The sequence below is a fragment of the Dromiciops gliroides genome, chromosome 2 (assembly GCF_019393635.1).
Source record: "Dromiciops gliroides isolate mDroGli1 chromosome 2, mDroGli1.pri, whole genome shotgun sequence".
NCBI lineage: Eukaryota > Metazoa > Chordata > Mammalia > Microbiotheria > Microbiotheriidae > Dromiciops > Dromiciops gliroides.
In genome coordinates, this window is record NC_057862.1 from 571,015,123 (window position 1) to 571,077,108 (window position 61,986).

Below are 61,986 nucleotides of genomic sequence, written 5' to 3' on the forward strand. Positions count from 1 at the left end.
AAAGATAGATCAAGTCATCCCCTCTTGCCTAATTGACTTCTAAGATAACGCTATTATAGTGAGTTATTTGAGGAAACAGCCCAGTGGAAAAATTGCTGGGTTTACTGTTCAAATTCTCCCTTTGCACATTATTAGCTATATAATCTGAGACAAGTCATTTAACTTCCTGATTCATAGTTTTCTTGGTAAGATCAGGAGCATAATAACTTCCCTCTCTAAGTTGTTGTAAAGATCAAATAAGATAACTATGTAAAGTGCTTTGCAAACCTCACAGCCCTATATAAATGTCGGCTATTTGTGAAAATACTTTATCCTCTTTGAAAGAGAATTGCTATGCCTACTTAATATATAAATATTTATATGCGACTTTTTTCATCACTCTTAACCCTTAGGAACATTCCCCCTTTTGATGAAAAAAAAATTCCCATTTTTATCTCCTATTACATTTTTCAATGGCTAAAACAAAGGGCAAAAGATTCATTAATAGCGTGAAAAGAATTTCCACAGATAACAGAAGCATTTCTAACTCAAAGTTTGAAATCAAAAAATAGTTTCTGATAGGGAGCTAAATCTGCTCAAGGAACCAAAGCATGTGCTTTAATAGAATTTGGATAGACCAGAGTTCAAATCCAGCTTCAGATACTTACTAGCTGTGTGACCCTAGGCAAGTCATTTAACCTTCGTATTCGTCAGTTTTCTCTTCTACAAAATGGGAATAATAATAGCTCATATTATAGTCCCACCTTTAATCACAGATGAAGTTGTGGCAGTCCTTCCAATAGTCTCTTGCTTGATCTGTTTGCTAGTAAAAGTATCAGAAAGGGGTAGGTTTGTGGAGAAGAAGACATACAATTTGGGGAGTACTAGGCCTTGGCCCCCCTGCTTCCCAGACCTACAGCCAGTTTCTATAGTTCTCTCAACAGCCCATCTGTTCCTGACCCTGAAATAAAGCTTCCCTGAAAACTTTAAGAACTCAATCCTGTCCAACAAGAAAAGGTCCCCTGTAACCCACCCCCCAAACCCCCCTTCCCTCACAAACTCAGTAACTGTTGAAAAATTAGATAGGCACACACTTAAGTCCAGATCTGTGACCTAGGAGACCCCAAGGACCCAACTGAGAAGGCATTGTGACACACTTGACCTAATACCACCTGCTTACCCATTTCCCCAGTTGTTTTGAGGGTCCACTGTCTGGTAATGTGTTGTGTGGTCCAGTATTGCACAGTATTCCACAATACTGGAAGAGTTGTATACCACCTTCTGTCATAGCCCTCATGCTAAAACACAAGCTAGAAATCCCTCCTGAGTGAGCGCCAAGCCTTTAGGGATGTGCTGAGAACACTGGGGACCAAGTTACTTCCCAGTAGACCATACTATTCTGCACTGCACCTGCTCCTAGGAGTTCTGACTCTAGGGTGATAGATGTCATTGACCAGGCCAGTGCCTGGAGTCCTGCAGGAATCTCTGAAAAATACAACAGAAGAGGTTCATTTGGACCTTCATCCCTCCTACTAGACATCTAGTATGGCTTTTCAGTTACTGAATCCCATACCATCACCAGTCAGGACTGCTTTCCTTCGATTTAATAATCAATTACATTACATGATACATCAATTTATAAGGGGACTACATCTCTTGGGAGCATAAACTCTGAACTGGATATAGGATGAAGACAAATGACAGGCAACCTTCCCAGTCCTGGTATGGGCCATGTGGATTTTAGGGTGTGGCCTTTAGCTTTTCACAAACAGTTGTTCTGAAGTCCCTGAACTCGATTTTCAAGGCCTTTTTTTTGCATAGAGAGAATATAAATTTGTGTGTATATGTGTACACACAGAGAAAAGAAAAGATATACTGAGGGTCATGTAAAAGGGGGTCCCCATCATTGTCCTGATTGGTTTTCCCCAGTATATATTCATCTTCTGCACTCTGGGGCATAGTGTCAAAAGACATTTACAGGGGGCAGCCAGGTGGCACAGTGGATAAAGCACTGGTCCTGGATTCAGGAGGACCTGAGTTCAAATCTGGCCTCAGACACTTGACACTAGCTGTGTGACCCTGGGCAAGTCACTTAACCCTCATTCCCCGGGCCAAAGAAAAAAGACATTTACAGTTAATCCTTCTACATTGTTGGGGTTAGGGGCTCAGTGCCCCCACAATCTGGAAAATAGCATAAAATTTTGGCCCTTTCTTTGTACCAGGGAAGTCTAAATTATTATGGTATTAAAAGATAAAATCTGTTTATATAATCTGTATATAATACAACACTACAAATATTTTATGCATTTCTGAGTTTCCAAACTTTTTTCTGTCATCTGCTGACCTTCACGTGTCATCTGTGGCTTCCACAAAACTCCCCCAAAATTCCCATTTAATTTCTTTCCCTCAATATATTGAGGAAAATCATGATGTGGAGGGGTTAACTGTAATTTTTTATAGCTCTGTTAGTTCCAAGTTTCAAGCAAAACATCTCAGTGTTAGATCTATTTCTATTTCTTCTTTGAAGAGAGTTTCTTTCTCAGTTGCTTTTCCCCAAAAGTGTTTTCAACAAGTACAATTGCTGATTACTATTGCTTATTAAAAAAAAAAAACAAGGTAAACATTTAAAAAGAAAAAAAAAGTAAGCAATTCCCCTATTCTCCCCCACCCACTGTCTAGAGGAAAAGGGCCCTGTACTCACTAAGTTCTAGCCTGTGACACAAGCCTTTGTTTCTCAGCCATTTGTGGTATTTTATCAGCTTTCTTTTGTCCTTCTCTATATGGCTTCCCCTAGATTTCCTTTCTCCAGCTCCATGCTTCTTTTATTCACTTAAGAAGCCATTTAGCTTAGTGGATAGGATACTGGTTATTGTTGTTGTTGTTGTTTGTCCTGTTCTTGAAGATAACCATGACATCAGGGTGATGTCATAACTTGCACTGAATTGGATTTAAGTGAAGGAGGACTGTGCAGAGTCACCAACCTCACTCTCTCCTCCAGATCCATCTGGTTCCAGTGGCAAGATATACATCAGGATAACTGGAAATGCCCTGAATGTTTAAGGCAATTGGGGTTAAGTGATTTTTGTCACACAGCTAGTAAGTGTCTGAGGTGAGATTTGAACTTGCAACTTCAGGGCCAGTATTCCATCCACTGCACTGCCTCATTGCCCCCCTCATAGGGCAATGGACTTGGAATCTGGGAGTCCAGGGTTCAAATCTCATTGCTTTGTGATCCTGGGCAAGTCACTTAAGTGTTCTGCTCCCTAGTTTCTTCATTTGGGTCTAGTACTCTTGTCACTGACTTCTTTGTCCCTATACCTGATCTAATAGTTGGTGTGGACTGACCTTCAGGAACATTATAGACTTTTCTACACCTGGGCTGGCAGCAGTGTCAGGTTGCCTATCAAGGTCTTTGTATTTCTGTGGTTTTTAATTTGTATTTTAGGAAGCTCTGCAGCAGTTTGGGGGCAGAAAAATAGTTGCCTCTAGTTCAGTTTTCCTGCTCTTTAATAATACTTTTCTTTACTGGATTCACCACTTTCAGTAGATAGATAGATAGATAGATAGATAGATAGATAGATAGATAGATAGATAGATAGATAGATAGATAGATAGAAGATAGATATGTGTGCATGTGTATGTGTATGCATATGTGTATATATATAGATAGATAGATAGATATACATAGATATACACATACATACATGTGAATCAGAATGGCCTTGTACAACTAGTGGACGGTCTCTTTTTCTCAGACTTTCCCTATATCAGTGTCCATTAGTTCTCTCCACTTGTTTATTATAAAAAAGTCCACCTAATTGCAATAGATGGTTGCACTGCATAGTTCTGATATGGATATCTCTGTTTTCTAGGTGCTATTTTGTAAAAAAGGAGAGTTACCCAATTTCTCCATAGCTTTGTATGGATTAGCTTTCTTTCTTTTTTTTATCATTCAGTTTCATTTTATTTCATTTTCAATTTAAATTCTTTCCCTTCTACCACCCATTGAGAAAGCAAAAAAGGAAAAAAAGAAGACTGGTTACAAACATTTATGGTCAAGCAAAACACATTCCTTCACTGGCTATTATTTTAAAAAATAGAAATAAAATTCACTTCAAACTATACTCCAAATCCATTAATTTCCTATCAGGAGATAGCATATTTTATCATTAACCCTTTGGAATTGTGTTTGGTTAATGTGTTAACCAGAATTCCTAAGTCTTTTAAAGGTGATTATATTTACAATATTATTATTGTACAAAGTATTTTACTGGTTCTTCTTACTTCATTTTGTGTCAGTGTGTGCCAGTCTTCCCATGTTTTTCTGAAACCTTCCCTTTCATCATTTCTTATAGCAACTAATATCCAATTGTATTTATATACCATCACTTATTCAGCCATTCCTCAATTGGTGGACACTCCTTTAGTTTCCAATCATTTGACACCATGAAAAGAGCTACTATAAGTATATTTGTACATATGGGTTCTTTTCCTGTTTCTTTGATCTCTTTGGCATATAGACCTTATAGTGTTCTTTTGGGGTCAGTTGCTTTCCAAAATGACTAGACCAGTTCAAAACTCTAAGAGTAGTGTATTAATGAACTTATTTTCCTGTAGTCCCTTCAACATTAGCTATTTTTTTTTTCGTTTTTTGGTCAATTTTGCCAATCTAATATATGTGAGAGTTGATTTAATGTGCATTTCTCTAGGTATTAAAGATTTAGATAATTTTTTTTCATGTGGCTTATTGATAGCTTGCATTTCTTCCACTTAAAAACTACCCCTTTGACCATTTATCAGTTGCAGAATAATTCTTAGTCTTATAAATTTGACTGTTGCCTGTTTCCTTAAAAATTAAACCTTTATTAGAGAAACTTTTTGCAATTTTCCCTCAATATCTTGTTTTTATTTTAATGTTACCTGCATTGATTTTGTTTGTGTAAAAACTTTTTAATTTTACATAATCAAAACTGTGGGCAGCTAGGTGGCACAGTTGAAAGAGTGCCAGGTGTGGAGACAGGAAGACTTGAGTTCAAATCTTGTCTCAAATACTATCTGTGTGACCCTGGGCAAGTCACTTTACCCTATTTGCCTCAATTTCCTCATATGCCAAATGAGCTGGAGAAGGAAATGGCAAATCACTCTAGTATCTTTGCCAAGAAAACCCCAAATGGGGTCTCAGAGTTGGATAAAACTGAAACAACTTGAACAACAACAACAAATCAAAATTTCCCTTTTTATCTCCTGTGAACCTCTATATCTCCTGTTTGGTCATGACATCTTCCCTTATTTATAGATCTTACAGGTAGTGAGATTCCTAATTCATTTATGAAGTCAACCTTTATGTATAAATCTTGTATCTTCATATACTGTGCGAGATGTTGGTCCATGTCTAATTTCTACCAGAGTACTTTCTAGTTTTTCCAGCAGTTTTTGCATAATAATGAATTCTTGCCAAGATAGGTGGGATCTTTGGATTTATCAAACACTAGGTTACTGCACTTATTATATTCTTGAGCTTTTGTTCCTCTAAATGAATTTTATTACTTTTTCTAGTTCTATAAAATAGTCTTTGGTAGGTTGATTTATATTTCATTTAATCTTTTATTAGTTTAGGTAGTTTTGTCATTTAATACATTGGTTCAGCCTACCCATGAGCATTACTATTTCTCCAATTTATTTAAATCTGCCTTTATTTGTGCAAAGAATGTTTTGGAAATGTTCTTATATAGTTCCTATGTGTGTTTTGGCAAGTAGATTCCCAAGTATTTTATATTGTCTGTAGTTATTCAAATGGAATTTCTCTTTACATCAATTCCTATTGGATTTTATTGGTTATATATAGACATGCTGTTCATTTGTGTGGGCTTATTTTATATACTGCCACTTTGCTAAAATGTTCATTTTTCAATTAATTTTTAGTAGAATTCTCTAGGATAGTAAACTGTTATATTTCTTACCTGATTGTCTCTGGTCTTATGACTATAGCTCAGCACTGGTGATAAAACATTTATTGAACCATCATAATGGGAAAACTTATGTGACAAAATACCCTCCTTATAAACCAACTGACACCATTTGCCCTCTCCCTATGGTGGAGAAAAAAGGTACATATTTCAAGAGAGAAGAAAATCTTGCTCTGAAGACACTGGAGGGAATGAAGCTTTACCAATAACTTTATTCCCAGTATTGTCATTTGCCAGGGGTCTGCCTTTGTTCCTTTAAATTACAGATAGCTCCTGTTCTTAACTGTCCATTTCTACCTCTGGAATCAGTAGCTGAAATTCCTCTTTCCCCAGCCATCTCTCCATTCCAAAGCCACCTCCACTTTATACCACTGAAGCTAAAGATCATGTTTGGCTTGGTTTTTACTGGTGAAGCTTTGTTCCTATTCCATGGGATAACTTCTTTGTTCAGCTTCCTAGGATGGATCAGTGTGGGGGAGGGGCGGTTGTTTAATAGGTTTTCAGCATCAGCTATTTCAGAGAACCTATGCCTGGCAACTCTTCATCATCTTTTAGTCTATATTTTTCACCTACTTCTCATCTCTACTAGACTCTAAATGGCCCCTTAGGCAATGTTACTCTCTCCTATAGAGGAGATTTACAGCCCTGATATTACAATTTAAGTAAGGGTAAATGATTTCCTCCTACATATTTTCTTTTTTAATACTTCATTGATAACTTTTGTTTTTATATCACCTGGATTTTTCCTTGTATGCCTCCCTATTCAAGTTCCCAGAGAGCTATGCCTTTTAACAAAGAACTTTTAATAAAATGAAAAAGAGGAAAAAATAACCAACACACATCAACACATTGAAAAATGCTCTATGTGATGCTTAACACCAGTGGACCCTGAGTTCTGCAAAGGGGCAGGGAGAAGTGTCTTCTCATATCCATTCTTTGAGATAAAATCTGTTTTTTATCATTTTCCAACATTCAGTTTTGATTGACTTGTAGTTGCTCTTCATTTACACTGTTGATATCTTTATGTATATTCTTGTCCTGGGCTCTACTTGTTTCACATTGTGTCAGTTCATGCAAGTCTTTCTATGCTTCTCTGTACTGATGGTCATCATTTCTTACAAGGTAGAGGTGTCTGGCACACCATCTAGAGGTTGTTTATAGGAATACCAGGAAGACAATGTCATTGGTCCTAAGGCATTTGTAAGGGATATGCATTAGATAGCTGATGAACTTACACTCAATTGACCCATGGATCAAAGATTAATATATTTAATTCACAGCTATAAATCCGTATATTTACAATATTTATTTTGCGGGGCACGGGGGGTTAAGTGACTTGCCCAGGGTCACACAGCTAGTAAGTGTCAAGTGTCTGAAGCTGGATTTGAACTCAGGTACTCCTGAATCCAGGGCTGGTGCTTTATCTACTGCACCACCTAGCTGCCCCTGAAATTTTCTTAATGGCAATTAATGTACCCAACTACTTAATATAGTTTTCTTAAAGGTTTTCTTAATGCCAAATTATAGATTGTTTGTTCTATGTAGGAATATAGGTTGGCTGGTTTAATCAGATAACCATTACAACAAAAATGTACTATAATGACAGTGTAATTAAGCCATGGTTAATGTTATATTGTTATTAGCTATTAAAGATAATTCAAAACAAAATGAAACAAATTTATTTATACATTAATGTTGAAGGCTAGACTAGAGTTTAAAGAAAAAGGAAAACAGTATGATACAGCCCTGTACAGAAGAGAGAAGACATGTTAGGAGGAGGGGGAAAAGATGCACACACACACATACACATATACACAAAATGAAAGGAAGATAGGCTGAGTAGCCATGGTCAGGTCTCCTGGCTAATCACCTGCTTCATGTAGGTTACCAGGAGGTACTTTTTAAAGGCTGTGGGGTTTGTCTAAAGTTCAGTAGCGTGTGTTTTCAATGGGCTGTCAATGTTGGGTTCTCCCAACGGTCTCTGGATAGATAGTAGAATGGTCCTGACATCATAGAGAGCTGACCACTTGTCCTTGAGGATGTCCAAACAGATATTGCCTTGGGTGTCCACATTAGGATGGTAACAAGGTATGACAAATTTCACAATGGAAGAATTATATGGGTAGCCACTGGAGAATTCCAGGGAGAGCTTGTACTTCAGGTCTTCATATACTGTCCCAGCAACCCCATGGATAGTCCCAACCCATTTGAAGAGATTGTCTGACTCTGGGAAGGCAGAAATTCCTTTGTCTCCAGACATCATTAGGGTCATCAATTCCTGCTGTAACTTCTTGCCCACAGATCCGCAGGCCACGCCCACCCCAGGCTTGGCCCCCTTAGAGGAGGAGGTAGCACTGGCAGCAGCCAGGTTCTGCAAGGCCATGGGGACCAGAAATAAAGAAATAGAAACTCCCTGGCACAGAAGCCTACATTTTTGGGGGGGTGGGGGGCAATGAGGGTTAAGAGACCTCCCCAGGATGATCCATTTTACATTTTGTAATGCTCTCTTTATTTTCTTTTGTCCTAAATTCTTTCCTTATCCATAAATCTGACAGATAAACTATTCCATGTTCTTAATTTCCTTATGGTATCACCCTTTATGTAAAAATCATGTAGCCATTTTGACCTTATCTTGTTGTGAGATGTTGGTCTATACCTAGTTTCTGCAATACTCTTTTCTAGTTTTCCAAACAGTTTTATTTTTTTGAAATAATGACTTTTTTAGTCCAAAAACTTGGATCTTTGGGTTTATCATATATTAGATTATCACGGTCATTTTACTATATTGTAGGTCATTTACACCTAATCTATAACAATAATACACTACTCTATTTCTTAGTTCCAGATTATTTTGATAATTACTGCTTTATGATACAATTTGAGATCTGGTACACCTAAGCCATCTTCTTTCACATTTTTTTCACTGATTCCCTTGATATTCTTGAGCTTTTGTTCTTCCAGATGAATTTTTTTTTCCTAACTCTATAAAATAAATTTTGATAATTTGATTGGTATGGTACTGAATAAATAGATTAATTTAGGAAGAATTGTCACATTTATTATATTGGCTCAGCCTACCCATGAGCAATTAATATTTTCTAATTGTTTAGATCTGACTTTATTTGTGTGGAAAATGTTTTATAGTTGTGTTCAGATAATTCCTGGGTTTGTCTTAGCAGGCAGATTCCCAAGTATTTTATATTGTCTATAGTTATTTTAAATGGAAGTTCTCTTTCTATCTGTTGTATAGAAAAGATCCAGGAATTTCAGTGGACTCTCAGCTCCACATGAGTCCATATAGAGCCCCCCAAAACTAATGCAATCCTTGTCCACACTAAGAAAATCACACCTCCCAGAAATATTCTAGGTGATAATGTAGCACTGCATTCTGTCCTAGTCAGACCAAATTTGAAGTCCTATGTTCAGTGCTGAGCTCTATATTTTAGGAGGGACATTGATGAGCTAGACAAGGTCCAGAAAAGAGCTACCAAAATGGTGGAGGGAGAGGAGTAGTCCATGCCATACATTGATTGAAGTTACTTGGCATGTTTAGCCTGAATAAAAAAGAGGATCACATCATTATTTATTTAGCATGTTGAAAATTCATTTATTTTAATTAAATGTGTGGTCAGATATTTGTTCATGTTTCAAAAGTTGTACAAAACTGACATTTCGGCTCTGAATAAATTACATTTTCATTTTAGTGGCTTTAATAATTTTAAAAAATCTATTTTCAGGGGGGCAGCTAGGTGGTGCAGTGGATAAAACACTGCCCCTGGATTCAGGAGGACCTGAGTTCAAATCCAGGCTCAGACACTTGACACTTACTAGCTATGTGACTCCGGGCAAGTCACTTAACCCACATTGCCCCGCAAAATAAATAAATAAATAAATAATTTTTTTTAACTGAAAAAAAAATATTATCAGGCACCTTGGCTATTAGATGCCAGACAGTATGATCTTTTAGTGTTTTTCTATTTTTGATAAGCGAACTATATAATTGCTATAGTATTTTTAATATTATTCTTTAAGGCTCTTTATGGAATGATTTACTCATGTAGGAAATAAATAAATCTATTAGGGATGCTGGTAAGTAGTAGAAAGCATAGACCCAACATTTTTCTGTAAAAGTAGTAACAGAATATCTAGCTTTTGGCTGTTTATTCAGTAAAGCATCAATTATAGCATCAATAACTTCTTTTGAGTCATGTTTTCCATTTTTAAGTTTTCTGTTCACTCTGTTAGCAAAGAGTTGTAGGTATTCTTTACTATAGCTTGCTTTAGTTTCTTCATCAAATTTATTCCAGTATTTTTCCACATCATATAGTTTCAAAAGACTAGTGGCAGGAGAATAGTTTCCTGGTTCAATAAGAGAAACCTGAAAGATAAAATTAGGACATTCAGATTTCATGAAGTTAATCAAACACCAATCATTCATCCACATTCTCCCCTCTATGTGAAGGGCTTATTAGGCTTTTGTGAGAATAAACAGTGTAGTTTACTGCTTTTCTCAATACAGTGGATTCTACTTTATGATACCATTTTTCAGGTTTATTACTGGGCAAGGAAATGAAAGATATACTAAAACTATGATAATGGTTTTAAATATTTAATCCATTTAAAGCAAATGCATAGGAACAATGAGAAAGATTGGAAAGGTCGCCCCAGAGAGGTGATTATTGGACTTTTCTAAAGACCATATTTTCAAATGTCTAGCCAAGATGGCTGCCTTAATAAAAGACTCCCCCCGCCCAACTTCCATACACCTACTCTATCCAAAACTTGAAGTTCACACTAGATGAAATAATGATCAAGAAATTCAATGAGAAGCCATAGTGACTTCTTCCAACTCACAACTGCACAAAAATCCTACAGAATCAGAATTTTATATTATAAAGACATTGTGAAATTGAATAATTTGAAAGACTTAAGATTTCTGATCTTAATCATCATTGACCATGATTCTAGAAGACCACTGATAAAGTATGTCACCCATTTCCCAGACAGAGAATGGACTAAATATATAGATTTTGTTCAGTTGTTTTTCAGTTGTACCTGACTTGTGACTCCATTTGGGGTTTTCTTGACAAAGATATTGGAGAGGTTTACCTTTCCTTTTTTCCAGCTCATTTTTTCAGATAAGGAAACTGGGGCAAACAGGATTAGGTGACTTGACAAGGGTCACACAGATCCTAAGTACCTAAGGCTGGATTTAAACTCAGTTCCTCCTGATTCTGGGCCTGGAGCTGTCTACTGTGTCATAACCTCCCAAATATGCAGAATGAGACATATTTTTTGACATGGCCAATATGAATATTTATTTTGCTTGACTATATGTACATTTGTTAAAATGATTGTGTTTTCCATTTTTCTGGTGGGGAGGTGGTAGAAGGGAGAAAATATACATATTTAATATTTTTTAAAAGAACACATATATTTTTAAGTCAGCTTGAAGACCGTGGTCAAGTGAAGACAACCAAGTTGGCAGACTCCCAAAGTGATGGATGAGAGACTCATAGCCTCAAAATTCTAAGTCCAGAGGCATTAAGAGGACACCTTTAAGAAAGTACAGTGTGATCACACAACCTCAACCTCAGCACATTCAGAAACCTGTGGTAGGGATCTTGCAAATCCTGGGAAGTAGTAACCATCAGTGTGGTTTGCCTAGGCTCAGATTGAGATGGCTTAGGCCAAGGCTACTTGTACTCTGTTGAGATGCCAATGTGGACCATGAAGATACAGCACTATGAACCTCAACAATTCAGGTGGGGTCTAATCTCAGGAAGAACAGATTAGTGCAAGACTGAAGGTAACCCTGGGAAAGACCAAATAAGGCCATAACCATAACTCAAAATAATTACAGGAGGTGGATTCTGGCCCTATCGCAAAGTCCCAGTTCAGGAAATAAAGATGGGGAGATGAGTAAACCAAAGAAAACACAAAGTAGTACCAAAATATTGTAACTCTGGAGGTACTACCAAAAGCAGAATGTAATTCTCAAACAAATGCAAGCAGATACTTGACCATCTCTTGATTTCCACAAGGACTATATGACTATCTAGAAAATATAAAGTAAGTGCCAGGAAGAAAAAAAAGAACAAAATCTCTTCAGGAAAGAATTGGAAAAAAAGAATATATAATTTAGAAGGAAAAGAGGTAAATTTAACTAAGTAATGGACTTCTTGAAAACTAGAATAGATTAAATGAATGGAGTACATGAGACAGCAAGAATTAACAGAACAAAATCAAAGGATTGAAAATATCAGGAACTATTGACCCAGAAAATAGGTCAGTGAAAGATAATTTAAAAATAATTAATTTCTATGGTAACTATGATTTTTAAGAAAGTCTGGACATTATATTTCAAGAAATCATGAGTGAAAACTGTTCATATCTGGTAGAACCAAAAGGCAAAGTAAAGATAGACAGAATTAACTGATGACCTTCTGAACAAAACAAAAGTCCCAGGAATGAATGTTACAGCCAGAACCTAGAGCTCTGGCTCCCATGTCAAAGAAAAAATACTGCAAACATCTAGGAGTAAGCAGTTCAAGTACAAACTAAACAGTCAGGATCATATAAGATGTAGAATCATCTACTAATAATGAGAAAATATTGTGGAATATAATATTCTTTTTTTTCTTTTTAAAGATGGTGGTATATACTTTATTTTTTTGAATAAAAATATTTTATAGTTTTGAGTTCCAAATTTTATCCTTCCTTCTCTACCTCTCCCCCCTTCTTGAGGCAGTAAACAATTAGATATGGTTTATACATGTGCAATTATGTAAAATATTACCATATTAGTCATTCTGTAGTCAAATAAAAGAAAAAAATGAAAGAAAGTGAAAAATAGTATTCGTCAGTCTTTGTTCAATCAATATCACTTCTTTGGAGGTGGTTAGTATGCTTCATCATTAGTCCTTTAGGATTGTCTTGGATCATTGTATTGCTGAGAATAGCTGTCATTCATAGTTCTTCATCAAACAATATTGCTGTCACTGTCTGCAACATTCTTCTGGTTCTGTTCACTTCTCTATACATCAGTTCATATAAGTCTTTCCAGGCCTTTCTGAAATCATCCTGCATGTCATTTCTTATAGCAGCATAATATGGAATATAGTATTCTAAAAGACAAAAAATTTTAGCTTGCAACCAAGAACTGCTTTCTTTGCAAAGTGTTGAGTATCATTCTACAGGGAAAAGAATCTTTAATGGAAGAGTGTTTTTTATGATCAGGTTAGGTTGTTGTCTTTCATTCTCAAAGAGGAACAAAATGACATCACTACATTAGAGTCAAGTTACAGCGTGTCCAACTGTGACTGACCAGACCATTATGAGCCTGGAATGCTCTACCACAGGTCAGGCACAAATAATCCATGTGAACATTGGGTTGGATTCTTCAAATATGCACATCTCACATTTGAACTCAGGTCCTCCTTAATCCAGGGCTGGTGCTTTATCTACTGTGCCACCTAGCTTCCTCCTCTTATTCCTTATCAATACTAACCCCTCTACCTGCACAAGCAATCCCATTCCATTCCATCTCTTCCAACAGATTTTCCCCTCTGCCATCTTCACTCTATCTCTTGTCTGCAATCTTTCCTTGTCTTCCCTGTTCTTTTCTATTGCCTGCGTACATTTTCATGACTCCTCTATCCTCAAAAAAACCCAAACAAAACAAAACCACTCACTTGAATCTTCCATTCCTTTTATTGCCATATCTCTTCTGCTCTTTGTAGCTAAACTCACCGAAAAAGCTATCTACAGTAGGTGCCTTTACTTTCTCTCCTCTCACTTTCTTCTTAATCCCTTACAATCTGGCTTCTACCTCAACATTCCACCAAAACTACTCTCTCCAAAGTTACCGGTGATGTTTATTTGCCAAATCCAATGGCAATTCTTATTCTTCTTAACATCCCTGATGTCTTCATTGACACTGTCAATCATCCTGTTCTTTTAATTACTTTCTTTTTTCTAGTTTTTCAGGACAGTGCTTTCTACTATTAGACTACTACTTGGTCTTCTTGACTGATTATCATGCCTTCTAACTGTAAGGATCCTGTGGTGATTTTCCTAAAGCACATATACAACAATGGTAACCACACTACTCAATAAACTCTAGTGGTTCCCTATCATTTTCAAGATAAAATACAAAATACTCCATTTGGCATTCAAAGCCTTTTATAACCTACCCCACCCTAACCTTTCCATCTTCTTATACCTTACTCCTTCCCATTACTCTTCGATCCAATGATACTAGTCTCACTTCATCTCTCCACTGGAGCCATTTTTTTCTGCTTGTCCCCAGTGCTCATCTCTACCTATTACCTTATGTAGCTTCCTTTAATTTTGTTTTTGTTTTTGTTTTTTAGTGAGGCAATTGGGGTTAAGTGACTTGCCCAGAGTCACACAGCTAGTAAGTGTTAAGTGTCTGAAGCCGGATTTGAACTCAGGTACTACTGACTCCAGGGCAGGTGCTCTATCCACTGCGCCACCTAGCTGCCCCGCTTCCTTTAATTTTAATTTAATTTTTTGTGGGACAATGAGGGTTAAGTGACTTGCCCAGGATCACACAGCTAGTAAGTGTCAAGTGTCTGAGACCAGATTTCAACTCAGGTCCTCCTGAATCCAGGGCCAGTGCTTTATCCACTGTGCCACCTAACTGCCCGGGCTTCCTTTAAATAATAAATAAAATCACATCTTCTACAATACAAGCCTTTCCTAGTGCCTTCTTTCTTTTGATTATTTCCTATTTATTTTGTATGGGGTATACAGATGTTCAGGAAAGACTAGTAGTTCTGGTGGAGGGTTGCTGAGCCCTTTTCAGGAGTATGTGAAGACTTCTCTGAAGGAAGAGGTTAATATGAATAATTTGTTCCAACAGGCCATGAAGGTGATAGAAGTGGGTGCCATGGAGCATTTAGAGCTTGGTTAGGCATCAGAGATACCAAGGTCCTCCACTGCATCCTGAGACATCAACAGTTATCTTGACTTGGACTCTAGTGACTCTAGAAGTAAGGCCAACAACTTTAAACAACTCTGCCTCACTTAAACCTAATTTTCGTGGTAGTCAAAAGAAATCACCCATGCTATTTTACCATTTTTACCTATCTCTGAATCATGTGGTGATGGGCATATAACAAAGAAGCAGGTGTGGATATATTGGGAGTGGTAGTCACAACCCAGCACACAAGTGGCCCAAGGCATAGGGTTGTGAGAAAAATCCATAGGGATTTGGCAGATACTCAAAGGGCCCACCTGGAGATTAATATAAACTGATTGAATTAAATAAAAGTGATTGACTTTGCTGACTAGCCTACTTAAAATTAGATTGTAACCACACCTGGCTAGCCCTTAAGAAGGTACTATTGTCAGAAGCTAAGGACTTTGAACTCAACATGAGACCACCTTCAAGTCCAGTGAACCAATGGTTTTGGATGACACTAACCAATCAGCTTGAAGCAGTGTGAAAGGACTGCCTCTCCTCTGGTGGTTGAAGCAGGCTCATGGTGGGGGGACTTGAGGAAGAACCAGACCAGGCTGGAGCTGTAGGCTAGATAGGCCTTTTCTTAACTTTCTGAACTCCACATGTTCTCTTTTTACTAATACCCAATATGCTTTAATAAATGCTCAATGCCCAAAGACTGGTGCTAAAGCTTCTCATTTAAGGTGACCACACATTAGAATTTTAGACATCACAGTTAGATTTTTTTAAGCTTCACAGGGTCATCTTACTGGACCAAAGCAGCAGTGGGATTCTCCAGCCCCTGGGTGTCTAAGCAGCTTCTTCAAAGTATCACACTGTTCACCTTTGGACATGAAGAAGGGGCTAGAAGAGATGCCCTAAAAATTGTCGGCTTTACCCAACCCTGACCTGGCTACTGTGGCAGGCAGGGATCCCAACCTGAGGTTGAAACACAAAAATGTACAAACACATTTTCAAAGATTATTTCATTCACCATTGATACATGGAATGTGTGCACACTTTCAGACAACATGAAATCCAGGAGACATGAAAGACTAACAGCTCTTGTTGCAAAATAACTCAGCAGGTATTACAAATATCAGCCCTGAGTGGAAACGGCTGGCAATGAAAGCCGGCTTACCAAAGTCAGAGCTGGATATGTATTTTTCTGGAATGGCCACAGTGATAAGAAACACCATGAAGCTAGAGTAGGTTTCACAACTAAAACTAATCAAATCAACACACTTGTATGTCTCTCTGAAGGAGTGAATGACAGGCTCATGTCAATGTAATTGCCACTCGCAGGAAAGAACCACAGCACCATCATCAGTGCCCATGCTCCCACCATGACACTGATGAGGCCAAAGAAAATGTTATGAAGACCTGGAGAGCCTCATCATCAATGTGCCAAAGAAGGACAAGCTTATAAATATGGATGACTTTAATGCCAGAATAGGCATAGACTGTCAGACATGGCAACAAGTGTCCTTGGGAGGAATGAAGTCAGAAACAGCAACAGCAATGGTTACTTACTACTGAAGACCTCATTATCAACACTGTCTTCTATTTGACTAAAGGCAATAAAACTGAATGCACACACCCTCACAGCAAACATTGGCTCTTACCCTGTCATTGTAAGGAGAAGAAACAGGCTGGATATGAGAGTTACAAAGGTGACATGTGGTTCAGAAAGTTGGACCAATCATAGGCTTATCCTTTCCAAGCCAAAACATTCACATTCAACAAAAGCAACAGCCCCAGGGCAAGACAATCACCAGAACAATTAATGCGAAGAGATTAAAGCACTTCTCTGAGTGTGAAGTTTGTTGCTAACTTGTCAGGAAAGGTGAGCATACTATCTATCTCCAGAGAAAGAAATTATATTGATTGAATACAGACTGAAGCATGCTATGTTTCACTCTTTCATTTTTTCCTTTTATTCAAGTCTTCTTGTACTAAAATACAGATTTGGAAATGTTTTACATAATTGCATATGTATAATATATCTCATTGTTTACCATTTCAGGGAGGGAAAGGGAAAGGAGAAAGAGATATAATCTAGAACTCAAAACTTTAAATAAAAATGTTTTTGAATTGTAAAAACAATGTTTTTACACATAATTGGAAAAATGAAATAGAAAAAAATTGAAACAATATAAATTCTAAATGTAAATGCATTGAATGGAAACTTGATCTAAATTGATAAAGGAACATTTAACTAAAAAAGAAAAAAAGAAGCAAGAATGCCCATTATCACCTCTATTATTCAATATTTTATTGGAAATTCTAGCAATAGCAATAAGGGAAGAAAAGGAAATTGAAGAAAATAAAATAGGCAATAAGGAAACAAGACTGTCACTCTTTGTAGATGATATGCTGGTATACTTAGAAAATCTTAAAGAATCAACTAAAATACTACTTTAAAGTATTAACAACTTTAACAGTTGCAGGATACAAAATAAAGCCACAGAAATCATCAGCATTTCTATATATTACCAACAAAATTCTGCAGCAAGAGATAGAGAAATTCCATTTAAAAGAACTGTAGAAAACATAAAATAGTTTGGTGTCTACCTGCAAAGACAAATCCAGAAACTGTGTAGACAGAATTACAAAACATTTTTCACACAAATAAAGTCAGAGTTAAACCACTGGAAAAATATCACTTGTTCATGCATAGGCTGAGCCAATATAATAAAAATGACAATTCACCCTAAATTAATCTCCTTATTCAGTGTCATTCCAATCAAACTACCAAAAAATTATTTCATAGAGTTAGAAAAAATAATAATAAAATTAACCTGGATGAATAAAAAACTCAAGGATATCAATGAAAAAAATGTAAAGGAAGGTGATCTAGCCATACCATATCTCAAAATGTATTATAAAGTGGTAATTATCAAAACAATTTGCTACTGGCCAAAAAATAGAGTTGTGCATGAGTGGAATAAGTTAGGTATATATTACATTATAGTAAATTATTATAGCAATCTAGTATATGGTAAACCAAGAGATCCAAGCTTTTGGAATAAAGCCTCATTATTTCACAAAAAGTGCTGGGGAAACTGGAAAAGAGTATGACAGAAACTAAGTATAGACCAATACCTCATACCATATAACAAGATAAGGTCAAAATGGGTTCATCATTTACACATGAAGGGTAATACCATAAGCAGATTAGGAGAGCATAGAATAGTTTATTTGTCAGATCTGTGGATAAAGGAAGATTTGAGGACCAAAACAAACATAGAGAGCATTAGAAAATATAAAATAGTTAATTTTGATTATACAAAATTAAAATGTTTTTGCACAGATAAGACCAATGCAACTATAATTAAAAGGAAAGCAGAAAACAGGAGAAAATTTTGCAGCAAGTATCTCTGATAAAGGACTAATTTCTCAGATATATAGAGAACTGAGTCAAATTTATAAAAATGCAAGTCATTCCCCAATTGATAAATGGTCAAAAGATATAAACAGGCAGTTTTCAGATGAAGAAATCAAAGCTATCTATAGTCATATGAAAAAATGCTCTGTCACTACTGACTAGAGAAAATGCAAATTATAACAACTCTGAGGTACCACCTCACACCTCTCAGATTGGCTAATATGTCAAAAAATGGAAAATGATAAATATTGGAGGGGATAGGTAGAAAAATTCATAAAATTACTTACCTTAACCCCAAATTTTTTTAGTTCAACCCTTAAGATATCACCACATTTTTCCAATGCAATTTTTGACAAAGAATAGGAGGCAGTTCCTAATCCTATATATGCATTTATACTAGACATGAAGACTAAACGTCCTAAAAGAAAGAAAGGTCACATTTATCACAATCAACTCAAAAAATGTACTAAGTGCTTATTATGGACAGGATACTACATTGCTCATTGTGAAGAACTTAAAATAAATATACACTATGTACCAGCCTGTGGGATATCATGACTTTAACTGTATGGCCAGGTCATATAAGGAAAGTTGCCCTCTAGTCCACCCTGCTAGGGAATCTGGTCTCTCATTCACCGTTACATAAGGGGAGGTATGTGCACTTGCCCATCTTCCCCACACACTGCCATATTGTTAGCCAGACTGGATATGTGTAAACCTGGCCTCTCTCCTGTATGCTTTGTTTGCCCTTCCCTATAAAAGGGGTCCTTGAGAGTATGGCAGTATAAGGATTTAGGAATCCATTTTATCTGCCCTTTATTGTGGACTTGTTAGATAGGGATTTGGGATCCACTTTTGTTCATAGGCCATCTTCGACTTCTGCTACCCATGTGTGAGCTGCTTATAATAAATCTTTATTATTTGCAATACTGGCTATTCTGGCCTCAATCTTCAGTATCTCTTTTACCTCAGCTTACAGGGGAATTTATTCTCCTGAGCCTTTCCTGGGATCCAACACAGTCATTTGGAAGCTTATAATACATCTGGAATAATAAGATTTTTAATAAAAGATATTTTATATATTTTCCTAGATAAACAAAAGATACATATATATGAATCAAATAATTTAGAAAGGTATACAGTAAGGTTTAAAGAGTTTAAGACAGACAAATAAATATTCTTCCATATTTTGCTAAAACTGTATTCCCATGATCAGTCAATTTGGGGACTTAGGGCCAATTCATTTTATCCTGGTGCAAAAAATTGTTCATATATTCAGTCGATATTTATGAGCTATGCACTACCCTATGGGAGATTTATTTGGTAGAGATTCCTTATAAGAACTGTATCATGGCATCATATTTAGCCTTTTATTATCTAGAAAAGATTATTCCTATAATTAAGCTGTTAAAGGGAGTATTGGCACACCGATGTAGGTGAGGCTTCCTGTGTAGATTCTCCTAGACAATGCTGTTCCAAGCTGACATTTTGTGGACTGACTAGCAGTAGGAAAATCAAATGGATAATGGGGCATAGGGAGTTTTAAGAATACCTTTAGTAGGGATGCTATAAAAGTGTATCCAAATTCTTTCTGAATTCCTGTGTTCAAAACCAAAAATATTAGAGTCCTTCCAACAAAGAAATTCTGAGAAAAGGGATGTCTACTCTGATTTTTTTTCAAGATTTATTCCCAGTTACTTTAATCAATGTGCTCTTTTGATTTGGAAACAGCAGCAAAATAAATAAAAAATATATTTAAATGTTTTTATTAATACAAATGATTTGACTAGAAAGTTCAGAGGTGACAAAGTGCTTAAAGCTTGGCTGATGATAATAAATTATATTTGGATTATGTATTACATTTGGATAGTTTCACATAAATAATCTGCTCAATTATTTAATTATTGTTTGCTTTGCTGACTTCAAAGGGGATTTGAAGTAGTCTACAAGAATACAAGTCTACAATGTACAAGTATATATAATGGGAAATAGCCTAATTAGGGATAAAAAAGAAGCAGAGGGAATAGATATTTATTGTTGTTCAGTCATTTCAGTCACATCCAACTTTTCATGACCCCATTTAAGGTTTTCTTGGCAAGGATACTGGAGTAGTTTGCCATTTCTTTTTCCAGCTTATTTTACAGATGAGGAAATTGAGGTAAACAGGGTTGAGTGATTTGCTCAGGGTCACACATCTAGTAAGTGTCTGAGGCCACATTTATAAGTAGGCCCCACACTTTGACCCGTGTTTCCTGATAGGTAAAGATTTCAACCCTTTAAGTTATTTTGAGTCAAAGACAAAAGCAAACAAACAAAAAACCCCCAAAGCCACAACCTAGCAACAACAATCAAGAACTATGTTATCCTCTTAAAATAAGATGCTCATCTTCCTATTTCCTAGAGCAAGAAGACATAATCCAGTTCTCCATATAATTGTGTCAAAGGGTTTACTGTAGTTACAAATGAGGGAAAAATAGTTTTTCTTGATACAACTTAAGAATATTCTTGCTTCTGCCACAAAATCATTGAATAATCTTTCATTATGATTTTAGCAGTGGTGTTTTGATTGGGGCATAAAATCACTAGCAACCCAGGAACTGATATTAAGCATATGCAGTCTGGCCCATACATAGCCTGTTGTGGTTAAAGGTCCACAGTATATTGATAAACAAAGTAAAGAGATGAATTGGAAAGAATGAACTTGACATATCTCAGTTACACCTCCAGGGCTTCTATCCAATGAATATCTACATTAAAATTATTTTTGGAGTAACAGTATATGAAAAAGGATAAAATAGAATTTGATCAGATCTTGGTTAAAAAATAGTAATTAGACAAGATAATGAATAATGATTTATATATTAAAACAAGGCACCTCAGTAAAATAAGTTATTATGAACCTCCCCTGACAGAGTTGAGAAAAGTTTGTATCATTGACTGATCTTTGTAAAAATGAGACTGTACTAAGCTAAATCCCATTGCCTAAGAATATCAACCATATATATTTTGTGACAATGTTAGTCCCAAATAATTAGGAAAGACCAATGTAGGCAGCAGATGCTTTCTCTTTAGGTAGAAGAATTAATAATCAATAGGTAGTTGTAGCTTAAAAACAGCTATGGGTACCATACTTGCATTACCCAGATGCCAATAACAGATTGGGGATTGTAAATTTCAAATTGATGCAAAATAACTCCCTTCTTCCTATTCTCTTTTTTGAAAAGTTCTATAAAACTCAGTGCCATATTTGGTTGGTATACCAATTCAGCCATTTTCTATGATGTGGTTTGAAAATTCAAAAGTAAGATTGTCATTTGTACACTTGAGTTCCAGTATAATTGCTGGAGGATCTTGCTTCCTTGTTTTCTGACTTTGCTGACACTTATGTAGTACTTTCATGTTTATAGAGCTTTTGGACTATCTGTTATCTTCCAGATCTCCAAGGAATGAAGGCTCAGAAATGGGAGAGTCCAAAGTCAAAGACAATAGTTAAAAATCTAAATAATCAAAACTCAAATGCCATAAAACAAACCAAGCACACATATAAACAAAACAACAAACAAAAACCATAAAAAGAAGAAAAGAGGCCAGTATTTTTTTTTTCTACTGGGATTGTACAAAGTCAAGTGCTATGATTTTATCCATTTGGGAAACTCCCAGTGTGGAAACTGCCTCCACTGATGTTAATCAGTAATTGTTTCACAACTTATAGTCTTAGGGAGTTGTCTGGGACCCTGAGAGATTAGGTGATTTGTCTGTGGTCACAAAGCTAGTATGTATGTGAGGAAGGTTTTGAACTCAGGTCTTCAGACTTTAAGTTCACCTCCCAGGCCATAGACCCATAACTAACAACTTTGGCATCTAGGGCAAGTGATACTACTTAATGTTTTAATTCCTGATCGATTGATGAATTAACTAGCATTTATTGAGTACCTGCAGTGGGAATATAAAGACAAAATGAGTCATTGCCGTCAAGGTGAAAATAATACAAGAAATAATAAAAATAAATTCAGTTCAAGCTCAAGGGTGTGCTGGAGCCAACTTTAACCAGCTTGGGAGAGCCAAGTGTTAAATTTTCAGCAATTAATACAAATCACCCCTTGATTTATTGTTCTATTGACTATCTAGACTTAAAGTGTTAATAATGCAGATAAAACTTAAAAGAATATCCCCAATGTAAGTGTGATCTTTGTGAAAGTAGTACAGTATATGACATCAATTTTTTTTAATATGTGGTTACAATGTAGCACTGGTTGGGCATTTAAATTCATGTTAATAAATCACAATTATGTCAGCATTTTAAAGGGTAAATCCATACACACCCCTCTCACCCTGCTGATTGTTAAACATTTATTATCATACCACTGTATTACTCTATAAAAATCACTTGATCTCAGCAAGAATGCTCCACAAAATGAAGTCATCACCAGATTATGGAGGCCTGGTGACTATGAGCTGATAATATATTATAATAGTAACAACAATAACAATAACAACTGACATTACATATTGCATTAAGATTTTCAAAGTGCTTTCCACCAATTATCTCATTTGAGCATGTCAACATTCCTATGTTCACAAATACATCAATACTTTCAATACTTTTTATTTTTTTGGCGGGGCAAAGAGGGTTAAGTGACTTGCCCAGGGTCATACAGCTAGTAAGTGTCAAGTGTCTGAGGCCGGATTTGAATTTAGGTCCTCCTGAATCCAGGGCTGGTGCTTTATCCACTGTGCCACCTAGGTGCCCCATACATTAATACTTTAAAGATGCTGATGATCTGGTAGCTTCATGTTTCAATTAATTATTCTTTCTATCTAAACAGAAGCAGTTTGGCATAATGGGTAGATGGTTGGCTTAAGAGTTAGGAGTTCAAGTCTCACCTGTGACACATGGTGGCCATGTAACCTTAAGTCAATAGACCTCTCAGCAACTCCATGCAAGTCTTTAAGACTAAGAATTACAAAATAATTGTTGATTTGCATTGAAAGAGGAGATTTTTTTTTGCTAGTTTCCTAAACCAATAAAATCTCAAGTCCAGGACAGAAAACAAAATTAGGTGCTAAATTTGTAGTTAGCATTTTTACACCAGTTGAAGGATCTTGGGTTACATTTCTGGACCCTTAATTTTTTTTTTCGGGGAGGTGGGTGTGGAGCAATGAGGGTTAAGTGACTTGCCCAGGGTCACACAGCTAGTAAGTGTCAAGTGTCTGAGGCTGGATTTGAACTCAGGTCCTCCTGAATCCAGGGCCTGTGCTTTATCCACTGCACTACCTAGCTGCCCCTGGATCCTTAATTTTAATTCCATGAGACAGAGTGACTGTAGTGATGACTAGTCTCAGGGATGACTGTGTATGCCAACAATCCTAATCTTCTTTCTCCCTCAGACATTTTGCTACAGTTGGAAGCAAGTGGATCTATTGAAAGCTGCTGCTTCTCCTCTGATATACATCCATTTTTTAAAAAGTTATAACTCAAGAATCACCTTTTAAAGCACCTATATCTTATTACCTCATTCCACATTAATAATTCTCATACTTTTCATTCCACAGAATATTTGCTTGCTTTGTTACGCTTGGTTTGTAATAATATCTCTCTTTTATGATTCTCTTCCTCCCACACTATGCAGGGCATCTCAAAAGTCTTAGTGCAGTTTTAGGCTACTAAAGATTAAAGCTGCAAGAAGAATTTTGAGATACCTATTAGGGAAAAGCTCCATGAAACCAGGGACCATGTTTTCAACTCCTTTTGTATCCTTAAAGCTTTTATTAGAATAATAATGGGGGCGGCTAGGTGGCGCAGTGGATAAAGCACCGGCCCTGGATTCAGGAGTACCTGAGTTCAAATCTGGCCTCAGACACTTGACACTTACTAGCTATGTGACCCTGGGCAAGTCACTTAACATCCATTGCCCTGCAAAAAAAAAAAAATAGAATAATAATTTATGACGTTAGTATTCATTCATTTGTGTGATCGGGAGATAAGAAGCCAGATTGACTAGTTAATTCCTGACATTCTTTGACATAGTTGGTCACATATGTTTATAAATAGAAGTTCATCCAGGCTAAGATGTGAAAAAGAAGTCTTTTTTTTTATTTTAAGTGAGGTAATTAGGGTTAAGTGACTTGCCCAGGGTCACACAGCTAGTAAGTGTTAAGTGTCTGAGGCTGGATTTGAACTCAGGTCCTCCTGACTCCAAGGCCTCTGCTGTAGCCACTGCACCACCTAGCTGCCCCAAAAGTCTTTTATTTTAATGATAAAATAACTGTTGAATTACCATTTATGTTACTTGATCTGAAAGAGTAAGCTCAGACATGGAATCTTGGACCCCTCAATTTTAGACAATTTGGTTTTCCTGTTGTATGGTATGTAAATGTTTAAAAGTAATCTCTCCATTACCCAGAGCCCTGACTAGCATCTATTTGACAATAATGAAAATATGAGACTCACCTTGACTCTTTTTTATAAGAGGAAGAAGTTTTAGAGTTGTCCTGATACTCCCCAAAACATTGACATCTATAACTTTTTTTAATTCATCGAAAGGTATCCATTCCATCTCCCCACACACTGTTAGACCTGCATTGTTTACTAGACCCCAGAGACCTAGGAGCAAATAATATTTTTAAATAGGAACAATTGAAGAGAATCATTATTTATAAAAAACAACACTATTAGCCATAATGACACTCTTGTGAAAAGTTATATTTTCCACCTTATTTTTTATTCAAGTTTTTGGAGGCATTGTCATATGACTGAGGAAATTAAAATTATTCTGTAATCATTTGATAATTTATTCTACTCTATAATTAACCCTATTCTGTATTACTACCCCATTTTGTATAATTGCTCAAGCTAATTCCTTAGTTGCTGAGGTAAGCTCAAGAACACAGCCTTTCCTCTTAGCAAAGATACTAGAGTGGTTTGCCTTTTTTCTTCTTCAGCTCATTTTACAAATGAGGAAACTGAGGCAAACAGGGTGAAGTGACTTGCCCAGGGTAACACAGCTAGTTAGTGTCTGAGGCCAGTTTTGAACTAAGGTCTTCTTGACCCCAGGCTGAGTGCTCTATCCACAGAGTCACCTAGCTGCCTTCTAGGCATCGGGGAGTATGCTAACTCAGATCTGCTAACAAGGCCTGCAACTTGCTGAAAAGGGGTCCCATAAAATAATTAACATTCCTGAATTGTCAGAGAAAGGTGGCCCCACATGGGGATGCAAGCTGGTTCTCTTTAAAATAAACGATCATGTTGTCCCCACCCCCATTATGCTGTCTACCCTGGAAATAGGACATACTCAACAGAGGGAAGGCAATAGACATAGGAGGAATTGGGAAAGGTTTCCTGTAAAAGATAGGCTTTTTACTACAACTTGACGAAAGCGAGGGAAGGAAGGAGGCAAAGATGAGGAGGAAAAGCATCCTATGCATAGGGGACAGCCAGTGAAAATGTTCAGTGATGGGTTGTTATTAGACAAAAATTCACAAATTAATCAATCAATAAGTGAGCATTTAATTAAATCACTTAATCTTTCTGTAACTCAGTTTTCTCATCTGTAAAGTAAGAGTCGGACTTGGTGACCTTGTTTTGAAAGTCCTTGAGCTCCAGCATCTATCAAATTATCAAACATTCTTCTCCTTTCTATTTGGAACCATACTGGAAGGTCATGGAAGGTGGAGGAGGTAAGAGGGAAGAAGAGACCAATTTCATTCTAATTAACTTTCACACAAAACCAGTTCTGAAAAAGATCAGTTCTTCATGGGATTGTTGTGAGAAAAGTGTTGTATGTGACAAAGACACATCAGTCAACAAACATTAGGTGCCTACTGTGTGTCAAACATTGTTCTAGGCACTGGAGATATAAGTATCAAAAAACCAAAATTGTTCCTCCTCTGTAGGAAATGTATAAGAGATGGATGAAAGAGATCTGGTAAGGAGATTCAGGGAGAGAAAGAACATTTCTAGCCATGTTCCACCACTCTTTTCCTCCCAAGGACAGGCTATAACTGTGAACTTTAGACTGGGAGAAATCCCAGTGGAACATGCTGATACTTTCAGTCTTAGGAAGTACTACTTTCCCCTCCACTCACCTTTCTCCCTGAAGCCTTGGACCCAGACATTAGTCTTTACTCTTACCTATAAGCAAATCCTGCCTGGGTGCAAAGCTAGTACTTCACATTGTGAGGACAGGTATCAGCCTTCAGGGTATCCTGAGGGCATGAAATAGTTAGGGATCTTCTCTAAAGTAAGGAAAATATTTTACCCTTTTCAGGCAGGTTTTTCAGGAGGAAGTCCTTGGCATTAACCACATCTTGATCCTGAGTGACATCGAGTTTGAAAACATGCAGACGATGGCTAGGTCCTGCCTCCTGCCTCAGACTTTGTGCTCCTTCCCCATCTGGAAAGAGGCAAGTAGCAAACACGGTGAAGCCAAGATGGAATAGTCTCAAGGCCAACGAATGACCAAAGCCAGTATCACAGCCAGTGATGAGCACTGCTTTGCCAGTTGGATCAATTCTTTTCTGATGAAATGATACAAAGAATACAATTTTTCTCCAGGCTAGCAGTAGTAGTCCCAGGAGAATTACCCAGAACAAGTAACTCCAGTCATGCATAAACTCTAATGCCATAGGGACAGCAAAGAGAAAGAAATTGGGGATTCCAAACAGCCTGACTTCTCTCCCTAAGGCGTGTTACAACATAGAGAAATGGACCTTCCTTATACCATTTGATACTAAAGCTCTGCCAACTGAAGAACAGAATAAGCCAAGTGTAATCTCCTCCCCCAACCCCTTCCCAACAGTGGAGTGCTTGTTACAGGCTGTACTAGGGCATGTAAATAAATAATCTTTGGAGATAAACCCAAAAGAAGACAAAGTGAAGTTAGTGGATTTTCTCTCAGTAATATTAATTATTAATATTGACTAGCCTTCCCTAGAGTCTAAGATCTCTTCCAATTCTAAATCTATAATACTAAATAATACTCCCCCCCAAAAAGGGTGGGGGTAAACTCAGTTCAGTTACCAACACCTAAAGTCAAAATCCACTTGTTAAATAATGCCATGGAATTTTGACAAATATCTATATGACTTTAGAAAGTGACCAAAAAAACAAAGTGACAGAGGAGGCTCCAATGACCCTGGCGGAGCCATTGCTGAGCTGAGGGGAAGCCAAGCAAAGTCGCAGGAGATGGAGTCTCAGCCGCTGCTTCCACCAAAGCCTTGGGAGACTCGAAGGATCTTGGGGCCAGAATAGGACTCGGACCCGGCCCCTCCTTCCAATCTGCTGATTTGAGTCCTTATTTATTGACAAGACCTGGGCAACCACCTCTTTGTTTGTTTGTTTTTTTTAGTGAGGCAATTGGGGTTAAGTGACTTGCCCAGGGTCACACAGCTAATAAGTGTTAAGTGTCTGAGGCCGGATTTGAACTCAGGTACTCCTGAATCCAGGGCTGGTGCTTTACCACTGCACCATCTAGCTGCCCCCAACCACCTCTTACAAGAATATCCTCCATCAGTTCTTCCAAGGCCATCACAGCAGACAGGAAACCAATCTGAACAAATTTAGGCCCGCTTACACTTCGTTTTCTTCTTTTATGGAAGCTACAATCCTTACAGTTATGGATATGGTGGGTTAGGGTATAACCGGTTCCATATGGATGATCTTCCCCCCAGCAGATTTGTTCAGCAAGCTGAAGAAAGCAGCAGAGGTGCATTTCAGTCCATTGAAAGTATCATGCATGCATTTGCTTCTCTCAGTATGTTGATGGATGCCACATTTTCAACAGTTTTAGAGCTGATTTGGATGTAGTCAATAATTTTTCCCAATTGAAAATACATTTCATAAAAGTGTTTTCAGCTTTTGCATTAGTTAGGACTATACGGCATCTCTACAGACGGTTACAACAGATGATGGGTTTAAGAAGAAGCTCTGAGAATGAGGATTTATGAGCAGAAAGTGAAGGCACTATGTATGCCTTGCCTTGGCCCTGAAGATGGAGCAGCTAATTCAGCAAAATCTTGGCCAATATTCTTGTTCTTTACTGTTATCCTTGGGGGTCCTTATCTCATCTGGAAACTGCTATCCACCCACAGTGAGGAAGTAACAGCTAGATGACTTTTGATCTCCTCTCTGCATATATGTGCATGCATGCATGTGTGTGTGTCTATATTTTTTAACCATTGATTGACATAGGGGGCTCTCAGGAAAGAACTGCCTGCTTCTAATGCAAATCAGAAGTTCAGCAATTGCTCAGCAACTTACAGATACTAAGAATTGTCTCAGGCACTGAAAACCAGCCCAGGGTGGCACAAACTCTTTGTCAAAAATGAGTCTTAAACACAGGTCTTCCTGAGTCCCAAGACCAAGCTCTTTGTCCATTACTCCCTTTGGCATATTGTGCTTTCTCTACTTATGGGAAATGGCTTATATAATCAAAGCTGTTTGGCAAAAGAAAAAGCCTATCCTTTCCTTGATGTCCACTGGAGGCCCATAGTATGGTTGCCCAGTAGAAGGGACTCCCTGTAAGGGCCAAATTTAATATCTGGAGAGTTAATTGAGTGGCCCCCCATAATATTGGGGTCCTGGAAATAATGAGGGACCTCTACTTCCAAAGCTCCCTCCCCTCCGAATTGCCTTTTTAGATATTTCTCCCAGGCCCATAAAAAAGGAGCCTTAACGCCTCTTTTCCAGAAATGGATCAGATTTTATTAATTGGGAATAAAATAAATAGCAAAAGTGAAATTAATAAAAATCAAAGATAAGGGAATGGGGAAAAAGAAATACTGATAATCCTCCTAGCTCTAACCTAAGTCTATACAATCCCCAACTTGTTTCCAGTTAAGCTAATTCAAAAGAAATCAGGGCTTTTATGTTAACTCACCACCTGAGCATTTACTCCTGCTGCTCACACCACCAGAAAGAAGAAAAACTCTGGAAGAGACTCAGACTCCCCTCAGTGAGCATTTAGTCTTCCTCCCCACAAATGGGAAGTCCTTCAAGACCTGCATATGGAGAGAGGTTTTCTCCTTCTGACATCAGTAGCATAAGTCACTTCAGGGCAGGCCAGGTGTGGCCCCTCCCAAGGAAACAGCCAAATTCCAATAATCTTACCACATCCCTATGGCTATATCCTTATCACAGGAGACCACCCCTTCTAGGAATTTGAACCAAGAACAAGCAGATGCTCATATGATATGAACTTTAAGTGAGTTGTACAGACAATGCAGCTCCTAGATGAAAGCAAAATACTCTGAAGGCCCCACAAAGTATTTCTTGTTTTAATTATCAGCCTCCCAGAAAAGCATAATAGGAGTAACAGGTTACAGTTTCATTAAGCTAATATTTGTCAGTGCATGTTAATGAATCTGTGTTCTAAGAATTTCTTTTGTAGTAGAAAAAATAAGTAGCTATCCTATACTTAGTGTTGTACATTTAGCAATTTTTCTAGGACTCTAAAGCATAGTCTTAATTCAACCCTAAGCTTAAGAGATTTTCTCTGGGGAACCTCTGTGGGGCCAGAGAGCAGGGATTTGGAGAATTTATTCCCTCTCTTGGAGGTTCAGCCTCTTCTCAGGAACCAGATTCCTCACAGAAGGTTGACTCAAGTGAGTCAAAGGTTGGTGTGCCTTTGTAAACAGTGGCCTCCTGGTTACAGAAGCATCATAAATGCCATATTCTATTTGAAAACAAAATCCAGGGGCAGCTAGGTGGTGCAGTGGATAAAGCATTGGCCCTGGATTCAGGAGGACCTGAGTTCAAATCTGGCCTCAGACACTTGACACTTACTAGCTGTGTGACCCTGGGTAAGCCACTTAACCCTCATTGCCCAGAAAAATTACTGTTCCTGGTTTTCTTTTCGCAAATAGTTAACAGAGAAGAAGTAAACTTTTTAAAAATTACAAACTTTATTGCCACTTCATGAGAATCAGTAAAAGGGGGCCTGGTTAGGAATTTGGAAGTACAGACATGGCAATGCACGCTTCCTCTCTATCATAGTCCAGAGATTCGGCCTTAGGGGACATCTAGTTTGCAGATAGGGAGAGCTTGCTTCCAGGCAAGCTTCTTCCCTTCACTTCTTTCCCTTCACTATCCTTCACTGCCCTATGAATGCCCTGAGATGAGGCAGTCTCCTTCCCTTGCTCAGTCTAGGCTGCCATTCCTAAGAGTTTATTATTATTGTCACCCTCCCAGTATGGCCTTCTTCTTTCACCATTTGAACATGGATGGGACTCTGTTGGACTGTGCTCTAGGTCAACCAGCCTCTTAAACTGTTTTGTCCCATGTGAAAGACTTCCTGGTAATGACTACACTTAAGAAATTTTTTTTCTTGTCATCTGAAATAATGGTGTTTCCATCAGTTGCTCAACATTTTTCAAAGAAAGGAAAAATCTCCCAGGTCATCAATCCATAGTAGACAGGATTGTATTGTGTTGGAACCACAAAAAAGAGCAAAATATGATTTTAAATGACCAGCTTCATATTCCCTATTCATAGGTCTCTTAATAGTCACAGAATCACAGTTTGGGGGTTGGAAAGGACCTCAGCTAGAGCAAATCTAACTCACACTCAGAGGCACCCTCACAATAACCTGCTTAACAGGTCGTCCTTTGGCCTCTACTTGAAGACTTTTCCAGACATCTCATTCAGTTTACTTTTAGGAAGATTTTCCTGAGAGGTGAGCCCACATTTGTTTTTTTATTACTCTTTTAGAAGAAAAATCAGAAAAACATCAAAATATAGGACTAGAACTGTGCTTCCTTGTCAATTGGGTGTGAATTCTATCTTTACAAGCATCAAGGTATGTGTTTAGAGAGCTGGAACATTTGGACTCAAGGTCTGCCTTTGAGATACCGGCTGTGTGACCTTAGGCAAGTCACTTAACTTTTCTGTACCCTCCCACACCAGACAATTTTCTAAGTAATAATATTGGACCTCTAGCTCTAAAATCCAGTATCCCTTTTTGTATAACTTCTGAGAAGTTATGCACGTATACATATACATATGTGGACAAAGAGAAGGGGCTCTACAAGTCATTCGATCCAACCCTTTCATTTTATAGATGAAGGAATTGAGGCCCAGAGAAGTGAGAAGTAAGCAATTTTTCCAAGGTCACAAAGCTAGTTAGGAGTTAGATAATGGCAGCTGAGCCTTAGAATCTAGGTGTCCCTACCCCCCAGTTGAATGCTATATAGCATCCTAGCAGAATTCAGGGAGAGAGAACTGCTTAGAATTTTGACTATACCAATGTGGAAATACTTTGTTTTAAGACTTGGAAAATAATGTAAGATAAATAATAGGAGAGGCAGGTGTCACCTCTTTAACCAAATTAAATTATGCAAGGGCTAAAATTCTAGCTATACTGTCTAAAATATCTAATGAGTGGTTGCCAATAAATTATAAGCTTTAGCAAGAGTTAGACTTTTAAGCATTTATTAAGGAGAATAAGAATTTGGTAAAGAGAGAGAGAAAAAGGCCTAGATTCATTTATCTATTAAAAGGAGAGCACATTTCTAGCTCCCTTCTCCACCAGAGTCCTCAGGAAAGAGATTGAACCAGCACGCCAGGCTTCCCCTTCTTCCTCTCACGAGCAAACATCACTTCCTGATGCCAAAGAAAAGACACATGGTCCTGCCCTCAGAGGCCCTCTCCTCATGTTGGTGCTTTCTTACAGTAAGTCTCCAGCAGGTGGCATCATTCCAATCATTACAGTCCCTGCTTTGTTTCTTCAAGAAATGGGGTGTTTCCTTGATGAAACAGTCAAAAATAACAGAATATAATATCCTCTGCTAACTAACAATATGTTCATAACAATATAGAAAAGGAAGAGAGGAAAGTTTTGTCCAGAGGGGCAGTCCCTCACAAACCAGCGCTTTGACGTTGGTCTTGCAAAGGGAGGGCTTCTGCTGAGAATACATGTTACAAATGGTGTATATAATAACAGACAGGAAAAAGAGAACAACAAAACCAAACTGTTCATTCAAAGTCTTTGAAAGTCTTTTCTCATATGATTCTTGGGATATCCTCTGGGTGTAGTCATGGAATGGAGGTCTTTTCAGGGGTTGATGTGTAGATGCTGGTAATAAGCCAGGAATCTTTCCTACAAAATTGAGCTTAACACAACTTTAAAATAGCTTTGTCAATAATCAAATCAAACAATGAAAGTTCTCAAAAACATGTCTAAGCGAATTCAGAATCTTAGTTGTTACACATGAAATATATAATAAAACAAAAATTGAAACATTCTCTAAAACTTAATATTACTCTAGTCCCCCCTTGTGGAGGGTAAATTGAGAAGACAATTGCTGCGATATTAATTTTTTAAAATAATTTTTATCTTTCATCACTTTTTGCATCATCTGCCTAATTATCCTCATGCCATTATGAAAAATTAAAAAATCTAATATAATTGGTAACAGATGTCAAGGCCAAATCCAACACTGTATTTATCATGACACCTGAGATAATTATGGGGGTTACCATAAAAGAACAGAGAAATGATGGGATATGAGCATTCCCACACTTGAGCTATTGCTCAAGCCATGCTTAAAATAGGTGGATGGAATATATGTCCATGCCACCGAACATATTGGAGGAAACTGAGTCAGACTTAATCAGATGCATGAGATTGAGATGTCCATGGCACCAGGCATATAGGAGGGGGCATAGAAGCCAGGTGTAGAATGAGATGGGTGGGATCAAAACTTCCAGCCATCTGTACAATATTGTGGGGAAAAAGAGAATAAAATATTAAACCAAGAGAATCCAGCCTCAACATCTGTCAAAAGCCATTCCCTCGGCCATACCTTGACTTCATGCATGTCTCCCCTCATGTAACAGTTCAATGTCTGCTCTTGCATGTATTCCTCTTGTGATTGGATGGCATCTTGTCCAACTGGCATCTGATAACTCAGAATAAAGGCAATTAATGTCTTAAATGATAAGTTCCCATAATCCAAGTCTCATATGGATTTAAAAATTGAGTATAATAAATGATCGCAAAAAATGTGAATACATCTTGACTCAGAATATACTATATAATTATACAACAATATCAGAACATATTTAAATACAAGTTAAAGTACAACACAATCTCAAAGAAAACTTTTTTTTGAAAAAAGAAAACTTTTACAAATGTTCCCCTCTTTTTTTGGGGAATATGCTTATCAAAAATAATACTTCTAGAATCAATTTACACTTGCCATGGCAACCAATTTACCAGGGAAATGCTTTATAGAGTTCGATCAAATAATCAGTTGAGAGAAAAAAAATAACAAAAACAAACAACTCAGAATATGGGAGCATAATACTCCTAGAATTAACATTGTATTATGAAATCAAAACCATCTTGCATTGTTTCTAAATTAGAGATAGATGAATGAATAGAAGAAAATACACATGAAAGAATAAGAGACAATGAAATTCAAACTAGGGAAATCTAAATGAATATGAACTTTAATAAGAGTATTTCAGGATACAAACTTGATCACATGACTATAAAAAGCTTTTACAAATATTCTCCTTGTTTTAAAAACTAAGTATAAAACACAATCTCAAAAGCATGAAAATATCTATGAAAATAAACCCATACCATTAATTTAAAAATGTATATGTAATAGCATAGAAATCCTATGTAACCTCTGAACTGACATTATTACTCTGAGTGAATTTAGAACACTTTTGATCACAGTATCTAAAATCCCCAATAATCATATCAATACCTTGCTGCTTACTTCTACATTTCTGTACAATATATACCCTTCCATGGCAAAAGAAGCAGAGTCTTGAACTATGATGAGATTGTCATTTTTATTCAGCTTAAGTTTGTCTTCCTTAACCCCTCTATATTGTCTGTCGGTCCTTTCATGATACAAATGTTTTATAAGGTTACTAATTAAAGACAAAAGCAGGTTAACAAAATTATGAACAAAATGAGCATATCTGGAATTTAAAGGGTTTTTTGAGTCAGAATCACAGGCAGGCTGGGGAAGGGCTGAGCCTGACTGAGTAGAAGCTGCAAATGTAGATTCAGAAAGCTGTGCATGTGAAAGATCAGAATCTGAGGAGGGTGGATTAGATCTCCAGGGCAGGAGAATCAAGGAGAGGAGGGGGAGGAGGTGGGATCACTAGAGAAGGGGAGGGGACCACCTCTCCCACTTGGTGTACAGCCCAGGAATCAAACTCAGGTCTGCATTCCCCTTTAGGGGATTAAAAGCTTCTAGAGAAGCCTCTAGGCATGCAAAATTAGAGCAACAATTAGTGTTAGAATTTGGAAAAGCTGCAGAAATCAGAGGTTTCTCTGAAAAAGCATGGCTAGGAGAAGGGAAACACCCTCCTGTGAGCACCTTGCTGGCTCTTCTAACAAAAATCAAAATAGAAAATCCACAAAAACAAAGCATTAGCATGATCTTATCCCCCATTTGTCTGGTTAACTGGGAGTTGAAAAAGCCCATTTGAAAATTTAAAGCGGAAAAAACAGCTGGTACTTATCAGTGTTAAAGCTAAAATTCTAGCTAGTCTGTCTAAAATATCTAATGAGTGGTCGCCAATAAATTATAAGCTTTAGCAAGAGTTAGACTTTTAAGCATTTATTAAGGAGAATAAGAATTTGGTAAAGAGAGAGAGAAAGGCCTAGATTCCTATCTATTAAAGGGAGTGTGTATTTCTAGCTCCCTTCTCCACCAGTATCCTCAGGAAAGAGAGAGAGTCAGAGCGCCCGGCTCCCCCTTCTTCCTCCCACCAGCAAACGTCACTTCCTGATGCCAAAGAAAAGACCCATGGTCTTGCCCTCAAAGACGTTCACCTCATGGCGTAGCTTTTCTACAGTAAGTCTCCAGCAGGTGGTGTCATTCCAGTCTTTACAATCCCCGCTTTATTTCTTCAAGAAATGGGGTGTTTCCTTGATGAAACAGTCAAAAATAACAGAATATAATATCCTCTGCTAACTAACAATATGTTCATAACAATATAGAAAAGGAAGAGAGGAAAGTTTTGTCCAGAGGAGCAATTTTTTGTCCTAATGAACCGACGCTTTGACATTGGTCTTGCAAAGGGAGGGCCTCTTCAGAGAGTACTTATTACAGATGGTGTATATTATAACAGAAACAGAAAAGAGAAAAAAACAACAACAAAACAAAGCTGTTCATTTAAAGTCTCTGAAAGTCTTTTCTCAGATGTCCTTTAGGTGTAGTCGTGGAATGCAAGTCTTCCCAGGGGTTGATATGTGGATGCTGATAATAAGCCAGGAATCTTTCCTACAAAATTGAGCTTAACACAACTTTAAAATAGCTTTGTCAATAATCAAATCAAACAATGAAAGTTCTCAAAAACATGTCTAAGTGAATTCAGAATCTTAGTTGTTACACATGAAACATAATAAAACAAAAATTGAAATATTCTTTAAAATTAATATTACTATAGTCCCCCCCTTATGGAGGGTAAATTGAGAAGGTAATTGCTGCGATATTAATTTCTAAAAATAATTTTTATCTTTGTTTCATCACTTTTTGCATCATCTGCTTAATTATCCTCATGCCATTATGAGAAATTTAAAAATCTAATATAATTGGTAACAGATGTCAAGGCCAAATTCAACACTGTATTTATCATGACACCTGAGATAATTATGGGGGTTACCATAAAAGAACAGAGAAATGATGGGATATGAGCATTCCCACACTTGAGCAATATGTACTGTCCATGCAGTATGCCAGGCTTAAAATAGGTGGATGGAATATATGTCCATGCCACTGAATGTATTGGAGGAAACTGAGTCAGACTTAATAAGATGCATGAGATTGAGATGTCCATGGCAGCAGGCATATAGGAGGGGGCATAGAAGCCAGGTGTAGAATGAGATGGGTGGGATCAAAACTTCCAGCCATCTGTACAATATTGTGGGGAAAAAGAGAATAAAATATTAAACCAAGAGAATCCAGCCTCAACATCTGTCAAAAGCCATTCCATCAGCCATACCTTGACTTCATGCATGTCTCCCCTCATGTAACAGTTCAATGTCTGCTCTTGCATGTATTCCTCTTGTGATTGGATGGCATCTTGGCCAACTGGCATCTGATAACTCAGAATAAAGGCAATTAATGTCTTAAATGAGAAATTCCCATAATCCAAGTTTCATATGGATTTAAAAATTGAGGATAATAAATGATCGCAAAAAATGTGAATGTACCTTGACTCATAATATAATATATAATTATGCAACAATTTCAAATAATACCCCTTATTTTTTACTTAGTATACAATTACTTTTGTGAAAAATCGAAACATATTTAAATACAAGTTAAAGCACAACACAACCTCAAAGAAACCTTTTACAAATGTTCCCTTATTTTTTTTTTTTTGGAATATGCTTATCAAAAATAGTACTTCTATAATCAATTTACACTTGCCATGGCAACCAATTTACCAGGGAAATGCTTTAAAGAGTTTGATCAAATAATCAGTTGAGAGAAAAAAAATAACAAAAACAAAACAACTCAGAATATGGGAGCACAATATTCCTAGAATTAACATTGTATTATGAAATCAAAACCATCTTGCAATGTTTCAAAATTAGATAGATGAATGAATAGAAGAAAATGCACATGGAACAATAAAAGACAATGAAATTCAAACTAGAGAAATCTAAATGAATATGAACTAAATATTAATAAGAGTATTATAAAATATAAACTTGATCACATGACTATAAAAAGCTTTTACAAATATTCTCCTTTTTTTTAAAAAAAGCTAAGTATAAAACACAATCTGAAAAGCATGAAAATCTCTATGAAAATAAACCCATACCATTAATTTCAAAATGTATATGTAATAGCATAGAAATTCTATGTAACCTCTGAACTGATACTATTACTCTGAGTGAATTCAGAATACTTTTGATTCCGGTATCTAAAATCCCCAATACTCATATCAATACCTTGCTGCTTACTTCTACATTTCTGTAAAATATGTACCCTTCCATGGCAAAAGAAGTGGAATCTTGAACTATGATTGTCATTCTTAATCAGCTTAAGTTTTTCTTCTTTAACCCCTCTATATTGTCTGTTGGTCCTTTCATAATACAAATGCTTTAGAAGGTTACTAATTAAAGAGAAAAGCAGATTAGCAAAATTATGAACAAAATGAGCATATCTGGAATTTAAAGGGTGTTCCAAGGTTGTCTCAGAATCACAGTTCAGCTGAGGTAGGGCCGAAAATGCCGGTAGAGAAAGCTGCGCATGTGCATTAGATCTCTGGACTTCCGGGGCAGGAGAATCAAGGAGAGGAGGGGGAGGAGGTGGGGTCCCTAGAGAAGGGGAGGGGACCACCTCTCCCACACGGTGTACAGGGAATCAAACTCAGGCCTGCTTTCCCCTTCCCTAGCTTCTAGGGAATTAAAAGCTTCTAGAGAAGCCTCCAGGCATGCAAAATTAGAGCAGCAATTAGTGTTAGAATTTGGAAAAGCTGAAGAAATCAGAGCTTTCTCTGAAAAAGCATGGCTGGGAGAGGTGGGGATATCTATATTCCCATGTGTGAGCACCTTGCTGGCTACTCCAACAAAAAGAAAAAGAAAAATAGAAAATCCACAAAAACAAAGCATTAACATGATCTTATCTCCCATTTGTCTGGTTAAATGGACTAAAATCAAAAATAGGGTAATTAGGGAGTTTAAAAGGTCCATTTGAAAAAATTTAAAGGGTAAACACCCAGCAATTCAGCAGTACTTCCGATTTAAAAGGACAGGGTAGGGGAAATTTCTTACCCAACCGGAAGATCAGAAGACTGAGGTTCAGCTTTCCTCTTCGTGGTCAGCCATCTGTAAGGGCTAAAATTCTAGCTAGTCTGCCTAAAATATCTAATGAGTGGTTGCCAATAAATTATAAGCTTTAGCAAGAGTTAGCGTTTTAAGCATTTATTGATGATATGGTGGGAAATGGGGTACAGGTTGGGGTTGGGGTTCTTAGGAATTCCTCTTTAAAGAATTACACCCTCTTGCACACAAAACATAGTTAGAATAAGGTGATAGTTTATTTAGGAGCAAGGGAAGGGAAGGGTGGGGGGAGGGAAACCACAAAAGAAATCCTTAGACTTTTCATGGGGAGATTTGGCATAAAGCACATGGCTCAGAGGTACCAAATCTCCTCGAACAGGAGACCGGAAGGTACTTTTATAGAGGACTGATGGGGGTGGACCATCTGCCCGTGAAAAGTTCCTTTAGTGAGAGAGGACCATCCCCCACTGGTGGTAGCTGGGGGAATTGGGTGAGCAGTGGAGGACCATCCCCCACTGGTAGTGACTAAAGGAATTGGGTGAGGGGTGGCTACAGATCCCTCTTCAGAACACAAAGGCCGAAGCCACACCCAAACTTATCTCCCTAGGGTAAGGGAGACCAGAATGAAGGGTAGGAATCTGAAGCTAGCTCAGTCCGGTTTGGTTCAGCTTATCTCTCTAGGTGTTATCTGTCCTCTGGTTTAGTTTCTCAAGGAGAAGATTCCTCGGTGTGCCCCAGAGAAATTCTGGGGTGCTCTGCACCCCATGACATTAAGAAGAATAAGAATTTGGTGAAGAGAAAGAGAAAGGCCTAGATTCATCTATCAAAGGGAAAGAGCATTCCTAGCTCCGCTCTCTGCCAGAATCCTCAGGAAAGTGAGCCAGCGCACCAGCCTCCCCATTCTTCCTCCCACAAGCAAACGTCACTTCCTGACAGCAAAGAAAAGATGCATGGTCCTGCCCTCAGAGGCCCTCTCCTCATGTTGGAGCTTTCCTACAGTAAGGCTCCAGCAGGTGGCGTCATTCCAATAGTTATTTTTGGCTGTATCATTGAGCAAACTTATTCGTTTTTCAAATGAAACAAAAGGGGGAACTGTAATGATTGGAATGACACCACCTGCTGGAGACTTACTATAAGAAAGCTCCACCATTAGGCGAATGCCTCTGAGGGCAAGGCCATGCAGCTTTTCCTTGGCATCAAGAAGTGACATTTGTTCATGGGTACTGTCTATCAAGGCTACCAGCCAATCAACTTGAGAAGCCTCCCATTTCTGGGAGGAACACACAAAGGAAGAAGTGGATGCTGGGGGAGGAGCTCTCTCTCTCTGGGGTTCCTGATTTCACTGTGGTGGAGGAGAGAGAGACTCCAGAGGATTTCACAGGAAAATTGAGGAAAGATAGGATTGCCAGGCTATAGTAATTCTGTTCTCAATTGTTCTCTTTCTATCTTTCAATAAACCCTTAAAAACCTAAACTCGTTTTATCAGTGATTTTAATCAGTTTCCCCCAAAACTGGGGAAACAGATTAGAACCCACATTTAGAATTTTAAATTACACAATGAAAATGCTGGTCTGGTCAGTGCAGGGAACTTTAGTGACTGTATTAAGTGGGGTTGGGGGAGTGTTAAAAGGAAATTCCATTGAAGGGTCAAGGAGAGGGAGGTAATAAAGTAAAGAAAGAAGGAATGCACACTAGGAGTTAAATTCCAATATTTTATTTTGAGACTGTCATATTTTATAAGGAACATTGTGCAACCACTTTGTTCTTGTCATTCCTACTTTATTTCACAGCAGGGAATTTTCTAGAGTGGGTGTGTTGACAGTTTATTCTTCCTCCTCATAAGCTTTGTAGATCTTCACCCCTTTCCACAAAGAGGCATATAGAAAGGGGCAGCAAGAGCCAAATGTGTGTGAATGTTTTTATTTTATGCTAAGTAATGAGGTCAAATAGCTAAAGTGCCTTGGATTTTTTCAGTTTAGCTGAATATATCTTATTGAATATTTTTCATAGAAGTAAAATAAGGTAAGGTTTAAATCTATTTTAAATAATTTCATGACTAGCTCTCTACCCTTGTGTCCAGGAACTGTACTCACCCCTCTGCCCAATCCTGATTGAAAAACCTTGAATCAGTAGGGACAGAAATTAATGGGATTCTGAGTTCTAATACTGGACTTGCTTCTGACTAGACAAATGACAAATGACTTAAACCTCTTTGAATATTATTTTTCCTCATCTATAAAATTAGTTTATTTTTAAGGCCTCTTCTAGCTCTAAACTTTTAAGTTCAATTCCTTTGTAGCCCTTCAAAAGGTCTTCCAGAAAAAGCTTCCTCTATATCTTTACGCTCCTTTAATTAAACCAGTTTTCCTTAATTAAGCACCAGCATTCAATAGACAAATAGTTGTTGATTCATGTGTCTCCTCTGTACTATTATTGGAAATTCTACCAGAACAAGAGAATTTTTTCCATTTTTCGTCCAAATTTCATTTATATTATGGGGCTATGTAGACCACGTTAGAACCTAACCACCCTATCTTCGATCTTTGTTCAACATGTGGCATTGACGTTGACGCCCCATCCTATATAATCCTCTCTTGGCTTCCATGAAACTGATTTCTTCTAGCTCTCCTCCAGTCTGTCTTCTCCTTTTCAATCTCCTTTGAAGTTCCCCATCCCAGGCACTAAGTGTGTCCTTAGCCTTCTCTTCTCTATATAGTCTTTCCTTTGGCAGTATCAGATACGCCCATAGTTTCGATATCTTTTCAAAGATGACTCCCTCTGCTGGATAACACCTAGCTTCCTCACAGACAGTACTAATCAATCTCACATGTCCAAAAGTGAATTGAGAGCAGGTTAGGTCCCTCAACTACTGGAGTCAAGATTCATATCCATAGGACTTCATATGCAGTTTTCAGATACTTCCTAGTTAAGTGCCCCTAAGCAAAGCACTTCTGTCTGCCTCAATTTTCTTAACTATAAAAGGGGGATAATGATAGCAACTACCCATCTACCTCCCAGGGTTGTTGTGAGAATCAAACGAGATTATAATTGTAAAGTGTTTGGCATAGTTCCTGGAACAAAGTATTCACCATATAAATGTTCACTATCATTATTATTTTTTTGTTGTTGTTGATATTGTAATTGCCAGTCTCAGTTCAGTGAATTTAGTAGATGAATGAAATCAGATTCAGTAAAAAGCAAAGTACACATATGTACTTATACATATACACATATAGATATGTATATGTATATACATATATATCTATAAATATTTTAAAAGAAGTTAGAAAATCGATTGTATCTGATATACCCATGTTTTCTGAAAAGCAATTCATTAGTCTTAGTCTATTTTTCCTTTTATCTGGCCTCAGAAGCACAAAATTACTTCAGCACTTTAATATTTAAACACTTGATACAACTTTAATTGCCATTCAGTGTACTCCTTAAAGTGTCCTAGCTCTCAGGTCCTCTCAAGGATCTATATGTCACTAACTACCACCCACATGCATAGAACTTCCATTTTGTTCTTTTCTCCTGCTAATACCTGCCACCTTTATTTAAATAATCTCATCCTGTCAGTGTTTTGGGGCATTGAAAGTCCCACTGCATGTCAGAAAGATAATTATTATTAACTGAGGAACTCTGGGGAAATTACTTCACTTCTCAGTTTCCTGAAATGAAAATGAAGGGACTAGACTCGATGACCTCTGGGGTTCCTTCCACTTCTAGCCCCATGAGCCTATGTGTCACAGACAAGATTTGCACACCAGTGTTCTTGATTCCAAGGGCAGCCCATGGTCCACTAACAACATACTGTCCCCTCTTGTATCTTTCTAATGACAAGGATCAAAGGTAATGAATTATTTAACCTCTTCTTGGGCAGTGAGGTGGCACAGTAGATAGAGTGCCAGGCCTGGAGTCAGGAAGATTCATCTTCTGGAGTTCAAATCTAGCCTTAAACACTGAATAGCTGTGTGACCCTGAGCAAGTCACTTAACCCTGTTTGCTTCTGGTTCCTAGTCTGTTCCTAGTGATCAAGAGAAGGAAATGGCAAGCCACTCAAGCATCAGCCAAGAAAACCTCTAAGAGTTGGACACAACTGAAAAAAATAAATGGCTGAATGACAACCCTTTAGATGCGAACTGGAGATCTAACCCTATTTTTGATTAGGCAAAGTAAATAAAGCAAACAAAGAGGAAATAAAGGTAATCAGGTGTTAATGTCTGGTGATGCTTTTATGAAGGATAGCCACTTTTTTTCTGATGAGTCAGAATGAACAAAATGAACAAACAAAAGTTGGAAGCTGTGTCCTCCCTCAAATGGCTGACTGTCTCTGTATGTGTGTCTATTTGAAGGGCTTATATCCACTTTCACAATTGTTCCTTGAAGTCTCTCAAACTGACTCTCCAATCGATGGTTATGGTGGCTCCTTTCGAGTGATTAAATCTGCTGCTAAACTCCATTGTAGATGGGGGAGAGGGGAGCAAATTTTCCTCTGCCTTTTTTATAGAAGTGCCTTCTGTATGAAGGGATTCCATGCCTCTTAAAGACTTTAGTTAAAGTCTGAATGACCTCTGTAGTTTGGATGTTTTCAATCCAAAATTTGCCCATGGAAGAGACTCCTGCATGAAAGGTGGAGGAAATTCTATTCTTCCCCCATCTGCAATGGAGTTTAGCAGAACTATTCAATCAAAGAGAGCCACCCCAATCATCAGTTGGAGAATCAATTTGAGAAATTTCAAGGAACAATGAAGAAAACAGAGATAAATACTCTAAATTGACACAGATACAGAAAGTCAGTCACTTGGGGAGAAAGCAGCTTCAAGGAGTAAGACCTTTCAAGATGCTATTAGGAAACACCTTGTTTTCCAGACCTAAGGCCCAGCAAGCAGGCTGTGCCCTAAGCTTGGCATAACAACAATCCTTTGCGCTTACCCTCTGGACAATCTCAGCTACAGCAAAATCCCAAAATTGTTTCACATAGTTAATGTATTGCTTTGACCTGCAGTACCCATGTTCCAATCATGAAGCCCTGCTACAAATCAAACTTGTCTCATCGGAGCTGTTACCCCTCATTGTTAGCACTATAGCTAACTGCATAGCCTTTAGTATATGTGTTGAGATTTGCCCACACTAAAGCAGGTCCAACACTGGTGTCTAGTTTCTCTCCTTGATTGCAAGCATTTTTCTCACTATAGACAATAAACTTGAGTCTTAGTCTCTGTTTAGCTCTGGCCTCCACAGGCCAAGAGGTTCAGTCCAGTTGACAGACCCTTGGCAGCAGAGAAGAGAAAATTACATGAACACAAGGAGAAGCTAACCCTAGCAATCTAGAGTCAAGCCACAGAGAAGAACAGAAGCTGGGTGTCTAACTGAGCAGATCTCTCAGGAGAGATATTGCTCTTAGCAGGGAACTTTGTAAAGATTCCAGTAGAAAGAAAGAACTTTTAGTCCCTGCTTTACCAGATTAAGAAGAAGCCAGGTCATTTGTGTTCTTTACACATGGGTCTCATTATTATTACACCCTAAATCTGTACCCATGCTTCCCACAGATTCTGGGTGCATTTGTGGGAATGTGTGCCATAGTTTATTGGAGAAATGTTGCATTGCTATTCTTACTATGCCAGCTTAATGCCTTTGCTAAGAAATAACTACGTTTATTGGCTGATATTGATAGGAAACATACCAATGGGAGCTTATCAATTGTAGTTTTAGTAATACAGATGCACAGGGTACTTTAGAGCCATCAGGATGAATAGCCACCTTCTTATGCCCTCCAACTTACACATTCCAGTACAAATCACAGAGAAATAAAAAATAGAACAAAACAAAGATTAAATGATTAGATTAAGATGCAGGGGGAAAATCCACAACCTAGTAAGCATAAGAAGCTGGAAAAAAGATTTTGAACTAACCACTTTATGGGGAGAGTAACAAGAAGAGGCAAATGAAGGAAGAAAAAAGGTAACCAAATGTTTATGAGAAAGAAAAAAATAAATTTAATTTAAGAAAACAGAGGGACAGCTAGTTGGTGGTGAAGTGGATAAAGCACCGGCCCTGGAGTCAAGAGGACCTGAGTTCAAATCCAGCCTCAGACACTTAACATTTACTGGCTGTGTGACCCTGGGCAAGTCACTTAACCCCAATTGCCACACAAAACAAAACAAACAAACAAAAACAAAAAACAGCCAAACTAGGGGGAAAGTTAACAAAAAGAAGTGGTGGGTAAAGGAGGAAAATTTTACCATAGGAATGCAGTTACACTTCACTAGTTCATGCAAAACTAATTGGTGGGGAGGGGCGGCACCTAGGTGGCACAGTGCATAAAACACTGGCCCTGGATTCAGGAGGACCTGAGTTTAAATCTGGCCTCAGACACTTGACACTTACTAGCTGTGTAACCCTGGGCATGTCACTTAACCCTCATTACAATAATAATAATAATAACAACAACAACAACAACAACAACTAATTGTAGGGACAGAACATTGACTTAAAAGAAGAACGGAATATTTTTTTAAATGCTAAAGAAACTAATGAGGGAAATAATAAACTTAACTCTTTTAAAAATAATAAACATTTTTATTTAAAGTTTTGAGTTCCAAATTTTATACCTCTTTCCCTCCCTCCCCTTGCCCCTCCCTAAGTGTGGTAAGCAAACAAATATAGGTTATCCATGTGCAATTATGTAAAACATTACCATATTAGTCGTTTTGTGTAAGAAAACTTGAAGAAAAGAAAAAATGAAAGAAAGTGGAAAATAGCATGCTTCAGTCTGTGTTCAATCAATATTAGTTCATTCTTTGGAAGCAGATAGTATGCTTCATCATTAGTCCTCTGGGATTGTATTGGATTGTTAATAAACTTAACTCTTATAAATTTTATTATGAATGTACTAAATAATCTAATAAAATGAGAGTGGCAGAATGGATAAAAACAATCCCAAAATCTATTGTTTACAAGAAACATATCTAAAAAGAAAAGAAGAAACACAGAATCAAAATGAGAGACTTCAGCAAAACTTTCTATATATCAAGTGAATAAAAAAATTAAGAGTTGCAATCCTGATATCAGATAAAGGAAAAACAAAATTCACATTACTTTTTGTTTAAAGGTACCACAGACAATGAAGCAATGTCAATACTATGTATCTATGCACAAAAAGAGCATCTAAATTCATAAAAGTTAACAAAACTGGAAAATGACATAGGAAGTAACATAATAATGGTAGGAGATCTTAATGTTCTATTATTAGCGCTAGGCAAATACAAGAGAAAGATTTTTGAAAGTGAAAGCATAAATCTAAACAAATTGATGTAAAATATAGAGCTAAACTATTTATGGCTTTTTTTTCTGGATAGGAACATTAAAGAATATATGGGAATCCAAGGGAAGGACATAGATCTAAAAGGAGATTTAATAATGAAATCTTAAAATATTGAATGGCCCAAAGAATAAATCATATGGATCAGGGATCAGCAAACTGTATCTGAGGGCCAAGTCCAGCCCCCTGACTGCTTTTCTACTCCTACAATCTGAAAATGTTTTTTACATTTTAAATACAACAAAACTTTATTTTAAAATGTAAAAGCAATTCTAACTTGGTAGCCATACAAAAGAATCTATGGGCCAGATTTGGTCTGCTGACCATAGTTTTCTAACCCCTGACATAGAAAATCATGATATGAAAGACAATGAAACAACATATCAAAATTACTGCAATAATAATAATAACCAGTATTTATATAGTGCTTTAAATTTTGCAAAATTTTGTATAAATTTTATCTTCACATCGTGCCTATGTATAGGTGCTATTATTATTCCCATTTTACAGATAAGGAAACTGAGGCTAAGAAAAGTTAAGTGACTTGCCCAGGGTCAGGCAGCTGGTATCTCAGGTAGAATTTGAAATTAATTTTTTAAAATTTCAACTCTAACACACTATCCATTGTATCACCTAGCTGCCTCGAAAGCATCTATATGTATCTAAACTAGTCCTCAAAAGAAAAATACATCCCCACATATATATAATAAACTAAATATGCAAGTAAAAATAGAAAGCCAACATGTAAACCCCAAATAAGTTTTAAAAAAGGAATCTTGAAAATTAGAATAGAAATAAATTAGTGACCAAAAGACTCAACTCATCTACTAAGCAAAATATTCCTTACATCAAAAAACCCCCAAAACCAGCTCAAATATTTTAAAGGATATTCAGTGCTCATATCTGGGACATGCCAATATAATAAAAAATAACAATACTACCAAAATTAACTTGGGACCCATGGTAGATAAATCAAATGATAAAATGAATAAGTTAAGTCAGAGAAAATAATAACAAAACTCATGTGAATAAAGAAAAATAATATCAAGGGAAAAAAGGAAGAATGTAAAAATGAAAGGGAAAGAATATCTCCAGACCTCAGGTTTATAAAGCAATAATCACCAAACATATTTTATACTTCCTTAAAATAGAAAAACAGATCAATGGAACGGAATAAAGAAGGACGAATAAAAAAGAATTGAATTCATCAATCAAACTGGTGGTGGTACAGTGGAGTCAGGAAGACCAAAGTTAAGTTATATGACCTTGGACAAGATATAAAACTGGGATGACAATAGCACATAGCTCATAAAATTATTTCAAACTCACTGTCCCACTCTCCACAGTATCTCTTCCAAACATTTTTATCCCTCCCCAAACCTCCCATGGCTCCTCCTTCCCCTACTCTCTCAATTAAGCCTCATATTTGACAGATTAAAACATTGAGACCATTCACTATGAACTCCCTCTACTTCCTCTTCCTCTTCTCCTGTATTACAGATGTTTTCTGTTACTTTCTTTTCCTACACCCCGTCTCACATGATGAAGTGACCTTACTCCTTATCTTTACCCTTCCACTTGTTCAAGTGATCCCATTCCATCCTGTCTTCTTCAACAGATTGTCCCCTTTGTCATCCTCAGTCTTTCACTTCCTTTCAATCTCTCCCTCCCTACTGACTACAAAGTGCCCATATCTCCCCCATCCTGAAAAAACCCTCACTTCATCCTTCCATCCCTCTATCACCCTATATCTCTTCTGCCTTTTGTAGCTAAACTCCGCAAAAAGGCATATACAGTAAGTGCCTCCGTTTCCTCACACTTTCTTTTAAACCCCTAACCATCCATATCTTTTTACAGAAACTATTCTCTGTAAAATTACCAATCATCTCTTAGTTTCCAAATCCAGTGACCTCTTCTCAATCCTCATTCTCCTTGATGTCTCTGCAGCTTCCAACTACTTTTGATCACTCCTCCTCAATGCTCTCTTTTCTCTAGGTTTTTGGGACAACACTCTCTCCTGGTTTTCCTCCTTCCTATCTGACTGCCCCTTCTCTGTCTTCTTTGCTATATTCTCCTCCAAATTACATCCTCTAACCATAGGCGTATCTCATGGTTCTGCCTGAGCTCTTTTTTCTTCTCCCTCTATACTACCTCACTTGGCGATCCCATTAGATCCCATGGATTTAACAACCACCTTTCTGCTGATGATTCTCAAATCTACCTTTCCTGCCCCAATCTCTCTGCTGACCTCCAATCTTACATCTCCAAATACCTTTTTCTTTTCTTTTCTTTTCTTTTTTTTGGCAGAGCAGTGAGGGTTAAGTGACTTGCCCAGGGTCACACAGCTAGTAAGTGCCAAGTGTCTGAGGCTGGATTTGAACTCAGGTCCTCCTGAATCCAAGGCCAGTGCTTTATCCACGGCGCCACCTAGCTGCCCTCTAAATACCTTTCAGACATTTCAGATCGAAACTCCACTAAACATCCATCTCCACATATCCAAAATAGAACTCATTATATTTTTCCCTAAGTCCTCCCCACCCCACCTACTTCCCCTATTACTGTAGAGAGCAGCACCATCTTCCTAGTCTTAGTCCTAGGATTGCAACCTAGGGGTCATCTTGGATTGTTCACTATCTCTCAACCCCTGATCCAAGCTGTTGCCAAGGTCTGCCAATTTCACCCCTGTAGCATCTCTCTAATACACATCCTTATTTCCTCTGACACTGCCACCACTCCAGTATAGGTCCTCATCACCACCAAGGTGTGTCTTGATTACTGTAATAGCCTGCTGGTGCATCTGCCTGCCTCAAGTCTCTCTCTACTCCAACCCACCCTCCATTCAGCCACTGAAGTGATTTTTCTAAAGTGCAGGTCTAATCATGTCACACTCCCCTCCCCACTGCCATCCAACCCCCACCTCCCAAAGAAACTGCAGTGGTTTCCTATTGCCCCTAGAATCAAATACAAAATGCTTTTTTGGTATTCAAAGCTCTTCATAATCTAGCTTTCCGGTCTTACACCTTATGCCTCAACACATAAATCTTTGATTCTGTGACACTGACTTCCTGGCTGTTTCATGAACAAGACACTCCATCTTTTGGTTCTGCGCATTTTCTTGGGCTGTCCTCCATGCTCTCTGATTACTGAACCTCCCTGTTTCCTTTAATTCCCAAATAAAATCCCACATTCTATAGTCCCAAATCCCTCTTAATTCTAGTGCCTTCCCTTTCTTGTTTCCTACTTTTCCTGTATATAGCTTGATGTACATATTTGTTTCCATGGTGTCTTCTCCCATTAGATTGTAGGCTCCTTGAGGGCAAGGATTGTCTTATGCTTCATTCTGTATCCCCAGCACTTAGCACAGTGCTTAGCACATGATAGGTGCTATATAAATGTTTATCAATTGATTGACTGGTTATGGGATTCAAATTAGGTAATCGATGTAAAGGACTTTGCAAACCTTTGCATGCCATATAAATGTTAGCAGCTGATATTAGCTTTTATTAGGCTAGGAGGTGGAAATTTATACAAATAGTGGATATAGGTGTCTACAAAAGACATGCATCTGTGTAACTCAGGTTAGTCTGGGCATGCCCACATCACCTAACATGGATGAACCCCTAAGAGGGCTTATCTGGGTGCACCCATACTTCCTAAGATGGAAGCAGTCTTCATCCCCTTCCCCCCACCAGATGGGTAGGTATAGCCTTCTTTGGTTAGCCATACTGGTGGAAAGTCTGTTTTTGAAACTGGGTAAGACTAGAAAAGCAATCTTTTTCTGGCTTGTGCTTTTTCCTATGCACTCCTTCCTGCTTCATTCAGAAGCAGGTCAGAGTGTGGGCATGGCAAATTGAACTAGTGAGAGGGACAGGACTTTCTTCCTTTCCTCCCTCTTTTATTCTATAGTTCCAAGAAATGTACCTGGCCACGGGCAGAGGTGGTGGTGTTTCTGTTGCTGTTATTTGTCCTTTTCAGTTTTAGATACAGACAGCCTACTGTGGGACCAGAAGTTCAAGTCATATTGATCTTGGAGTCAGTATTTCCTCAGGATGATGCAGCCAGACAATCTGGTGTGGAAGTCAGGAGCAACTGAACTTCAAAGTAAACATTCATTTTGAACAGCTAAATGGACTGTTAGTGGCTAAATATAAATAAGAGACACCCTCCATTTGTACTTGAAGGAATACCATTACTGGGGGCTAGAGCCCATGGCAGAGAGCTGCCATACCCCAACTTTGTTAAGGGTATCAAGGGATGCTTAAGGAGGAATAAAAAAATGACCTTTAAGCAATAGTGGGGTCAGGATGGCTAGTACTACATATGTATCTGTATCTCTCTCTCTCATTCTCCACATATATGTATAGTTTCAGTTACATGAAATGGAAAAATTCTTACATGAACAAAATTGATGCTACTAAGATAAGGGAAACAGTTCACTGGGGGTAGAAAAACAACTTTGTTTTTATTTGTATCAATTATGTTTGATAAGAGTATAATATCCAATATGTACACACACATACACACACACACACACACATATATATACATATATAATCACAAGTATGTGTGTATGCATATATACATGTGTTTTTATATACATACAAATAATAGAAATATCTAATTCCAAAAACCATTCATCTACCACCAGCAACAAAAATAGTCAAAGGATATGAAAAATAGGACTTAAAAATAATCACCAACTATTAAAACCATATGAAATATTATTCTAGATTAACAATTAACAGTTGTTTTTATATAAATAAAAACAATGCTAAACCTCACACCTAGTGACAAAGCCACTAGATGTCACATTAGTGACAAAGCCACTAGATGTCACATTAGTGACAAAGTAAAATTTGTCACATTAGTGACAAAGTAAAATTTAGACTCCCTGTTTCCAGAGCTAAGGCCCAGCAAGCAAGCTGTGCCCTGAATTTGGCAGGTCAACAATCCTTTGTGATCACCCTCTGGATGATCTCACCCTTTGAACTAGTCACACAATTCACCAGGTGTTCTCTGGTCAAAGACAAACACTGGACAAAGTCAGAACGTCCTGCAGTGAATCAAACTTGTCACATGCTTGCTGCCCCCTTATTGTTAGGGATACAACTCACAGAGTAGTCACTGGTATAAAATTGAAATCTCCTCACACTACTTCGCCACCCCCCCAGGGGTGGGGCCCCAGCATGTGTCTATAACTCCACCTTGCCGGTAAGCCTTTTTCCTCACTTAGAAAATAAACTTTCTTTCTAATTCCTGTTTCACCTGTCTCTGGCCTATTTTGTGCAGCTTCAGCCATACATCGGTTAGAGACCAGTCTGAAAAAAGTCCAGTTGACATTAGCAAAAATGACAAAAGATGAGAAAAATCAAGAGAAGCTAACATTGATATATTGCTTTAAGGTTTGCAAAGTCGTTTACATATGTTATCTCCTTTGACTAGTCATTGTTGGAAGGGTGGTTGTAACACAGGAACATTAATATATAGTTGGTGAAGCTGCAAATTGGTCCATTAATTATGTAAAGCCTTCTGCAATTATGAAAAAGGAGTGACTAAAATATCTATAACCTTTGACACAGAAATTGCACTACCAGGCATATACACCAAGTTGATCAATGACAAAAAGAAAGAACCCATTTAGGACAAAATATTCATAGCAACACTTGTTTCAGTGACAAAGAAATAGAAAAAAATGTATGCCTATTGCTTAGGGTTGTTAATATGAATATATGGATCTCCTGGATTTGATGGACGTACCGTATTATCCAAAATATTTCTTATGAAACCCTGGGTTAATAGAAGCAAAATGTTCTTCAACTCATCTCCAAAACTGAACCCAGATAGCTAACAGATATAAGACCCTACCTTTTCCCTCAAGATAGTAAGTCCCTATCTTATGGTGACACCTGAGCATCCTCATCCTTGCCAACTCCCCCTTTTTTTGGAATCCTGTAGTCTTATCATGATGCTTTGGTATTTCTTCCATACTTGTTATAACTGAAATTGTTAAACTGTCTTTGCTTCTGTATCATAGTAGTGTAACTGGCAATGCTCTGTAACTCATAGGCAAAGAAATCTTATAAACCTTTAGAAGGGGGCAGCTAGATGGCAAAGTGGATAGAGCACCGGCCCTGGAGTCAGGAAGAACTGAGTTCAAATCTGTGATGAGTAGATACACATACACATGTGTGTATACAACATGTAGATTAGATACAGATATAGATTGATGACTGAAAGGAAGAGGTGAGAAGGAAAGAGTGAAATATATAGAAGATGTAAAAACAGAAGATATAAATAAAGTGTATTTTTTTTAAAAGATAGGAAGTTCTACTTCATTAAAAACCTTCAAGCCGAGGCTGAGAGATCACTAAATTACAATGTTGCACAGGGATTGCCAATCAGGTTGTACTGGGTGACTGACTGCTCAAAATCATTGCACTCTAAGATTCCATGATTCTGGAAATGAGAACTCATGAAGCTGACCAGGCCAGGGATTTATTCTGGTTAACTGTGATATTCTCCTAATTAAAAAATTCCACCAAGTTACTTGGGAGGAAAAATGTCATAAGGAGATGTTGCCCAGCGGAAGTCCCTGGTTAATTCGAGAGGTGACCTCTTAAGGTTTCCACTCCCTCCCTCTAGTGGAGGAAAAAAAAATACAAAAGCAAAGGTTCCTGGAACAAATTGACCTGTCAGCTTGGATGTAATAAGAGCAGCTCATGAGGGTTTTGGTCAATCAACATTTATTAAGTGCCTGACGTGCGTTAGGCACTGTGCAAAGCACTGGGGATACTACAATGGGTAAAAAGACATTCCCTGACCTCAAGGAGATTACAATCCAAAGAGGGCAATAGCATGCAAACCAAAATATACAAACCAAGCTATATACAGAATAAATGTGAAACAAATGAGAAAGGAAAAACACCAGAATGAATAGAGACTGGGAAAAGCTTCCTGTAAAAGATGAGATTTTAGTTGGTATTTAACGTTAGTACACCTCTAGTCAGTCTGGGATGAAACTTTTATTTCCAAGTGGCTTTCTTTCTTTGCAAAGCTGAAAGAAAGGCAGGTAGGCAGGCAGAAGAAAAAAAAGAATGCCCCCCCCCAAAAAAAACCCTGAAAACCAAAACCTTTAAAATGTAAATTGCAAAAAGAATTTATTAGATTTATTATTAGATACTTCAAGTCCCAAAACTTCATGATTGTCCAACTGGGATGGTGATCTCTCAGATTTAATTCAATCAAATATTCACAGGTTTTCCTTCTCTCATTCTTTCTATACTGAAGAAACAAACTTGATATGCCATTAAAATTCTCTCTATTGGACCATTATTTAAAAAATAAATAAGTAGTAGATAAAACATTTAAATATCAAGCAACCTTTACTAATTAAGCTTGACACCTATTACTCTAGGCAATAAAACAAAAATGGAATAGATTCCCAGGGTTCCATTGGTTTTTGCAAGAAGCCAGAATTCTGCTAGATTTTCTTAATAACTGGAGCTGAGGCCACAGCTACAAAGTCTCCTAAGTCTCCTAGCAGTGGGAAGTAGAGGGGAGGTCAATGTGGGGTGGAGTCGACCATCTGCAGCTAATGCTAGCCTTAACAAAGCATTCCTGAGCGTTTTCAAAGTCTTGCTGTGTATGAAGCTTTGGCCCCGCATCTTGTCCTGAGATAAGTTTTTGTTTTTTTGTTTTTCCCTTGGCTTAGAAGAAACACAAACCTCAGAGTCTTATGTGACTTGTGCCTTCTCAGAGGCAGTCTCACCTTGTCAGAAGAACTGTTACAGAGACAAAATTCAGTAGGCAGTACTTTAAAAAAAATGAATATAAGCATTTCCTTAAAAAAAAAAGTGGTCAGGGGCAGCTAGGTGGCACAGTGGATAAAGCACCGGCCCTGGATTCAGGAGGACCTGAGTTCAAATTCAGCCTCAGACGCTTGACACTTAGTAGCTGTGTGACCCTGGGCAAGTCACCTAACCCTCATCGCCCTGCAAAAAAAACCCCAAAACCCCCCCCAAAACAAAAAACAAATAAAATGAAGGGTGAATCTATTTCGTATAACCCTATTACTGCTGGGCCAAGGTTCTCAAATCCATGTTTAAAGTACTGTTATATTTTCAAGGGATTTTTCTTGGTTTGGTTGTGTCTCTTCCATGTTATTACCATTTTCCCTGCATAAGCCGAATTTTAAAAGCCCAGTAACTAAATTGAATTAAAATTTATGAATACTGTCTTATACATCCATTTAGCTTCCTTTTTGATATTTAATCTAGCTTCCTGGAGAGATAGAAATAAAATACCAGTATTCTCAAGAGCAGTGTATCTAAAGGAAATCTAAAATTCCATTCCACTTTTTAATTTGTAAGAAAATTTCTAAGGAGACATATGTATCCAGTATTATATAAGGGAAAAAATGCTGAGGAAAGGGTAGTGGTATATGATATTTTATGTTGTCATAGCAACTGAAGTATCTGGATTCAAATTTTTAGATCAGAAATGGAAAAGATCACCCCGTGTATGTAAAAAAATCATTTTACTTGTTGAGTAAATAGTGTTGCTTAAATGTTTTCTGAATCAGTCATGCCAAATGAAGGTTTTGTCCTCATTTAAGATATCCCAATGGTTCTCATTTATCCTAATGTTTGAAACCATTTTTTTGCAAATATTTAAATGCGTGTACCTGTGAAATATTATCTCTATACACATATATTTGAGGTGGTATATATGTGTGTATATATATACACATAGAGGTATATACATACGAATAAAGATGTATGTATACATTTACACATACTTATATATCACCTTAAATTGCTTATTCCTACATGTACACCCTGTGGTTCAGATTCAGAATTGAATTTCCATTTTCCTACACATCATTAATTTCACCCCCAGCCCCCTAGCCCTGCAAATGATATAAGGATAGCAATTCTACCTCCAGACCCCATTTCGCTAGCACATGCTTAAAAGAAAGCTGATACTTTAACAAATTTCTGGGCTTTATCTTTTTCCTCATTTTTAATCACTCTAAGTCTGTGTCAGTGTAGTCTCCCATATTATGGAGAGGAGACATCTGTCTACCTGTGAAAACCATAAAGCGGGCCCCATCTTAGTCTATTACGGCATATATCAAATCCCAGAACACCTACTTTTCTGTCTCTATCTTCTCATTTGCCAAGGTGAGGAAAATACGGCAGTTGATGGCTTTCCAATTGGGGGAAACAATCTAAATTGTTAAAAATCACATCAAGAAGAACCGGAATTACACTCTGACAAGACTCCCATAAGAAACAAATAGCAATGCTTTTCCAAGAAAGCATGAAAGTTGGAAACCCAGCTTAGGTCAGGCATAACCATCTATTATAGAAATCAAATATAGTCACTTCCATTTTGCTCAGGGTAAGTGTTCTTAAAATTCACAGCAGTATGACAGTATTGCCCAATCTTTATTAGAAAAAAAAATCAATCAATTGTGGAGTTGTGACAAATATAGCTGTTGGACTACCAGGCACATACTCACTCAGCTGACTTAATTATTCTGCCAGCCTTCTGTGCTGGAAGTAATTGTTTCTGTTGATGTCATACAAACTGAACCGTTTTTGTTTTTTAATCTGGATGGATAGCAAGGCTTTTGTTGCTGTTGTTGTTGTTGTTAGTTTGTTGTTGTTTTTTAACACCACTGAATCTGCCTTTCCCATCATATTCAGTCCTCCACTCTTCATGCAGACTATGCCTCCTCTAGCCTAGGATCAGGAGACCAAAACTTCAGCCTAACACTGATGTTCTTCCTTGCCTTCCCTGCCTTCCCTGCCACTCCACCCAAGTGATTCCTTCTCTTGGACTTGGCTCTCTCCTCTCAGCAGCCAGAAGCTATAAGCTCTGATTCCAAATTTGCTCCCAGATTTATACAAGCCCCACAGAGAGTGACCAAGTTCCCCAAGTAATCAGAACAGACCCTAATTCCTTTCAGATCTATGGAAGTTCCTTGACTGAATTGTTCATACCTAGTTCACACTTCTGAGGAGTTGATTCCATGGAAATGTGGTTTCCTTTGACAAAGACATCACAATCTAGATTCTCACCAGTTACTTTAAGTGGATTAGGGTAACTTGATTGATTCAAACAATCTCCACCTTTGCATATGCTTTTTTCCTGCCTCCCACAAATGGTAATCTCCCACCTTGCCTCAGAAGACAATGGCGTTCATTTAAAAAAAGCGTTTGTATATACATATGTCTGTATGTATAGGTATATATGTATATATATGTGCGTATACACACACATATATATATATAAAACACAGCAAAAAACTGACTTCTTTCCCTCCTACTCTATTCCCCCAAATTGAGAATGAAATAAAAACAAAACTCCTGTTACAAAGAAGCATCACCAAGTAAAACATTTCCAAACTGGCCATGTCTAAAATGAAAGAGAGATAGATAGAGTATAATATACTCTTCCTTTCTTCTTTCCTTCGTTTTATAGTGTTTAGTACTTTTTTTCATGTAAATCATTTTATTGTCTTGGTAAGTTAATTCCTAAATATGTGTGTGTGTGTGTGTGTGTGTGTGTGTGTGTGTGTGTGTATTTTAATAGTTTACTTTAGTGAGGCAATCAGAGTTAAGTGACTTGCCTAGGGTCACACAGCTAGTAAGTGTCAAGTGTCAAGTGTCTGAGGCTAGATTTGAACTCAGGTCCTCCTGACTCCAGGGCTGGTGCTCTATCCACTGTGCCACCTAGCTGCCCCTAATAGTTTATTTTATTATTGTTTCTTCATCTCCTATGTAAAAATGCTAATAATATTTACAGATTAATTATATGTCCTGCTACTTTGTTCTATCTGGTAATAATCCCAGTATTTTTCTGACTTCTGGATGGTTCTCTAAGTACATTATTATACCATTTGAAAAAAAGTTTTGTCTCCTCTTTGCAAATCTTTTTTAGAGATTGGGTTTAGGTATCTAATTCTTGTTCTGTTAGTTTGAGTATTCTATATTTTTGTAGATACTCTTCAATTTCCTTTGGATTCTTAGTTTTGCTGGTATGTAATTAGTTTGGTAGTTTAGTTCTTTTTGTAAGTTTGGTTTAGTTTTCTCTGTTTTTTAAAATTCGATTTTTTCATTTTGGTTTTCTTTTCTTTTTTGATCAGGTTGGCTAAGAGTTGAATGATTTTCTTTATTTTTAAAATTTTATTTTGTTTTTAATTTATGGACTATAACAAGATTTCCATAATATTCTATAATAAGAAAAAAGATGATTGAACACAATAGCACAATTTGCTATTCCTTTTAAATATATAATAAAATTATCAAATAAATTTCTTCCCCACCAGAAATGGCTACCATTAAACACAAATATTTGTGTGTGCATATATTTGTACATATGTATGTATATGTTTATTTATATATGTAACATCATTCTATACAACTTTCAACAAACCCAACATAAATTCAAGCTTTTAAATTTCTCAGTTTTAAAGGTTGCTACATGATTCCACCTATATTCTCCCAAATCTATAAGAATTCTACTATTTATGAAGTTAAACTTGGAAATCATTAGAAATCAGAAATCTGATTCCTGTTCCCTGAGGAGGAAATAAGGATTTTTCCAAGCTTAGTTCACATTCATACCAGCATGGCAAATTTACGCAATTGAATCTGGAAATTAAAAAAGACTAGATAATTTCCAAATTGTTAACACCAAAACAAGTACAAAAGGAAAAATGTTGAATATCAAAGCATTAATAGAGAAATTTGAAATATTATAGCAATAGTCAACCTATAAGTCTGATTTAAAGATTAAGATTACTTTAAATTAAAAAAGGTTTGTGCAAATAAAAAAATGAAGCCAAGTTCAGAAGGAAAGCAGAAAATTGGGGGGAAATTTTATAGACAGTTTCTCAGATAAATGTCTCATTTCAAAAATATATAAGAAATTTGCTAACAATCTATAAGAATGTGAATATCCCCCAGTTGATATATGGTTAAAGGATGAGAACAGGAAATTTTTAGATAAAGAAATCAAAACAATTTATATTCATATAAAAATGCTCTAAATAATTATTGATTAGAGAAATACAAATTAAGACAACCTTGAGATATAATTTAACACCTATCAGACTAGCTAAAATGATTGAAGGGGAGAGTGACAAACGTTGGAGGGGATGTGGAAAAATTGGGACACTCATTGTTGGTGTAATTGTGAACTAATACAATCATTTTGGAGAACAATCTGGAATTATGCCCAAAGAGTTATTAAACTCCTTATACCCTTTGACCCAGCAATACCACTAGTAGGTCTATTTCCAAAGACAATTAGGGAAAAAGGAAAAGGACTTTTAAGTTCTAAAATATTTATTATTTTTATTTAGAATTTTATTTTCACAAATTACACATAAAAACAAATTTTAACATTGATTTTTAAAACTTTGTGTTCCAAATTCTCTTCCTCCCTACCCCCCCCCCCCAAGAACTCAAGCAATTCAATATAAGATATACATGTGTAGTCATGCAAAACATTTCCACCTTAGTCAGGTTGTGAAAGAAAACAGACAAAAAAAAAACTTTAGAAAAAGAAACTTATAAAAAAAATATATGCTTCAGGGGCAGCTAGGTGGCACAGTGCATAAAGCATCAACCCTGGATTTGGGAGGACCTGAGTTCAAATCCATCCTCAGACACTTGACACTTACTAGCTGTGTGACCCTGGGAAAGTCACTTAACCCTCATTGCCCTACCCCCCCCAAAATATGCTTTAATCTGTATTCAGATACCATCAGTTCTTTCTCTATAGATGGATTGCATTTTTCATAAGTCCTTCAGAATTGTCTTGGATCATTGTATTGCTGAAAATAAATAAGCCATTCACAGCAGATCATCTTACAATATTGCTGTTATTTTGTATACAGTGCATTTCACTTTGTATCAGCTCATGTAAGTCTTTCCACATTTTTCTGATAGCATCCTGCTCATCATTTCTTATATTTTTTTTATTTTCTTTTTCCTTTTTTTAATGCTTCAATCTGTATTCAGAGACCATCAGTTCTTTCTCTGTAGATGAATTGCATTTTTTTAATAAGTCCTTCAGAGTTGTCTTGAATCATTACACTGCTGAAAATAACCAAGTCATTCACAGCAGATCATCTCACAATATTGTTGTTATTTTGTATACAGTACATTTCACTCTGCATCAGCTCATGCAGGTCTTTCCAGGTTTTTCTGATAGCATCCTGCTCATTATTTTTTTTAATAGTAAACTACATTTATATTGTACTTTAAAGAGAGATTTCCTTACAATAAACCCATGAGGTTGATAATTGCAACAACAGTAATGATTACATTTTTGTAGTACCTTATACCTGACAAAGTATTTTGTTCACAATAGCCCATCAAAGTAAGTACCATATGTTTTATGATCACCACCACCACCACCATCATCTTACATTGCTCTTGCCTCTGCTTCAAAATTTTTCAGTTACTATTGCTAACTGTATTTCCCTCCATCCTATTCCCTCCCCATGATATTTACTCTATTTCCTATCTTCTTTCACCCTATCCCTCCTCAAATGTGTTTTGCTTCTGACTGCCCCCTCTCCCAATCTGCCTTCTCATCTTTCATCCCTCCCCCCTTATCCCCTTACCCTCCTACTTTCCTCCAGTGTTAGATAGATTATTCTACCCAACTAAGTGTGTATGTTATTCCTTCTTTGAGCCAATTCTGGTGAGAGTAGGGTACACGAACTTCCCTGAACCTCCCTCATCTTCCCCTCTACTCCATTCCACTCTCAACCCTGAATTTTTAAAAGGTATCATTCCGGGGCGGCTAGGTGGCACAGTGGATAAAGCACCGGCCCTGGACTCAGGAGTTCCTGAGTTCAAATCCGGCCTCAGACACTTGACACTTACTAGTTGTGTGACCTTGGGCAAGTCACTTAACCCCAATTGCCCTGCAAAAAACCCCAAAAAAACAAAAAACAAAAACAAACAAAAAAAACAAACAAACAAAAAAAAAGGTATCATTCCCTCATATTCAACTCACATCTGTGCCCTCTGTCTAAATATACTCCATCCACCTGCCCTAATAATGAGAAAGTTCTTATGAATTACAATTATCATTCTTCTCATGTGGTAAAGTAATCAGTTTAACCTTTTAATATCCTTCATGATTTCTTTTTTCCTATTTACCTTTTCAAATTATCTCTCCTGGATCTATTTTCCAGGTCATTTGTCTTTCCAAGGAAATATTTCACATTGCCTTCTATTTTTTCATTCTTTTGGTTTTACTTTATTTGTTTTGATTTCTCATACAGTCATTAGCTTCCATTTGCTCAGTCCTAATTCTTAAGCAATTATTTTCTTCAGAGAGCTTTTGAATCTCCTTTTCCATTTTGCTTTTCAAGCTGTTTACTTTTTTCATGAACCTCCTGCATCACTCTCCTTTCTCTATTTTTTCCTCTACCTCTCTTACCTTATCTTCAAAGTTCTTTTTGAGCACTTCTCTGGACTGAGACAAATTTATAATTTTCTTGGAAGCTTGGGATGTAGGAGCTTTGACTTTGTTATCTTCTTTTGAGGGTGTATTTTGATCTTCCTTGTCACCAAAGAAACTTTTTAGTGTCTGCATTTTTTTCTGTCTGCTCATTTTGCCAGCCTATTTCTTGACTTTTAACTCCTTCTTAAAGTGGGGGCACTGCTTCCTGGGTAGCTATTCCAAGCTTCAGGGGGTCCCAAATGGTAAGATTTAAGGGGAGGCATGTTCTACACTCCCCTGGCCTGTGCTCTGGTCTGTAAGTAACCATAGGCATGTTTGCTCTTAAACCTGAGAACAGAATTCTGTTTCACTGTGATTGCAAGTTCTGGGCATGCCTATGCCCCTCCCCCACCTGGGCCCTCCACTCAAAACTACTTCCTGGTTCTGAGCATGGGCAACCCAACAGAGTTCTGCCTTAGTGCCAGCAGAGACCCCTGAAATCAACCCCTGGCCAACCACTTGACCCTCTCACTGGTCCATGACCTGAGTTCCAGAAATAGCAACTGCCTCAGCTGATTCCAAGGCTATAGAGACCTGATTCTCTGGGGCTGGGTCTGGGTCTGTGTGGTGCAGCCTGGATCTGCAGTCCACTCTCACCTCAGTACAACAGACCCTTATTGCTGACCTTCTAAGCCATCTCTGGCTGGAAAATGATATCACCCCCTCCTTTTGTGGGTTCTGCTGCTCCAGGAATTGTCTTATGGCATTATTTGAAGGAACTTCGAGGGATTTGGGAGAGAACTCTAAGGAGTCACTGCCAATAGTGTTCCATCATAATATCATCCCACAATTTATAGTCCTTTGGCTATAGTTCCAAATTGCTCTACAGAATGTTTGAATCAGTTACAACTTTAGCAAGGGTATATTAATGTCTCATATTCCCCATGTCCCCTACAACATTTGTCATTTTCCTCTGTTGTCCTATTATCAAATCCAGTAGATATGAGGTAGCAACCGGAATTGTTTTGACCTGAATCTCTCCAATCAATAGTGAGTCAGAGCATTTTTTCATATGGTTATAGGTAGCTTTTATTATTTCATCTGAAAACTTCATGTTTTTTGATCATCTATCAATTGGGGAAGTTCTAAAATATTTATAGCACCTCCCAACATCATGGCCTCTTTGAGAATGAAGGACAAATAACAACAATTGGTCTTTAATGTTTACCTTATATTTCTCCTGGATGTTTTATGTTGAATTTTCCCATAAGTTGGTTTTTTTTTTGGGGGGGCGGTGTCAAAAAACCTGAAAGTCTTTCAATTCATTAAATATCCATTTTTTTCCTTTCAGGATTATCCTTACCTTTGCTAGGTAAGTTATCCTTGGTTATAACCCCAGATCTTTTGCTCTATGAAATATAGTATTCTAAGATCTATGGTCCTTCAAAATAGTAACTGCTAGGTCTTATGTAGTCCTTATTATAGCTCCATGATATTTATTTTTTTCCCTTGGTGCTTCCAATATTTTCTCCTTAACCCAGGAGCTTTGAAACTTGGCTATGATATTCCTATAGGTTTTTCTCCTGGGATCTTTTTCAGGCAATGATCAGGAGATTTTTTTCTAGTGCTGCTTTGCTTTCTTTCTCTAGAATTTTGGGCAGTTTTCCTTGATAATTTCTTATAACATTGTATTAAGAGGTTTTTTAACCATAATTTTAAAATAATCCAATTATTCTTAGATCATTTCTCCTCAATCTGTTCTCCAGATCAGGTATTTTTCTGACAAGATGTTTTACTTTCTCTTCTTTTTTTTATTCTTTTGCTTTTGTTTTATGATTTCTTGTTGTCTTAGAACATCATGTTCTTCCCCTTGTCAAATTACAGTTTTCAAGGAATTATTTTCTTCCTTAGATTTTTGATTCTTTATTTCAAATTGATTGAATTTCTTTTCATAATTTTCTTGATTTTCTTGGATTGCTCTTATTTTTTTTCTAATTTTTCCTCTGTCTCTCTTATTTGGTTTTTAAAATCCTTTTTATGATCTTCAAGGAACTCTTTTAGTGCTTGTAACCATTTGTCATTTCTCATTGGTAATGGAGTGGCTTTTTAACATCCATTATCTTCCTTTG

General features: G+C 37.3%; 2 protein-coding genes and 1 pseudogene across 2 annotated transcripts; 1 reads left to right on the forward strand and 2 right to left on the reverse strand.

The window, feature by feature from the left end:
- Positions 1 to 7,502: 7,502 nt before the first annotated feature.
- LOC122742950 (ubiquitin-conjugating enzyme E2 C-like) lies at positions 7,503 to 8,410 on the reverse strand. Its single transcript, XM_043987559.1, has one exon. The coding sequence runs from the start codon at positions 8,326 to 8,328 to the stop codon at positions 7,867 to 7,869; it is 462 nt and encodes a 153-aa protein (XP_043843494.1). The 5' UTR covers positions 8,329 to 8,410; the 3' UTR covers positions 7,503 to 7,866.
- A 665-nt stretch (positions 8,411 to 9,075) lies between these two features.
- Positions 9,076 to 27,013, reverse strand: LOC122742948 (short-chain dehydrogenase/reductase family 9C member 7-like). The gene is made up of 4 exons (XM_043987558.1): positions 26,560 to 27,013; positions 24,753 to 24,905; positions 18,589 to 18,719; positions 9,076 to 10,323 (listed from the first exon to the last, which is right to left on the reverse strand). Exons 1-4 carry the CDS (start codon positions 26,924 to 26,926, stop codon positions 9,973 to 9,975), a joined length of 1,002 nt encoding a protein of 333 aa, XP_043843493.1. The 5' UTR covers positions 26,927 to 27,013; the 3' UTR covers positions 9,076 to 9,972.
- Positions 27,014 to 27,446: 433 nt separating this feature from the next.
- On the forward strand, positions 27,447 to 28,412 carry LOC122739313 (annotated as a pseudogene).
- Positions 28,413 to 61,986: the final 33,574 nt, after the last annotated feature.

Bases quoted from the DNA above. Each gene is read 5' to 3' on its own strand.
- LOC122742948 (XM_043987558.1), bottom strand. From the start codon at position 26,926: ATGGCATTAGAGTTTATGCATGACTGGAGTTACTTGTTCTGGGTAATT. The intron at 24,906-26,559 runs GTAAAATATTTT...ATTTGCTCCTAG, and splicing joins GAAAAACCTGCCTGAAAAGG to GTCTCTGGGGTCTAGTAAAC. The intron at 18,720-24,752 runs GTGAGTCTCATA...TCTTTCTTTTAG, and splicing joins TCTTATAAAAAAGAGTCAAG to GACGTTTAGTCTTCATGTCT.
- LOC122742950 (XM_043987559.1), bottom strand. From the start codon at position 8,328: ATGGCCTTGCAGAACCTGGCTGCTGCCAGTGCTACCTCCTCCTCTAAG.